Here is a 60948-nt window from a genome sequence, read left to right on the forward strand (position 1 = left end):
GTGTGTGTGTGTGTGTGTGTGTGATAGTGAAAGTTTATTGACGGCAACCTAAGATTGCATGGGACAGGTGGCTGTAGCAGGTGTTGGGACTGAAAGCTGCGTGTTGGTGCAAACTGTGTGGGTGTGAGTGAGTGTGAGTCCACGGGGGGCAGACAGACACTGCAGGAATGTGGAAGATTTCACACAAGAACAGCTGCTGCGCTTTGAGAATCTGACTTGAAGCGAGAAACCTACTTGCGCTGGAGGACATCGAGGCGTTCATCTGGGACAGAAAACATGATTCAACATGATGTGATATTGTCAGCTGTCGGGTGCAAATGAGGGGAAGAGAGTCGCCGTCGTCTGCCCTCCAACAGTCTCACTGTGCCTTTCAGTCATGATGAATGATGCCGTGTTTGCTCAAAATAACACATTTATTTTCTTCCCTGTGTGCCCTTTTTTCACTTCCCTCACAAACACAGATATCAATGAGTGTGAGCGAGACGAACATGACTGTCAGCCCAGCCAGCAGTGCATCAACACGCTGGGTGCCTTCACCTGTCAGTGCCCGGACGGTTACCGCAAGGTTGGCACAGAGTGTATTGGTGAGATCATCTGAATTCATCCTTTAGCTAGTGTTGCTAAGCAGGTTTAACTATTGCAACTATTACTTTTGTTTTTCTTGCCACGTGGCCCGGGGGAAAGTTAGTTATAGTTTCAAGAGTGACCTTGATAATCTTTAGGACTGTAAATATCCCTTTTCTGACTCCATTTCTCTCTCCCAGACATCGATGAATGCAGGTACAGGTACTGCCAACATCGCTGTGTTAATGTCCCCGGCTCCTTCTCCTGTCAGTGTGAACCTGGTTTCCAGCTGGCAGGAAACAACCGATCCTGCATTGGTGAGTGACGCCCACTGCAACCGGTTATACGACTCAGCAGTCAGAGCCAATGTCTGTGAAGTCAGGCAAAAGGTTCTTTGTGCCTCCGATCATCTGCGATCTAACAGAGGTTTTACTCAGACTTTGACTAAAATGTAAAGAAAATCAAGCTTTTGTCTCGGGAGTATGTGCACAAAAAAAAAGTTGTCTAAAGCCTTTTGTAGTTTCAGAGGGAGTTGTATGAAGTCAAATACATTATCTCGAGTGACTCAGCGTCAATTACTAGCATATTACAACCAGATTCCTGTTAGCAGTCGAGTTGCACCGTGGGTAATAAAGGCGTTAAGTTTTGGCAAGGAAGAAGAATGTGGAGATAAATAGCTTTTGTTCTCCTGATTTTGATCAAATTGTCCATTGTGAGTCGGACAATGTTACTGCAGTGCAACGCTCACTCGATGTCGGCTTTTAAACATTTCTCTGAGACATTACATTTCTATAATAACAGAGGTAACAGTTAAAGATAAGATGTAAGAAGATTTATGAATGGTTTGACATTACTTAGTATGATTCATCAGCCGTGGTTTGATCACATTTAATTGGCGATGGTCTGGCAACGTTAACAACATCTCCACAATTGTCTTTACATATTGATTTCATAATGACTGATTCTAATCGGTGCACAGGACGTTGCCCTTTTCCAATGTCTCACGTTACACTGGTGAGAAAAACAGCAGAGACAGAAATCTGAAAATCAGTGTGGTGCGTTCATTTTGGACCCCATCGTTCACAATAACATGCTGATTGAGAAAATATGTTTTCAGGGCCTTTTAGATATTTAGAGCAATCATTTAAATGTTTGCTTTCAGAGTTTTTGATCCAACAACTTTCTTTTGGCATGTGTTTGCTATTTGACTCTGTAAGCATTTAATTTTATCTGTCAAATCTACCTCCCCTCCCTTTAGATGTGAATGAATGTGAGATGGGTGCCCCGTGCTCTCAGAGGTGTTACAACACATATGGCACTTTCCTGTGTCGCTGTGACCAGGGCTATGAACTGGGGCCGGACGGCTTTGCTTGTAACGGTAAGAGACCCACTCTGTCTGGAAAAACGAGTAATATGAGTGAAAGTACAAACTTTATAGTTACTTTGTTTTCTTTTCCTGTTCTACACCTGACTGTAAAACTTGACAGACATCGATGAGTGCAGCTACTCCAGTTACCTGTGCCAGTACCAGTGTGTCAACGAACCAGGGAAGTTCTCCTGTATGTGCCCAGAAGGATACCAGCTGCAAGGCACCAGACTATGCCAGGGTAAGCACAGCCGCCTCCTTTTCCTCCGTCCAGTCCTAACACCTTCCTCTCTGTGTGCTCAGAGTCACAAATGCTGCACTGATTCAACGCTTATTCATTCTTTGACAGTAGCTCTATTCTTGTCCCGTTCTTGTTCAAATCAAAGGTCACCATCTATTTTTCTCCTGCAGATATAAATGAATGTGAAACAGGGGAGCATCAGTGTAGCGACACACAGACGTGCGTGAATATCCACGGACGATACCAGTGTGTGGACACAAACCGGTGCCAGGACCCTTATGTACAGGTGTCTGAGAAGTGAGTGACACCTCATGAAAGCGTGTTTACACGGTCACACACCTTTTTCCAATTATTCAAATATGTGCTGGCCATCAGCTCAGAATATAATCAGCCCCTGTATTGAGGCTGAAACTGCAAGATTACCCAATTACTTTTTCCACATATGAATCCAACTTGTAACCTTTTCTTCTGAACATGGTCCAGCGTAATAAGAAAACTATTACACTGTTACAAGTGTTGGATTGGTAACAGGTGTGGGTCACTATTAACATATCCCAGATGATTTGGTAGTTTAAAATGTGTTTTAGAAAAACATGAGGGGAAAAAAATGGCTACTGTTCAATATTTGTTTAGATTTGAGGAGAGTTTTCCTTTCAGTCTTGTTACCCCCTCTGCTGGCTGATGTGTGAATTACGGTTAATGTTTTTATGCACCACACTTTAATACAATTTGCACTTATGATACTGAAGTGGACTTACTTCTTCGCGCGTGTGTGTATGTGTGTGTCCAGCCGCTGTGTCTGTCCTGTCAACAAGCCTGTCTGTCGAGATCTGCCTTTCTCCATCGTCCACCGCTACATGAGCATCACCTCGGAGCGCTCCGTCCCCTCCGACATCTTCCAGATTCAGGCCACCAGCGTCTCTCCAGGGGCGTACAACACCTTCCGCATCCGGTCTGGAGATGAAAACGGAGACTTCTACATCAGGGTGAGAACTGTCAGAGCGCATGATTGGATCTTTTTTTCTTCTTCCTGTTTTCATCTTATTCTTTACAAGATAAGCTAAGCAACAGTAATTGCTGTCTGTGGCTTTATATTTATTGAAAGTGGTATTGACCTTCTCATCGAACTCTTGGTAAAAAAGAAAAGGGGATAAGCATATTTCCCAAAATGCCAAACTATTCCTGTAAATGAAAAGGATGTATGCATGGTAATATATTTTTGTATTCAACAGCAAATCAATAATATCAGCGCTATGCTGGTGCTGGCCCGCGCCGTGTCGGGGCCCAGAGAGTACACGTTGGACCTGGAGATGGTGTCAGTTAACCCTCTGCTCAGCTACCAGGGAAACTACCAGACCAGCTCCGCCCTCAGACTCTCCATCTACGTCGGGCCGTACAGCTTTTAAAGAAGAAGAAGTAGAAGACACAGAAGAGTAAAAAGAAGTAGAAGAGTGGAGGGAAACCGAGAAAGATGGAGATAAAGAGCTGAGGAGAAACACAGATACAAAAAAGGAAATTAAGCTGTAAAACAAAAGTGGTCGATGCAGTTGAGCCAGTCACTGTGATGTTAAACTCTTTGGTTTTTGTTCTTCCAAAAAAAAAAGCCACATATTTCTGTCAGCCAAATACATTTAGTACAGTATACAAATACATTGTAGCAGTAAAGTCTCACAGATAAAAAAGAAACAGCCTTAAAATATCGGACACCATCATTCTGCGTTAAATGTGTATAAAAGGGATTTTACTTTCTTCACATCTGTTCAGGGTGATAACAAATCTGTGTGACACATTTTCTGTCTGCCTTCAGGTGGAGTGATTCACGCCGAGCCGCACTAGATTAATCTGTTTTCACCAGTTTACATCCTTATCTTTGGTTCCGCTCTGTTTGTCACTTTATTCTTGTCAGCCCTGTTTCCTGTTGACAGACGTGATTCAGTAACCACTCAGATCAGACCTCAGCATCCACGCTCCTCCTCCACCCTCCACTGTTCATTCCTATGTTCAAGCTCTCCATCACTGCCTTTTGTAGGTTTATCACACTGCTGATTGTGTGTTTTGTCGAAGATTTAAAACCCCAATAAAACAATATACCTTTTCCTCTGTCTCGCAGTGAAAATTCTCCAAGATTGACGGCTTTTTGTTTTTTTAATCTTTATAATCTGGACCTTTTTAGTTGGTTAATGCAAAACATTATTTCCAGATTAATCTATAATAGAAATAGTCATTAGCCCTTATATTCTATTCTTTATAAGTAAGGTGCTAAAAGTTGTCTGTTCCTTTCTGTGGAAGCTCAGTATTATTGTTAAAATATGTTTTATCATTAGTCAGTCAGTAATATCTGACATCCTAATGAATATCTCTTGTTCATTAGGATGCTTTCATAGAAGAGCTCAGTGAGGCTGTGCGCTGCTCAGAGGTGGGGCAGTTAACCAGACGTACATTCACCAAACCAACCTGTTAGTCTTCATCGCTTAAGTCTTTTCTCTTGTGAAACCAAAAAACACAGTTTGAAAACTCTTGTGATGAAGATTCAATCTCACCTCTGTGTCACTTGTTGAAGTTACTTGTCAGGTGTTGAACGGGCTGCTGCCTCTTGTGGCTGTTGAGGGGAAAACACTCACTACCACTGCAGTGCTCACAAACTGTCAAGCGCCTGTGTGTTTTTGGCCCTTCGACCTCCGGGGGCAGCAACGAGCATGTTTGGGATCAGCTCATGACGTAAAGCAGACATTGCACTTGAAAACGTACTTTAACGTGCCCTAAAGGTGAAAGCTATGCATTATCGGGCAGTTTTTTTTTCTTTCAGTTTTACAAGGGTAAAAAAAAAGCAAAGTTGGCGACCGACTGGTTGGTATTGTAAATGTGCATCAAGTCATCATCATTAAAGAGCAACACAGCCGCGCTTCCTTGATTTTCTCTCCAGGATAATCTAGGACTGTAAAAGGACTGTCCTAAACGTAGACTGTACAGTGTCATACTGAGCTCTATACTTTCCTCCAATAAAAGAGCAGATACTCTGCAGTGTGACCCAACTTCATGTCAGACCGTCAACACTATCTGCTTTATTGCAATAGCTGGTCTAACTGGCTTGATAGGGAGCTTCATCTGAATGTCATTAACATGAATCCAAACACCATCTCGTTAATCTGTTCGCTAGACTTGTTTTATTAAAGATCTGAGATTGGGAGCATTTCCATTGTCTCTCAATGGCTCTCAACATGTCGACAATGAGCCAACGTCTCATATGTAACAGTGCAAACTACAGTGAATATGCTGACAGAGCACACAGTGTTTACCTGAGTCTTGAATACAGCCCCTTTATATAAAGTGGTCTCAATTTAACGGTTGGTTAAGATCAGGCCACAAGACGAGAGAGCTAGATGGTGTGATCCAGCAGATGAGAACCAACCCCCTCTTTGTATGCACCCACACACTCAACACAACCCTCTGAAGCGAGATACATTTGCTCCTTCTGTAACATCATCAACAAACAGCTAACATCGTCACAATGTCTGTCCTTTTAAACGTTTCCGTCCAATCCTGAAATGAGGCATGAAATCTTTACACAGCAAAGATCCTTAAACCACAAAGACAGAAGTATCACTGTCCTATTTAGATTCATCTCCTTTCCATTAAAAATCTAAATCAAAATATATGTCTGCACCAGGAAGAGTCAGATGTAATCCTGTATCAATTGCCAACATCCTTAAATTAGAGAGGAAAGGCAAAATGGCTAGACCGAAGCTCTGCAGACTCCTGTTCTATTTTTAGTGTCACAGCACTTCACTTGTGTTTTTACTGATTCTCCTGACCCACAAAAAAAACTAAGGAAAGAGAGAGAGGGAGAAAAAGAGAGAGGGGAAAGCCCTTATTTCACAGTCCACTGCGGTTCGCTCCGCCCAGTCCTACACACAAACACAACAAATACACCGCACACACACACACCTCCCATCTGTCCTCACTTGGGGGTGATGACTCACACTCACAGCCTGTTTTACGTAATCAGTGCAGATCGCAGTCAGCCACCAGGGGGCAGCAGACCACACTCGTCTCCTCTCACAGCAGCAGTCCAAGAATAGCAACAACCTGAGGAGAGAGTGTTGGTTTTATAACCTAATTGGCTATTGTGAGCCTACATTTTCAGCAGTTTTCCATGAACTCATACACCTGTGGGAGGAAAAAGTGAACAGACAAGTGTGTCTACTTTTCACAAACAATGTACAATACAGCAACCACAGCCTGAAACTATTTTCCACACTGGGAAATATGTCGTAGCACAGACTTTTTCTTGCATAACTTGACATCTTGTGATAGTGACAGAGCCTGGTGATGGTGTTGAAGAGTGCAGTAGGGTAGGAGGTGTGCATGCTCACATTGTGGGAGAGTAGTGGGACAAGTCCCCTGGCACTTCCTGTTGGCCTTCAGAAAACCTGACTGAATCAGGATGACACTGTCATGGACAAGCTTACCGCGCACAGGGAGCCACAAACATGAGTACACTCAAAGAGACACAACATTACTCCAAAGCAATGTAAAACGACGACGTAGAGATTAAAAACCCAAACACACTTAAAACAACCTCAGAGACTCAAAACTATAACAAAATGACAACAAGGATATGTAAAAAATGACTACAAAGATGCACAAAATGACTAAAAAGAGAGACAAAGTGACTACAAGACACCCAAAACAACGAGGATACACACCACGACTTAAAATAGATACAACATGACTGAAATTTACACAACACCACTAATTAAAAAGACAACCGGAAAGAGACAAAACACTTGTGTGTGCTTCAGTCTGGGTGTCGAGTTATTGTGTGCATTTGTGTTGTAGCTCTGTGTTTGGATCTATGTCTGTATGTCTGCATTTGTTTGTGTCTGTGTGTGTGTGTATGTGCAGGGCGTGGGTGTTTACATAGGAGAGCATGTGTTTGAGAGTAGCATTGCCCACACAGACGAGTGGGAGGAGTGTTTGGGGTGCCAGAGGGGAGCGCAGTAGCGGCAGGGCTTCATTTTTTTGGCACCTTTATAGAGTATGATCTCATTTCTGGGCAAGCCATGCCCTGTAGGCCGCAGTGGGGGATGGCGTGGGACCGGAAGCAGAGCAGCGAAGGCCCATGCGGGGCCAGAGTGCAGCAACCACTCCAGTTCAATGGAACAAAAATGGTGGACAGGAAAGACACCTCTCCATGTCGTACGAATCCTCTCCCCGTCCTCATTTCGTGACATGCAGCCATGATCTGCTCCCCAGGTCCAACGCTTTGATCTCCCCCTATTGCATTTCAAAAAGCTCTCGATGCCTCGCCCCTCCACTACAACACAATGCAGGTATTATATTTATGAATGAAAGAGCGAGGTGGAGTGTCATTTCCCTCCGCCCACAGAGCCCTCGGATTAGTTAATTAACGGAAAGAGCGGACAGTGGAATCTGTCGGACATAAAAAGGCTGCACAACACAAAGAGGGCCGGATGGTGAGTGAGTGTAAATTAGTGAGGCCATGAGGCGTGAAATGGCTCTCGCTTGGTTATTTGCATACGGTTTATATACTGTTACAAAACAAGGTTCACACAAAATGTCTTTCAAATAATGTGAAAAACTATAGTTTTCTATAGAAACTATCTCTATATGTTGAGAATAATGTTTGTGGAGAACACTGTACTGTTTATATAAGAAACTTAAACAATATTAGCTATCTCACATTTTGTCATGTAACCATCTTGGGCGTCCAGCAGGGCTGCGGAGGTGCCAACACAGTCAAAGCAAAGTCCACATATTTTTTATTCAATATTATTTTTTTTCACTTAATATTGTGAACCTGAGCACATATATGTTTAGCCCTAACCATAGTTTGTTCATTTCAAACACACATATTTATTAATTAATTAACTAAAATATAATGTATTTCATATCTTTGTTTCTTGTTTCTATACCAAAGAAAATTCCTTATGTGTGTAAACCTACAAACTAACTAGGAGCTACAACACACTGACTACGCTCGCTACACCTCCACCAACGTAAGAGTAAAAGAAAGATAATGAATACATGTTTAACCGTAATAGAAATAATAACTTGATCTGCTGAAGAATAAATATGAGACCATACTGAGTAGAATTACAACTGACTGAGGCTCACGGGGACGTCATTAGCTTTAAAAGCATTCTGGTTACAAATTAAAACTTTGACCAGATGATGGTGCTAGATTTAAAGTCAGGGGATCCCCAACGTCACGAGGCTTCATCCTCTGGGGAGCATGACCCCATGACACACTTCAATAGAACGTATGCAGATAACGGCAGGAGACAAATCGTGTGTTTCATCCTGTTTTTTTTGGCCATAAGTTTGTCATATGATGTTTGTCAGTTATAAAAGAGCAAACAAACAAACAAAAGGTCCCGTGGGGGACACTGTAGAGAGGAGGGACTTCAACTCTTTAGTTGTTGAGATATTTCAGTCTTGACCAAATTGCTGGAGCAACAAACTGACAACACCGTCACAAAAAAATGCAAACATTTAAACTTTCTTCGACTCAAATGTTTGACTGTCTAACAGGATGTTTTTGACAGACTTAATGCATTTTAATTGAATATCCTTTAGAGATGAATCCCGTGGGATTTCCATATTTCTAATATGAGCATCTGTCAGACCAGACGTGACCTCCACACACAACACGGGAGCTGATGTGTGATGTGCTCCATAAATTCTCCCCCTCTAACACAACAGGAATCATTTCTTGTTCACTCTGGAAATAATTAGCTTAGAAGTCTGGTCCAATTACAGGTTCAATAGCTCGGCACGTTCATTACGTCGGGTCTGTCTAATCTCCTGTGAACACGCTGGGCATTTAGTGCAGTGAGCAGGTTATTGGGTCACATGTCAGTGATCAACAACAATGTAATTACAGATGTGGCTGAGCTGGCGTGTGAGAGGATGATAGCATGCACGGTGCCAGAAGCCCTCAACAACATCGAAGCCTAATACAAAACAAACACAACTTAAACTGAGATACTGCATTGCATTAGAGCCTTGGGTAGATTTATATAACGCTTAAAGCTAGACCGGCTCTAACTCCAATTTCTTTACTCGTTGCGTAAATGTGGTTACCAAGAAACGACAATGTGTTGCTATGGGTGTGTGGGTGTATAGCGGCAAAAAGGGGCCGACGCTGAAAAGACATTCAGCCCTGAGAAAAATAGTTAAAATAGGCTGAACTGAAACTGAAAGGTATGTGAAGCAGCCGCAGCTGGAGAGGAATTCTGTGAATCACAAAAACACAAACCGACTGACAGAAATGTTTCTGCTGTGGCTTTTTAGCTGGAGAGAAGAAGGAAGTGGTGTTCAGATACTTTACTTTAAAGTACCAATGACTTCACTTTATTTTGTAACAATTTTATTTGAATAATCTTTTTGAGTGATCATCACTAAAGATTTTGACATTTGTATTGTAGTTTTTTGGGTTTTTTTAAACTTTTTAAACTGATGCTTGTGGGTTAAGGACAGTTTAAAAGGAGCTTTTTGAATTGATGAAAAGCTGTAAAATATGATGAAATACAAGCAACATTTCTATGCTTTATATGGGGTTAAAATCTCATACATCAGGATTATTATAAAAGGAGTTGTTGACTATAAAACTTTATTTAAAAGAGGTCTAATGGGGAGTTGTGTTGACCCCAAACATAACTTAGGTAAGAAAGACTTTTGGGAAACAAAGAATATATATATTTGTTCAGGAATAACCAATAAAACTAATAAAACATCAACACTTTCTGAATGTTGTGTAATAGCACTACTTTATGGGCATGTCTATGTTCAGTAACCTTTGTCAAAACACAATACTTTACACATTGATTTCACAGTCTGTACTGTAATCTTACATTCAGCAGCACTGAAGTACACAAGTAAAAGTAAATACTTATTACCAGCATATTGTATAAATATGTAAAAGGTTTCTCATATGTTAAATAAGGTTAAGCTCATTTGAACAACTTGTGATACTGTTAGGCAGTTCAATCTGTAACATTATGTTACATTAAAAATAATAATAACAACAACGCTCTAAAACCCACAACAATCAGACTTCTCAACAGGCAATAAAGAGACCACAATATTTCCAAACCCGATTTTAATAGGCATTTCTAATTTAGGGTTTTCTTACCAAACCAATATGACAACAAAATCCAATACAAGGCTCGACTTTCCTCCTAACAAAAGGCGAGTCCATCACCTGGCCGTGGTTTCCAGCTTGGTGGCTCATTTCCAGGTCTCCATTTGAATTGAACTATGAAATAAACAAGCCACCAGCTGACAAGTAATTGATCCCATTCATTCATGAATCAGGAGATTACGCGAGACAGTGGACCACATAGACAGGTACACTGTGATGGTCGGGGAGTCAGGTGATCTGTAATGGAGATGTATTTCAAGCGAGGACGGCGAGAGAAAAGAGGACAAATGGACAGAGTCTCAGAAAAGAATACGGGACAAATATGTTTATTGGCTGATGTGAAGCTCATTCAGCACATCTGTTCCTCCCTCGCTCTCATCTACCCACACTCTGCTTTTGTTACGCAACACCTCGTTTTATCTGCTGAACTCGAACATATGCCATCATGGGACACGTTGGAGTTTAGCTAACGTTAATGTAAAACGTATCCAGATATCAGATCTGTGCTCTTTGACCTTCCATCTGAAATCGAGGCTGAGAGACAATTGAGGGGAGCGAGATGCACACAGAGAAGAATGGGGAGAGAAAAGGTAGAGAGGGAGCCTCGATGAGAGATCTGCTGCGAGGAGGTCTCTCATGATGTAACACATCTACATCACGTCACCATGGCAACCCCGCATCAGCACCAACTCACTGTGGGGAGAAAGACTCAGTGTCTGTGTTGGTATGTTACAGTAAAGTCCACAATTTATGTACCCACAATGAAAATACATACATACAAATGACTCGTTAATAGGAACATCGTGTATAAGAATGTATGATTAGGAATATTAAATGAATACTTGCTTCATACCACAAGAGTTTTTCTTGTATTCCAATTTAAGAGTGATGAAGAATTTCACCTGAAAAACTTCACCTTAACCTTGAGCACAGACACACATTCAATCTCATGCAGTATAATAAAGCCTTTCATGCTAACTCTGTCCTCCATAGAAATATCTCGGCTATTTACCGAGTTATTGTGCCCGCGTTCTCCTGTGAGTCTAAGTATAATCCGAGGGACCTTGGAGAGACAGAGAACTCTGAACACTAAAGACTGAAAAGCTCTAGTGAAAACTTCTGCCCCCTGTTCTGTGCCCTGGCTGCTAAAAATAAACAGGATATTGAAAAGCGAAGTGAAAAGGCACAAGGCTACTGGCTCACAAAGCCACACCGATGGAAGGAGGCAGTGATGGGTGAGGAGCAGCAGAGTGGGTGGAGCTGTGTGCGTGGGTGTTTGTATGGTTCATATTCACAGATTGTATCTGTCAGGTTTTGAATCACATGTCGTCAGACGGAGCTGGTGTGTGAGCTGAGCGGCAGATAACATGCATGTTCAAACTAAGTTTGGATCCACTGAAACAGAGTAACAGATTCACTGGATCCTAACGTCTCCAGAGTGGGAGGAGCCCACAGGACCCCCTGCTGTTCAGGCACATTGTTTATTTTATTTCTCAGTCTCAAACAGGCAGAATAGTTCTGGTCTCCCTCAAGACATTCAGGAGAAAGACAGAAATGTTGGGCATAATAATAACAACTTTATTTATAGAGTATATTTCTTAACATGGAGGCCTAACATGTGAATGTAACCACAATGAGATCAGTTTATTTTGCTTTTATTGTCAATGCAGCGTGATCATATGAATTCATCCTCATCATTTCTACAAAAATAAATCCTGATTTTGATAATGTGGTTTCTCCATTTATCTATTGCAATCTCCTTTTTAAAACAGATCTATTTGTTAATTCCTGTAACAGGAGCGATCCAGATAAACACAGTCACACAGGCAGATGTAATGTATCTGAGATGTTTATGGTATACGAGGCGGCGAGCTAATGTACAGCCCCCTCACCGCGCTTATCCTTTTAAATTCAGTAGGAAAACAACGAACAGCCTTCATGTGTGTATGTATTGGACGTTACTGCATGCATTTACATAATGCAGGTTTGTATAAGTATATGTGTGAGGTTTTGAGCTACATGCACAGTTCACCGTAATCAATCTCCTTGTCCCAGCTTGTTTATTAGTACGTGATGATTTCAATACAAATATTGAGGTATTTGTCAAAGAATATCGTAATACTTGCTTTTCGCCCAGCACAAATATTACACACTAATGTCCACCTCTCTGCCTTGCAGTAGAGCTCCCCTTCTACCTCTCTGTCCTTAAATTTCTATCTCTTTCTTCCTCAACGCTCCTCTTTTCTGCAGATTCTCTCTCTCTGATGCAGGAGTGGGAGGTGTTGCTAGGCGACAGATTAGCTCCTTCCTTTCAAGGAGCAGACCTCGACTCTCTCGGTGTAAAAATAAACAGAATGACAGTCTTAGAGGAAAAAGATAAATATCTTTCACCTGTGGCATGAGATCCACATGAGATCCCCCCATCTGCTGCACTCATCCCCCTGAAGCGGTCCAGAAACACTTCACTTACATAAAGCCACGTTTATATTTAAGACAAAGAATCCATCCCTCATCGTCAGCAGAAGTGTTGACATTACATCTGAAATAAACTTTCATAAGTCATAGCATGATGGAGCTGCTGCAGAGCCTGATGATCCATCCGCTCTGTTCCCTGTGATGTGATGACTAAGGTTGTGGAGGAACATGCTGCTCGTCCCTCTTTCTACAGTCCAAGCCAACGGCCCAAGCTGTGAAAGTCACACCTGTTGGCGACTGTACGTGTGTGTGTGTGTGTGTGTGTGTGTGTGTGTGTGTGTGTGTGTGTGTGTGTGTGTGTGTGTGTGTGTTTGTGTGTGTGTGCGGAAAGAAAAAGAACACTCCTGCGCTTCGTACATCTGCTGAGTGAATGTGTGTGTGTGTGTGTGTGTGTGTGTGTGTAGAACATGACAGTGTGTAAGTGTTGGTGTGTGAGTGAGAGATTGAGTGCTGGAGGTTGATCAAGGTAACCTGACCGATTTAATGTGGATAACAGAAACAGAGTGTGCTTTTGTGAGAAATATAGCGAGTGAGTGAGTAACTGACAAATCTAAGTGAATGAAGATATGAGTGAGTGAACAAATAATTCAGTGTGTGAGCGGGTTAGTGAGAGAATGGATGACTCAGTGAGTGAATGAGTGAGTGCTTGGCTCAATGTGCCTGGATGAGCGGTTGTGCTTAAGAGCTTTATCAGACTAAAAGAGCCTCCGTACACTGAGGCAAACAGGAGTTTCTTGCACAAAGACGGCCCACTAATTGGATTCATTTGAGTCCATTTGCTGTCAGGGAGACGAGGTACTCATGCCTCCGACCGCTCGTTCTTTACCCATCCGCCTCTCAACAGTCATGTTCATCTCTGCCACCCACCTCCGATACCAACACAGCCCTGTCTCATAATGGCAGGGATTATCATGGCAACTGCAACAATGGCAGCGCTTGAGACGAGAGAGTGTGGGACACCGGGACGGCTTAAGTACCTACGAGACTGCTGGGTGGGAAAAAACAAACAACGTTGAGTGTTTTGGTTCTGGGAGCGCCTGCATAAAGACGTGTGCTATTTTTGCTCGGAGTAAGTCTGCCAGCTCTGTTTTTTAAAGTCAATCTCAGAAAACACAACAGCTCGAAGAAAGTGATGTGTGCTTAGTCACAAATCCAGTGCAAATGAGATTCACATGCAGAAGCAGACACAGGGAACCAGTATACTTAACTCCAGCAACCATTGATCTGTTTGATAATGCTAACATTGCTTGTCAGGTTAGAGTGTCGTTCATACTGCTGTGCCATTCAATTAATGAATGTTCATCATAAGTTGTAAACTGAATACATTCAAAACTAACGGTTGTATGTGTTCAATTTGGCCAGTTTCCAGAATTGAAGTGAGAAGATTAGCGGCTGCACTTGAATCACTTTTTATCTTTCATCACAATTTCAATTATGCCTGAAATTGAACCACTTATATTCTACAACAGCACTTTAGTTTATCTGGCTTCCGGATTAAAATGTCATTATTTTATTTTATCATTATTTATTCAGGATAATCCCATTGCGATTTTGAATCTATTTCACATGGTAAAAGATGTCAGCGTAAAACTTTCACAGCATAAAAACAAATAAAAAGACACAAAAGACTTTTAACAGTTTCAACAACAAAGTGAGTTTTTAGCAGAGAGAACATCGATAACGAGGAAGTTCATGTAATGTGGCCTCAACAAAGCATGAAGGCAGTACAGATGAAGACGATGACTGGGACGCATGCGTTACCAAACTGGGTTGGTGTCCCCTCTGGCACTGTGCTTCTGTGTCCGAGAGCCAAATGATTCATATCAAGGTCCGTGTTAAGCAATTGATTTTTGGTCATCAAGTGTGGAGACTTCCTACATTAAGTGAACCATGTTTGGCAGCTTTAGTGCCCATTAAGAAAACATGTCTTTTCCAAGATTATAATTTAAGAGCGGAGACATAACTTGAGAGCAGAGGGACAACAGCACTCAGCACAAATGAAAGTGATGATGAATATGTGGTTTAATAAATGACACAAATCATGTACAAACAATGACATGGACCTTTAAGTACAAACAGAGATACAATCTAAATGATGAATTTAATTTGGGGTTGATGGTGAAAGACTACACAATCAAACACGAGATGAAAGTATTTTTGAGGCCAGTTCTTCATTGTTTTCTTCATTAATCCCCCTGATGATGACAATATGAGACAAAACCACAGACTTCCTCATCGGCTAGTTGATGATGCAGTAGACTCAAATAGTTACTGCATGTTTGACACCAAGATGCAGAGGAACATGTGTGTTGCAGCTTGAGGAAAACAATTTGTTTCCTTGTGGCCACTGAAGAAAAAGGAAACTTGCGGGTTCGGTGAAGGGTCGAAGGTTTTTGAGAAGAGAACTCAGGGGGATGGAAATGCTCCGGCGCCGTCTGAGGTAAGCTGCTGAGGAAAATGTCAACAACCTCAGAGTGGTTTACTGCTTTACTGCATGGGAAAGAGGTGTGGGTCGATATAATAAACAACACCTTTCACAAGTATACAATTCAATCCGACGTCATTACTAATAAAACGTGGAATAAGGCCCAATAAATAAGGAGAGAATGTCACGACTGCGGCATGTGTGAACTTGAACTTGCAAGACAAAATAAAGAAATGAAGAAAATCAATTGAAAATAAAATGTACCTAAGAAATGAGCAATGAGACACTGTAACATGAAAGGAAACAAATGTAAATTGTGTTAAATATGAGGAAGAACTATTAAACTATCTATCAAAGTACTTGGTCATGGAGTGTTATTGGTGCAGTTTCTTGAAGAATACACTGTACGATGATCAATGAGAACATGTTGCCGATGACTCAGTGTGACAAACCTGCAGAGTTAAACTAGGCTGGTAAAGGAGTGTGTGTGTGTGTGTGTGTGTGTGTGTGTGTGTGTGTGTGTGTGTGTGTGTGTGTGTGTGTGTGTGTGCGAGATGAGGGTCATGACTTACAACTCTTTTTATTTTTGATTAATCTAATTTTTCTCTCGATTAGTTTACTTTCATATTAGTAGAGCAGAAAATCCTCACAACTAAGAGTTTTAAACCAGAGAATAATTTTTTGTTGGAGAGAATATTAAAAGCAATTTGTTGATTATTGGAATAGTTACTGTGTTGTAATGGTTTGTTGACTGACTGTAATCAATATTTTCAGCTCTAATGTAGATTCAAGGTGATTTATATGCCCTCTATAGAAATTTCAGAAAATCCCTTTGCTTTCATGTTTTAACTTAATGTCTAAATGTAATGGTTAGTGCCAATACCAGTACAACTACTCCGTTTGCATTTTTGTGGTTTTAATAATACAACTTTTTAATAGTCTATAATTTTTACTGCTGTGAAGGCAGAATGTACAATATCTAAACCCATGTCTCAAACTTGAACTCTCTCTGGGATTTTGCAGTTTGGCATTAAAGACATCCTCACTCACCTTTAACACCTGAACACTTGTGTCGTCATCACGTCCAGAAGGAGGAATAACACCTGGATGATCTTTGACACCAAACTTATGTGACATCCAAGAGGCACCAGCAACAAAGTGACTCAACTTCAGTCCTTTCAGGGTTAAATCTGCACAACCTCTGTCCAATTATGTCTTCTGTGGGTGAACTACTCTAATGAATGAGTGTGACGCTGCATCCAGAATAGCCAAAAGGACAACTGATGTCATGTCATGACTGTGGTCCCCACTCTACAACAGACTGGTGTGTGATGTATTTCTATCTGCTCTGGAGGCGCTGCTCGCCCATGTGATTTGCAGCAGAGATGACAAACTCATATCCCTCATTTATACGACTTCGAGAGCTGCAGTGAAGCTTATTTAGACTAAAGGTGAGGTATAGTGGTCATTTTTAGTGGCAATATAGTCAATCAATAGGTACCTCTAGGGCCAAATCTGCAATTAAATCGAACAGGAACAGTGATGGAAATACAACTAGAAGAGGAAGCAGAGCCGTCTGAGTCACCCAATATAAATATGAGACAAAGACAAATCTCAAAGGAGAAGAAACACACACAAGGACTGAAACAATACAGCTGAAACAAGAAGCTGATGATTCACCAAAGAGCTATATTCTGCATATCAAAACACTTTCAAAGAAGACAAACACTGGGACAAATTCATATTTTTATTTTATTTAATGCATAAATTGCCCATGGAGAATAAACACAGAGACACATGTTTTCACACATTGGATTGACTTACACTACTTCCCTGAAGAGTCAAGCATCCAAAACTCAACCACAAACCTCCTCACGTCTCATATATGTAATGATTTACAATGTGGGGAATTAGCATTGTCTTTCCAAAAAGGGAAAGGAGTGTTTACAGATTGATGTCCCCACAACATGAGTAATACCCATTCATGGGCACACACGCACAGGACTGCAGATCACCTTGTGAGGGAGAAACAGCCGGAAAATGCTCACCACTTTTCAATGGAACATATTTGCCACCACTCCTCCCATCTCTTCACACAAAATAATTCAAGAAATAGAAACGGTGTGTGTGTGTGTGTGTGTGTGTGTGTGTGTGTGTGTGTGTGTGTGTGTGTGTGTGTGTGTGTGTGTCTGAAGCACATACTCGGATCTATTTTGGGGGGCTAAAAGTGAAATCTCCTCATCTATAAATAGGAGGTTTGGAGCGGGATGCGGGGGCGCGCCTCTCAGTCCTTGTGTCGGTCACCGGTGAAACCTATTTTTAGAAACAACCTCACGTGAGACTGGCGACTGGTTTGCAGGTTGCTATTTGCGCGCGCCACAAATTATTCATGAGTTTCATTCATCAAAATGACTTCACTTTTCATTGAGCTTTTTGAAGATCGTCCTTGGAAGTTTTAAACAGAGACGCGACAAAGAGCCGACTCACGCATTAACGTCATTTGTTAAGCGGTTAAAGGAGAATAATAAGCTGGTTGGTGTTTGACGGTCCCAGCTGATGAGCGTCACATAGCTGCTGTGTGTGTCTGTGCTGTTTCTTCCAGTATGTGTGGCTGATCATGCTCTGGTTGTTTCCTATAGTCCATGTCAAAATGGCAATTCAATGAATTATTGATTAATTCTTATTGAAATACCCGAATCTGAATAACTTTAGTCCATCTCAATGGAGATATCTCTGACGTCATACAGCGCACATACAATACAGACATACAAATCATTTCAGTATTTACTGAGATCATATTTTCACAAAATAGCCAAATATTGGCTTTTAAAAAAATAAAGTAAAGTATGACTATTAAAGACCCGCAGCCTTCATGTCTGACGAACTAAAACATACAGGGCAACACGCAAATCCTGTGTGTTTATATGTGCATCGCTGTTTTCAGCGGCTCAGGAATGACCTCCATTCATAAAAGGCGACGGAGAAACGGGACGATGTGATGTGAAACAGCCTCAGCATCCATGTCTGCCTCTTGAAACAGCAGCTTGGTGGTTGTTGTGTTCATCTCTGCGTCATCGATCTGCCCTGTTTTAAATGTTATCAGTATTATGTGGTCGAAAGGAAATGAATCGCATGCAGCTAACAAGCACCTGCCGTGTTTACTGACGTGCTCTCGGGCAAACAGTCGGGCAGTGCCTGGTAGCTTACCAGACACATAAACACAGAGACCTCGTTCGTATGCAACACCGTCTTTCCGCCCCCCCCCCCCCCCCCCTCCCCCCTCCTCCCCCAATTCACCGGAGTCCGGTGACTCCGTTTACGTTTTACGGTTGCTCCGCCCCTTACTCGGTTTTGTCCAAATCGGGCTTTTTGCGTCGCCGGAGCTCCCGATTTCAGCCCGACGTCATCACCGAGTAAGAGGGTAGCGCTGACGTCGAAGAGGAGTCACCGAGAGGAGAGGGCACGGGAGAGGGAGGGGGAGAGTTTCACCATTGCTTACACTGATACGAGACACATCCATCCCCCTCGGCCCCCCCTTCTCCTCCACCCCCTCCCTCCGTTTTACGTCGGTGTCGGTGCGTTGGGAGCCCCCCTACTCCTGCGGAGTCCCAAGCTATATAAGTGACCGGCGAGCAGAGTCCCTCAACCAGATTTACGGGTTCCGGACTTCAGTGCGAGAGACGGCTACCGCCGATTCACCTGCACTCCGAGAGGAGGGACAGACATCCAGCAGCCGAGCTGGACGCTGTGGTGGACCTGAAGCAGACTGAGACGAGACAGGAGAAGGTTTTAATACCTTTCTCTGGAAAACAAGCTGAGATGAGGCTCCAATAACACACCTCACAAGCTTTTCCACTGCTACAACCTGTCTCAGGACACCCCGACGCCAGCCGAGGCACCGCGTGAACCAACACTCTGCTCTCAACTCTCCAACTCACACCTGGAGGAATTTCGATAGTTTCCGGCCGCAATGTACCGCTCAACCAAAGGAGCTTCCAAGGCTCGACGGGACCAGATCAACGCCGAGATCCGGATCCTGAAGGACTTGTTGCCCATATCCGAGGCAGATAAAGCGCGACTCTCATACCTGCACATCATGTCACTTGCCTGCATGTACACCAGGAAATCCGTCTTCTTCACTCAAGGTAAGAATGAATTCACTCTGAATAAAACGACCTGTTGGTGACTGTGCTGCATTGAAAGCCTGCCATCTCTCACAGTGGTGGAATCAACAAGTGTTTTAGTGGCACTGCAGGCAATTGACTTGATGTAAGCCTCATTTTCAGAGAAAATGTGGAGACGCGGGTCATTATTTACTCGCAAATAATTGATGTAGAAGCTCATAAAGGCGTTTTAGTAGCAGCTTGTCGCTGTCCGTGGTGCTGAAATGCTTTAGCGCCATAATAGAGCCGCGCCGCTGTCCATGGTGCTGAAACACACTGCGGCCACTGTTTTCTTATTGCGGGGATCAGATATGCTGTGTTCATTCTTATTATGCTCAGGTATACTAACACATTTCTTATCACATTTTTCCCCTCCCTAGATGCAGGAACTAGTCTTGAAGAGAGCGCTCTGTCTTTCCAAGAACTGTCAGAGTTGATGCAGGCGCTGCCGGGGTTTCTGATGCTGCTGACTGGGGAGGGGAAGCTGCTGTACCTGTCAGACAGCGTCTCCGAGCACCTCGGTCACTCCATGGTGAGTCTACACTGAACCGATTCATTGGTAGTTTAGCATAAATATTCAAGCATACGTAGGGATTCATAAATAACGTTTCTGTTTGTAATTTCTCTCTCAGGTGGATCTCGTGGCACAGGGGGACAGCGTGTATGATATCATCGACGCCTCAGACCACTTCATCATGAGGAACAACCTGTCAACATCCACGTCACCTGAAATGGGTGAGACAAACATTAAATGTACAAGTTTGAATTGTTTTTTTCTTCCACCTAATGTAAACTGATTGCCAAATATCATTTTTATTAATAAACCTCCTCTCATCTTTTCCTGCACAGACCGTCTCTTCCGCTGTCATTTCAACACCTCCAAGTCCGTGCGCAGGCAGAGTGCTGGGAACAAGCTGGTTCTGATCCGAGCTCGCTGCCTCGCTCCCCTCACCGCCTCCCCTGCCACCGGGTCCTACTGGACATCCAACCCCGCCTGGGTGTGTTTCTGCTCCCCTCTGGAGCCCCACCCATCTCGCTCCGGCCCCGGGGAAGAGAGGGAGTCAACCTCCACGCCTTCCCTAGCTGAGACCAACTTGTTCCTGGCCTGCTTCCACTCCCAGCATGGCCGGGACATGAGGCTGCAGACCGCCCAGGACAGGTGAGCTCACACAAATAACAGATCCTCACCTCCACCTGTTGCTTTAATATTTAATGGTGTAATAATCTGTTTATGATATAACTTAATGGGTAAAAACAAAAATGTCCTCTAACACGGCACCACCCACTCTCTCCTACAGTGTAAGCGCCTATCTCGGCTTTGATGTGACAGCTTTACGCTCTTGCTCCTGGTACAGCCTCCTCCACCCACAGGATCTGTCACATGCCTCCGCTCAGCACCGCAGCCTATGTAAGTGTACTCTTCACACATACCTACCAGTTACAACCATCCCTGCCCACACAATTACACACACATTGTGCCCACTGGCACATCCACGCAGTGAAGAACACTATGATGATTAATAGGATTACAAACCGATGCCAACTTGTGCTGTGACTGTTGTTCAACAGTGAGAGAAGGAGGAGAGGGCAGAGCTGAAATGGTGGTGCGTGTGCAAACTCAAGACCAGTCGTGGGTTTGGCTCTACATGGTGCTTCAGCTGCAACCTGGAGAAAACCCCATAAGCAGCAACAACTACATCATCAGGTATTTAGCGCTTTTTTTAAAAACAACAACACACGACTCATCAATTAGGAGACAAAAACAAGACAAAAACACAAACCGTACTCACTGTTTCTTTTCTTTTTCTCAGTGAGTCTGAGGCCTGGTCAGTGCGTCAGCAGCTCAGCTCTGAGCAGACCCAGCTGACCCTGGTTCTGAGTGGTGGTGCCTCTCAGCAGGAGGGTCTGAGCCTCCAGTCTCCAGACACCCTGTCCAGTCCAGACCAGGTCTTCACCCCAGGCAGCAGCGGCCTGTCAGCCCAGTCCTTTGACTTCAGCACTGCTGGCTGCAGCGTGGGCTCCTCTGATGAACCTGGGAGCTCTGCTGCCGAGGCCATGCAGCTGGAGGGTGACCCTCGTTCCAGTATCTCCTCTCTGGAAGAAGAAAGCTTCTTTCAGCAGCATCCTGCTGAAAGACCCTCAGCTGCCTCCTCCCCCACTCCAGTCACTGTTGAAACAGTTGCAGACTTAGACTTTTTAACCCAGAACATTCTCCTGCCGCCGTCCTTCCAGCTCGACCCTGCGCTGCCATCTCTCCCTCTGCCTCTCCCCCCTCTCGCCCCAATCCCCACCTCACAAGCTGAGCAGACCAAAGAGTTTGTGTGCACGCCACCCTACACTCCCCACGTTGTTGGGGCCAGCTTCCCATTTGGCGAGCCCCTCTTTAGCTTCGACCCGTCTGGCACTACCACTCCACCTCCCTCTGCTACAACAGCCACCTCCACCACCTCAATGGCCCCTTCAGCTTCCTCCTCAGCCCCACCAACTACCGGCTCCAGCCCCGCTCCCCCGAACACCCTGTCTACCAAGCTCGCTCTCAAGCTAGCTACTCCATCCACTGACTTCCTCTTCTCTGGCGAGCACGGCAGTGGCGCCCTTTATGAGAAACTTCCCCCCACACCCGACAGCCCCGGAGATGGAGACTGCACAGTGATGACCCTGCCCGAGGTTCGGGGTCCGCTGTATGTAGATGTACCACTGGGGCCCCTCCAGTGCCCCCCTGAGGGCCTCCTCACCCCCGAGGCCTCACCTGGTAAACAGCCCTGCCTCTCCTTCTTCTCCCTGGAGAGAGAGCGGGAGAAGGAAAGAGCAGAAATCTCCCTCTTAGCTCAGCACATCAGCTCCCTTGCAGAGGGATTCTACCTGGATCCACTCTTGTCCAAACTCTCTCCTCCCTCCATGTCACCCTCATCCTCCCCTCCCTCCCCCTTCCTGTCTCCCGCCATAGAAACTACTGTTGATTCTGTCCACATGCTTAGGGAGTTTTATCCCATTAAAGCTTGGAGATCTCTGGACATTCCCATGTTCCTCGATGATGATGAGTCTCTGTTTGAAGAGAACATCCTAGAAAACCTCCTCCAAGACAACTTCGTTCCTCCTCAGTCCCCCAGCCTCTCCCCTCCCTCCCCTTCCACCTCCCCTATGCCCAACCCCTCCAGCCCAATGTATCCTCAAACCCCAGTATGCTGGCGCCAACCCTCCCAGTTTGAGGGAGTGGGCCACTTCTGTAGCGTCCAATCGGCGCAATGTAACTCCACGGCTGGGTGCGGAGCGACTGCGGCTGCTGAGGCAATGGAGGAAGGGGAGGGGCCAGCGGAGGAAGCAATGGAGATCGAGGTGGTGTCATCTCCTGTGTCCTCTTGCTCCTCCATCCCAGCTTCCCCTCCTCTCATCCTCACTGCCTCCCCCAGCCCCGCCACCTCCACGTCCATCGCCTCGCCCATGCCCGCTGTATCTTGCAATCAGTCCCTCCTGGAGGAACTGGCTGTCCTGGAACCCATGTTTGGGGCAGGTGCCTCGATCACCCCTGGCTTAGGGCAACAATCTGAGTTGTATCAACTCCAATGTCATCCATCATCACAGTGCTTCCACAAAGGTGAGACTCTTTCTCCGTCTCCTTTTTTCATCTTTGTCTTGTTAAATGAGACAAAAACCTGTTTCTGAAGAACACACCACTAACGTTCTCTTTCCATCTTTCCCTTTTTGTGTCTTTCAGATGGGAGTGGAAGTGTTCCTCCGTTCTAAAATAAGTCTGTGACTTACTTCATTAAGTATGGCATATTGTCATATTTTGTGGAGCCCCTTTTACTGAAAAGTAAAAAATTATTAAGTGTATAAATATACATAATGTATATACAACTTAAGGACTTTAACTCCTATGTCTCCTGAGAACAAAGATTGGCTTTATATTTTTGTTCAGTCATTAATCTGTATACTATTACAAAACTGGTGCAACATTTACATGATGATTCGAGCACTTGGACTCATAACTGACTGAGTTTTGAGTCCATGTGGCGTCTCTCAGCTTCTCTGTAACACGAGCTTCAGATATGATCAAACAGAGAAACTTCTCTGAACTTGTAAGCGCTGTTTAACTTCCAGATGCGCATTTGTATTCACTCGTAGTGAAAAATCTGTTGTGAACAAAAAGCAAAACAAATTTCTTGCTCTTCAATAGAGAGATGAATTATAGCACTTTTTGCCTGACAAGCAGCAACGCAAACCCAAACCTCAAATGGATTGAAAGTCAAATGTTTACAAATTGTTTACATCCATAGGATGACCACTATAAGTACATCAAAAACACGTTCTCGTTAAGAACTCTTTTCTCCAATCTTCAGAGCCAATACAGCTCTGATTTGATAGCACTCTTCCTCTGAGCCTGAGAGGCAACGTCAAAACTCACGAATAGTAATCAACTTTAAACCAGATACTTTGAGCTTTGAGTTTGCGGCTTCAAACCTTTAACATTTCATATTTATATCTTCATCTACAAATTTGTGTATCAATGTGATGTGCAAAAAAAAAAAAGGAAAACATGTGAAGAGCTCCTGCATGTGAAGAACTCGAGGATGCTGAACGTGTCCATTGCTTTACAAGATGCAACACCAAACGAGAAATTGTCTGGAAGTCTGGAAGCTCTGATCATGCCACAAATCCACTGCTACGCTATACTGTACATTAGACTCTGAATGTGGGCTCTTCAGGTCCCTGCCGGCCTGAGGACAGTCAGCTGGATATTGTTGCAGCATCAATATTTGCAATGCTGGCAGCTTATAGCGGCTGCTGTGTGCCTGAAACGGCCCTGACCTGCTGAACTCTGAACTCTTTATCATGTCCATTCAACATGGACATTTACATCGTTGCTCCACTGGAGCGCGGTGTAGCGAGGCACAATTGACTATGTGAATGAGCGATTCTTCTTTTTTGAGAGGGGTTAGAATACAAAAGTTTTGTTTTAAAAAATGAAAATAGGGATGGGGTGCTATTTCTATTCAGTTACCAAGCGACACGGGTTGAGAATGGTACTATTCCCATGGTGTCGACATGCTCACGTAGAGTTGTCTACGGTCAAGTAAAGGATTGATTCCTACGTTCTAGCTATTAAAGGCTAAGTTAATATACATGTGTAAAATGACTATATTGTATGTGTGATATTTGAAAACAATGTGATTGCATATGCATTATGTCTGTGGATATAGGCATATGTTCTTTTCCGAAAGGTTGTACACATTTGTACATTTGTATGAAACAGTTATTGGTCTGTAAATATAAGAAAGAGATTTTTATTGGATAAGATTGAATATATTCTGAACATCTTACTTACTGCAGAATGGACATTGTGGATCAGTGTTCTATTGTGTTGCTTATAAGTGTATTTGATTGTCATACAAATGCATTTATAATAAAAGTGCACTTAATGCGGCTGATGCGTTTGTGTCGTCATAGTCAAGCCCCTTGTTCTTCCGTCAGCCTCATCATCATCATCATCATCCCACCATCCCTGCCTCTTTTCCTCCCTCCCATACACTCCTCCATTTCTTCCCCTGGAGCGAGTTTCGCTCAGCAACAGCACTGACGCACACACATGACGAGACAGAATGAGACACTATCTGACTCAGACTGACGCACACGCTTGGCATCGAGGTTTTTGCGTGCGCACATGCACACAGTTTGCCTCCCACTTATGATGATGCGCACACACACATAATAGTAGGCATATGACCCCCCCTCCCTCCCCCGTCGTCATCCCTCTTTACAAATCACAGTAGCCCACAATCACTCGATGTACCTGCGACTCTATCAGCACTCAGCGTGGTGTAAGACTCCATATATAGGCATTCCTGCTCAAGAGCTCTGACTGAAACAGCCTCCCATCTATTCTCAGCCTCCATTCAGAAGGACCAGGGAGGGGAGGGCTGGAGAGAGGGGAGACAAAGAAGGAGCAAGAGGAGGCTAAAATTAGAGGTACAGTAAAGAGGGATGTGGGACCAACTGATGCTCTGTCGCTACAGGATGGAGAAGTTCTCATAAAAATACATAAACAACCCACTTCCTGTACATTGTGATGGATACAAAATGGAAGAGCCCCTGAATGGATCTTTTTCTGCCATATTTCCTCACCTGTAACACAACATGACATGAAATGAATTATCTCTAACTATAATAGTGGTTTTATTGCAAGCGAACATGTTGTTCCATCACCAGCTGCTGCAGCGTCTCTAGCGGAGTGAAGATGAGCAGTGAAGGAAGAGCTGCTCGGCTACAGGACGCTATCTTCTGGCAAAGACTAGTATTGCGCCCGAGCAGAGAGTAGTGTGTGTGATGTCTAAGAGGCTATGTTAGGAAAAAGGTTAAGAAAAGGGCAGGGGAAGGGTCTCATACTTCATGTTCCCTGGACCAACTATTACGTGTAAATCATGACACTATTCAAAGCTAACATGAAGGTAGAGTCCTTATGGCTGGGTAATATGGTTGAGATCGGTAGAATATAAAGGATAAGTCCCCATGTTTGAAAATACAGACTTAAAACAATATTCATACTGCGATTAGTCTTCTTGTCCATCGTGGCCTTGAAGACGCCTATTCCCTCTTTGCGTCCAGTGTTTCATAAGTTAAAACATGATTTAAATTACTTGGCTTTAAATGATCTCAGACAATATGATCCATTTCCTCATTAAAGAGCATATGACGTCTGCCATCATTATTGTGACAAACACTTCAGGTCACAGATTGATGAGGTGTGTGAATGAAATGTACAAGGAACCATCTGCACAGCCCGACAAGAAACCAAACCACTTCAAGAAGTGTTAATAATAGATAACAACATCAAAGAGACTACACACACAAATCAGTTTCATTTGCTTGGCTCTGAGGAAATGAAACGCTCTGGGTGAGAAAGATTTTCAAAACTTGAGATGTTTTTGTTATAGTATAGCCGATGTTAGATATTTCAAATAATCCTAAAGTACTGACACTAAACAATCAGCTGTAAAGAAATATCTAAATATCAGATGTGAATAAGGACACAGAAGAAACAAATCACACAACTAACTGTTTATTAACTGACACACAACATGAACAGTGTTTGTGTGTGAATGTAGTTCAGAGAGTGTCAATACAAATAGGAATGGAGGGAACATATTAAAAAATGTAGCAGGTCTTCATTTCTTTTTGCCCGTCAAAGCTTCAACTGCAGCGGCGGCAGCTGAAGCTGCATCTGCTTTCAGCTGCTCCTCTCTCTGCTCCAAGAAGAGTTTGTACTCATCAGCTGAGAGACTGAAGAGAAGGAGGGAGGAAAAGAGAGAGAGGGGGGGATAGAAGGAGAAATTATATTCAGTTACCCCAAACTCTTACTTACTGCTCAATAAAATCTAACCTACTGTCAAAAAAAAACAACAAGAATTTTAATACAAATGGACAAATGTCGAAGAAAAATCTTCGTTTACTCTTAACCAGTAACACATAGACTGATATTTACACATCTGAACAACATCTCACATGTTTAGCCTTTTATTATAACCAACATGATTCAAATAGCTCTAGTGGTTGTAGAGATACACCCTTTTTTTAAAGGTTAAGACTCAAAGAGCAATGATCTTCTTTCTGGACTCAACACCGTGCAGCAGTGTTCAACACCTTTGCAGGGAGAAATCCATTGTTAAACAGAAAGAGGTACCAATTCCTCCACATGACAGCGCTTTCAATAAATCATAATGCACTGCAGCCTCAAGACATGTTGAGTTAAAAGTAAGGGAGATAAAGGGATTCTGGGAAATGGACAATATCATTAAGTGAAGAAGAAATAGATGTGAGGTAAGTCGGTAGAGGATTGGAGGAAGTTCACGTCTGTAAAATCTAAAATATTCTGATACAAAAGCAAGGTGTGAAATCTCTGTGAAGCTTATAGCATTCAGTCTCAAATACCTACTGCATACTGATTTTATAATACTGATTTATATTGTATATACTGTTTTATACTGTTATACTACTAACAGGATATAATGCAACACATGCACTGATGCGCTTCAGTTCAACTGTGACGAATCAACACAAATAGACACCTACATACTTTTCCATGGGTTTAGTGGTTAATATCATAAGCTGTTTTACCACCATCCACTATATATATATATATATATATATATATATATATATATATATATCTATATATATATATATATATATATATATATATATATATATATATATATAGATATATATATATATATATATATATATATATATATATCTATATATATATATCTATATATCTATATATCTCTATATATATATATCTATATATATATATCTATATATCTATATCTATATATATATATCTATATATATATATCTATATATATATCTATATATATATATATCTATATATATATCTATATATATATATATCTATATATCTATATCTATATCTATATATATATATATATATATATATATATATATATATATATATATCCTATAGTATGTACACTGAAGGTGTTCATGTTACTGTGGCAGCTGAGGTCCTTCGCTGTTATCTTGCCTGACCTCTGGTGGCCGTTAGGCGGCATTGAATCTGTGCGCTCCTGTGTGTCTTTGTTCATTTAAACAACTTAATACAGAATAACAACAACACTCTCCTAGGACAGGACCAGCCTCTCATTGCTAGCATGCACAGCGGTCCAGTTCATGGTAATTGGGGCAAATCCTGTGAAATGATTAAAACAAAGTGCACAGAATCAGAACTCACTCGTTGACAATCTTGATGCCAAGCGAACGCGCTGAGCCGATGATGCTTTTGACGACGTGCTCAAGGGAGGCGTTCCTCATTTTGAAGCACTCGTCCAGAGCTTTCACCTGAGCGATCTCATACACCGCCCGCACTGACACCATCCCCGCGGTCTCATGGCCTACACACACAAAATTTATATACATAAAAGACACAGAAATTCAATAAAACGTACAAAAAGGGTTTGTACAAAATAGGACAAAATGGTGTGCGTGTATGTGTGTGTGTGTGTGTAGGTGATGCCAGGACTCAATCGCTGAAACGGGGCTGGAGATAGCTTCATAGCTTTGAGCATAAAAGGAGGCAATCCATAATTCTCTTTTCCCACCACACCACCAGCACTACTTCCTCCCTCTGCTGGAGTTTGTCCGCAAGTCATGAATACAACATCAATCACAGCGAAGCTCAAAACAGAGCCCCGGGAGAGACGCGTGTCCGTTACAGGATGGACTCAGCGGGCGGATGATTGGAGTGAGAGCAGACGCATCAGAGCATCTCACCTGTCTTGCCCGCCCCTTTGGAAATGCCCGCTGCTTGCTTGAGGAAGTAAGACACTGTGGGCTGGCCAATCTTCAGGTCATACGTTCGGTCGGGCTGAGGAGACAGAAGAATCACAACTCAAGACAGATAGCCAGGACTCAGTAGTCGATAACATGTTTTTCACAATTATTCATTCATTTGACTGTTCTGTCTCTCTTTTTTTTAGTCAGCCCACTGTTGATGTCAAGCTTTCTGTTTCAGTCGGGAGATACTGTATCAAGTTAACAATGGTAATGGCTCTCATCTAAATTCATACATATCTTTGAAACAATGGGTGTTTAGTTTCAGACAGCTGTGTTCATTTGCTGCATGGCTGAAATGAAAACCGTCGCCTTCATCTGTTCGCTTAATGGGTTTGAAAACACCGCTCTGGCTGAATTTGTCTTTATTCTTTTCTTCTTCAACATGCACTTGACAGCTTCATGATATCGGTGCGTTTTGCAGGCGAGAAGTCCTCCTCCTCACCAGTTGATGATCCATGAAGACAAGAAGTAACATTGAATAAATAAACAGCATCGTTCTAGGATTGCAGTTAAAAGAGACAAACACAATTATATATTTCTCATAGATATGTTTTGTTTTGAAAGGCTTAAACATGCGGATTATCACTATTAACAGCACACAAAACATTTCACCATGTGAAGAAATGCAGAGCTCGACAGGGCTGACGTTCGTGGTTACGGTCACTGAAAGCTGCTTCAGAGGCGTCAGCACACTGCCAGAGCAACTCTGGTGGAGAAATACTAGATTCATCTGTTGGGTTTAATATAAAAAGCCTCTAAAAGCCACCATGTGTTATTCTGTGTAATTGAAGGAACTTTCAAAAAAAGTAATTCAACCTCATTATTTTTCTGAGAAATCAAACAGTAAATGTGTCCTCGGTGTTCATAACGTTAGCTACGGCCCGGACAAAATAAACTCTTTCTCAGTCTGTGACCCTCGAAGATCAGTGAAATAATGAAGTCGATGAGTGATTAAGTTTTCCTTTGTGTCTAATACTGATTTCAATCATTTTCTAATTGAAATTCTAAGCTGAAATATCAATCTAATAAAGTTTGGACCTACTATTCACAAGAGGATAAACCACTGCAAACATTTCGAAGCACATTGCTTCGTTGCAAAAAGTATTGAAGTCTTCATAATTGACGCTATATGATTAAAGCGAAGAGAAACTGGACTCGACAGCCTGCTGGTCTTCAGAGGTCACAGTACTGGAGCGCAATACTTTTGAAGGAGGGCTTCTGTCGATTTATTTTATACATTGAGCGCTCCCTAATTACTGACCGTGCTCATTGCAAAAGTTACAGAAACCAAAACCAAAATAACACTAAAAAAATTGATTTATTCCTCCAAAAAGTAGTTTGTCTCTCGTCTTATGACGGCGTTTTACTTCTAACATTTTCTTTGACGCTTCAAAAATCATAAAAGTGGCATTTATTTGTGAAGAGTATCTTGTTAAACTAAATATCTTAAACTGGTGTTTGCCACTGAGCTTATTTTCTGCAATAATCCAAAATCTATGAGAAAAGTGCTACTGGCCATTAGTCAAGGGAGCCAGGGCGATGCTCTCTTCCGGGTTGGCCTACTGAAATACATCATCCATCAGCTCTCTATTTTACTCTTAATCAGAGCCGAAGCTTCAATGTTCGTTATCAACAAATCTGTTTCCATATCACTCTGTCACCTTCATAGATTATTCCACATCAGCCAAGCGTTGAATATCTTTTGGGAGATTTCAAGGTTATGTTGAATTTTCTTGCGCAAATTGAAAATGGTCATAAAAGAGGTGGATGGAAACACATCTAATGAGCTGAAAGAGACCATCTGCTCTCCAGCCCTTGCTCACTCGCTCCTTCCATCCTTCCCTCCGGGCCAAAATCAAAATAATCTCTTCAACTACTCTGACCTCTTTCTTTTCGTTCTGATTCATTCTCTGGTGGAAGACCTTTATGTACTAAAATGTGACAAACGGATACAATCAATTAATCATCTGAAGGAAAGATCATGGGGTAATAAACTGCTGGCTGAGGCGAGAAGATAGCACAGAGCAGGTGATTTGTCATCAGACCTGTGTTTTGTAACAGAAGTGACCTTTCAACATGGGGCAGAACAACTATTGGTTGCAAAGGTCCGATCAGTCGCTGTAGTTTCCTCCATTTTACAAGATGAAGCACAAACATTTACTGCACTGAGCTCCTGACGGGGAAAATGAAGATTAAAAACTACAAACAAAGAGAAGGAAAGTCATTAAGTAGGAACATCATACAATTAACAAAAAACTATTCAAGGTTGATAGCTCTCTAGTTCCTTTGTTCAACATTTTGAACTCCTGTCTCTCAGTTAGATGAGAGGCATTAAGCTTAGCATGACGACAGAAACAACTAGCCGTGTCACAGCTCTCAGAGTCGCTCACTTGCCTGTAGCCTCTTAGTCCGGTTACATATTTGTGAATTAAAGAAATTACATAATGTTAACTAGAGGGCGACAGGTCGGCAGATTTTTTTTTTCTTTGGACAGAGCTACGCTAGCTGATCCCCCCGGTTTAAGTATGCTAAGCTAATTGAGAAACAATTAGCTCTGAGAAACATTCGTCTCAGAGGCTTAAACATCTTGCTTGGGCACATTAAACATCACATTCAGTAAAATGGGAAGAGAACAAACACAAAACACACCAGCAGATGGCGATGATGGGCAGCAGCTCGGCTCCACATGTGCGATGGCAGAGCTGTTGCTGCATATTGCATATCAAAGTACATTCACGCCTGAAAAAGGATTAGGCTTCCCCTCCTTTATCACAAACCTCATTACAACACACATTTACTCAGCCAAAAGGATGCAGGATCCTGATTCGAAACAACACACAAGAGGTGGAAAGAGGGGGGGGGGGGTTGAGTAAAATAAAATCTACAAGCTCATAACACCCCTTTCTCTGAGTAATTCACGTTCCATGCATGCACTTAATGGTTCTTGACTCAAGTTCCTCTGGGCATTGCTTCATTAATGAATGCAAATGGTTAGGATTACTTTAGTGGTGGAATATGAATAATGGAAGTGCTTCAGTAATGTCATGCAGCTAGTGCAATTAACCACAAAGGTGGGAGGGAGGCGTGCTCAGTGTGAAGGGTCAGTCATGGGTTAGAGACGCTCTACCTTCACATGGATCTTGATCGGGAGAGGGATGCCCTCCTTCAGCTCTTTGGTTTTCTCATTGAAGTCCTTGCAGAACTGTCCGATGGGGATTCCTCTCTAGATTGGAAAAACAGAAGGATGGCAAAATGATGGAGGGTCACTTTAAAATGTTTGAGGAATCTGAGTCCGCAAACATTCAGCTGAACGTCACGTGTGTCACACTGTGCTGCCAGAATACAGAGACCCAAGCTGCTGTCAGTCACAAAACTGAGCTCTGACTATATTTGCCCACACGAGTGGTTCAGGGTCCGGGCGTGCCACAGTATCTATAAGTGCTGTGTGTGTGTGTGTGTGTGTGTGTGTGTGTGTGTGTGTGTGAGAGAGAGAGTGTGAGTGTGAAAGAGAGAGAGAGAGAGAGAGAGAGAGAGAGAGAGAGAGAGAGAGAGAGAGAGAGAGAGAGAGGAGTGTGTGTGTGTGTGTGTGTGTGTGTGTGTGTGTGTGTGTCATAACATTTTGGTAGATATTTTCACACTGCATTCTAGTCATTCTTGTTATATTCTCACTGAGATGCATCACTGTGTGTGTGTGTGTGTGTGTGTGTGTGTGTGTGTGTGTGTGTGTGAGAGAGAGAGTGTGAGTGTGAAAGAGAGAGAGAGAGAGAGAGAGAGAGAGAGAGAGAGAGAGAGAGAGAGAGAGAGAGAGAGAGAGAGAGAGAGAGAGAGAGGAGTGTGTGTGTGTGTGTGTGTGTGTGTGTGTGTGTGTGTGTCATAACATTTTGGTAGATATTTTCACACTGCATTCTAGTCATTCTTGTTATATTCTCACTGAGATGCATCACTGTGTGTGTGTGTGTGTGTGTGTGTGTGTGTGTGTGTGTGTGTGTGTGTGTGTGTGTGTGTGTGTGTGTGTGTGTGTGTTTGTCCTTTCTGTTGTTCCACTTGGAGTGTTTGTGTGCATGTGCATGTTAGAGTGAGTCTGTGGCTGTCACTCCAGCTATGACTGAATGCATGTTGGTGCCCAGAGCCGGAGAAACAGAGTGATGAATGAGCCTCACATTTTTCAGCTCCTGCAAGGCCAACCAGAGCGAAAGCAAAATGGATGGGTGACATTAAGCCAACACTCGGCCAACGCTGCTCCTTTGCACCATCCTTCTTTGGAGCTGAATTCAGAGGCAAAGACTAATAAAGAATCTAATTATTACTGCTGGAATATAAACTGACCTTCACACACCATGCTTCCCAAAGGCAACACACACTGATTGAAATGTTCATTTCAAAAACGGGGCGAAGAAAAGAAAGCTTTTTTTATTTTTATTCTGCTTAATGGAGTCACAAGCTCCTACTGCTTCCAGGGCGGCGCAAAGCACGGCCCTCCGATTCAAATAAAGGATCTGAGGAAAAGTCAGTCATCCCGAGACATTTTCCAATGACAGCACGGGGAAGACATTTATTTGAACTTAACGGAGCAGAAACTTCTCTGAACATCAGTTCCACTAAAGGCTTCAAAAGCACCTGATGAATGTTAATCAGCAGCTTGATCTACGTGACCCCATCGCTCCATTCGGGTCTGTAACGCTACTCATTACCCACTGGCGCTCCCATGCATCCGCTAACAAAATAATAACAAACTGATTGAAATTTCAACACATCACACGAGTCGAAGCAGGTTATTGTTTCAGAGCTGATGGGTACTATTTGAATTACAATATGCTACTAATGAAATGAAACGCAGCTACGTCTCTGGAGCCCTCGACAGGCTCTACCTTCACTTCCATGCTTATTAATAGTAATCCCATGTCAACCTCACTATCTTCTTCCAGTGCCCTTCCCTCCCTCCATCCCCCACAAAACAACATAGCAAGGGTAAACAAATGGAGAGGGAAAACCGAAGGAAAGTCTAATTAAATATGGATTAGTATAAAGGCTGTGATGTTGCGTATGAGTCAAAGCAAACCCTCGGGCCCTGAATGCCTCACACATTCAGCTCCCAGTCCTTCCTTTCTGTTGAGCCCATGTCGGATAATGATCTCTCCCACAGTCTCAGATGGCCCTTTCATGTCACACAATGCCATAAAAGAGCCTCCCTGACCAGCCGGAGATAAAGCCTGATGCTTCTAAAGTGTGCTTAAGCACGGACGGCGAGACATTATGCAGACAGAGGAGCGGCTGCTCTAAAGATAGACAGAGGCAAAGACTTCACACGGCCTCCTCGACAAGATAGTCCTTTACTGTTGAAATAGGATTGAACAAATATTTTGAAAAAGGCCTAAAGAATGGTAAATAAGCGGATGGGACACAAAGGCCCACCTGGGGATAGCAGACAGTTTGCTCTCGGCTCTGCACACAATAAAGCATGCACCAGAGACAAGTAATCATATTTTAATTAAACCGTTCCACAGGAGTCCAGGCATCTTATCCTCTGAAGGTGGCAGCGTGAGGCTGTTTTATTTTGGCCTTTGGCTATTTAATAGTTTAACTGCAGTAATTACTGTGATTGAATCATGTTGGTAATCACAGTCTTTAACTGTGGTGGAGGGCTGGTGTGCCATCAAAGCAAGGTTCAAGGTCGGCTCCTGCAACTTTGCGTGACATTTAACAGAGAGAGAGAGAGCGAGAGAGAACTGGAACAGTAACATTCATGGTCTTGCCAAATTGCTAACCCTGCTCACTGCATCTGAGCATCTAATCATCCTCGAGTCCGAGCTGCTGGATAAATCCTCCCTCCTCCACCATGACTGATTAGAGCCGAGTGCTCTCCAGTACAAAATGGCTGCAGCCTATCACCCGAGGCGGGGCCTTCCACGCCGGCTGTGGGCGAGGACATTTAGCCTCAAAGACTTCTGAGATCCTGGGTATCGGGATTAAACGCTAATCTACGAAGATATTTCTCGCCGTCAAATCCAGCAGCGACAGCGGTGAGTAATTGCTCTATGATCCATTCAAGATCAGCGCAGCGGAGCCTTATTACTCATAATTATGAGCAATTAGACATTTGCAATTAAAATCTGGGAAGTGTCCGTTTGATTTGACCCTTCCACCAAATTCTCTGCAGTCTTTTTTGACACTCCCTCCGTGTTAATGTGATTGGGCTTTCAGCTTCACTAACTCTTTTTAACAAGATGTAGCACTGCATGGCGTGGCAGGATGGGGAGTGCGTGTGGGTGGAGGGGAGGGAGGAGAGCCGGGAATGAAAGAGAGATAGCTGAGGTGTATTAAAGTTGTCAGAACGTGGCCGATGATCGTCGCGGTCAATATTTGAACAATGAAAAGGAATTTGTGGAACCAAGGTGAACAACGGGAGAGGAGGCGAGTGAAGCGAAAGGCCGCGGGGGGTCCTCATGAATATGGGTGAGTGTGTGTGTTTATGTATGAATACTTCTGCCTCATTTGAATCTGACAAGACTATCTGTTCAAGAGTGGATCTTTGTGCATATTAAGCTGCCAGGGACTGCTGACGGTGAGGAAGTGTTCACTGTGTGTGGTCGCAGGTGTTTCTGAATCTGAGAGAACCGGGCTAAAAAAGAAATGGAGAGAGGGAGATGAGAGACAGTGGGTGAGTAGGTCAAGAGAAGTATTGTGCTTATGCAAGCGTGGCAAACAGGGAGATAAAGGACACAGATGCAGGACAAAGCTTGAGGGCAGGAGGCAGGATTAATTGCCCTTGGCACACAAGGCCACCTAATAAATTGCCCCGGGCGATCGGCACAGTGGGGGGGGATACGGTGGCGAAGGTGTTAGGGTGGGGAGAGGCTGGTGGGAGGCGAGGTTAATTAAACTCTTCAGCGTGAAACACCCTCATTCATTACCTTCATTACCGTGTTCATTTAATCGGCTCCGCTGTTAGCATTTTATCACATTCTGCCCCATTGTGGCATCATACAGCTGATTAGGTTTCATGTTGAACCCGTCAGCTGCAGAGGCTGAACAGCAGGTCAGTTGAGGTCCAGCAGACACCCGTACATATACAGCCGCATGGCACAAAATAAAATTAGTTCACGCTGGACATACATTTTACTTGATTTTCTGCTCTGGAATCGGTGGATTAGTCTTAAAAGTGGAAAATGAAAACGATTTTCACCCCCCCGTCTCCAGTGAACTGTGCTGATGCCAATATACAGCCCTGCACAAAAGAGCAGAGGAGCGCTGCTCACACGGGCATGAGCGCCGACCTGACGGAGCGGACCAAATTCGGGACTCATCGTTATCACAACCAAAACAAGCCAAAACTACAAAGAGGTGTTCCTGTCGCCTGGATCTCTGCTGAATATAGAGGCAGACTTCACTTTTTTCGTCTCTGGCACAAGAAGAAGAATTTGCTGTTTGAGGGCATGGTGAAAGCAAGCAGGCGGCAGGTGGAACAAAATGGATTGCATCACGACAAAACATCCCATTTTCAACTCCATTAGGTCCACCTCACAGTCCTGACAGTGTTGTGATTTTTGCCACTTCAAATGATTAATCACGTGCGGAGGCTGCAGGAGAAACACAGGAACCTTAACTGCAGGCAGCTGAGGCTCCACGCCGGAGATGTCTGAACATTCACAAGACTTGCTGACAGGTGGAGACACATAAAGAAAGAGAGCCAGAGGTTGGAATAAAGTCAGACTGCAACAACAACAACAGCAACGGTTTGACAAAGCTTGGTCCGTGTTTGTCGTGTATTCAGAGGTAGTGAATTGTGCATGTTAAAAGGTGTTATTCAAAGGGGAACTCTGCCAATTTTACACATCAAAGTCTGTTTAGAGGTCTCTGGGAGCACCACTGCATACATGAACATAGTTGAATAAAGCCTGTTGTGGCTCCAGAGGGAGTTGGATGAATTGCCTCAAGTGATGTCACAGGATACATCAACTGCCACAAGCATTACACACTCAAAAGGAAGAAGAATGTGTGGGATAAAAAGCCCATGAGTTAGACAATGCTAAAGCGGTGCTCTATTAATATATGCAACACACTGAGGTGATACTGAGAGAAAGAGGTGAAGGGACCGAGTCCTACATGTTCGTGGAGGTCTGTGGAGCATGACTCAGTGTTGACGCCTTCAGCGTTCTTGGACAGTCTGTAACCTTCCAAACTTCCCCGATCATGTCTGAAGCTAAAAGTGATGACTGGACAGCCTGTCCGGCTGGCTGCCCCTCTGCTTTTCTCTATGTTCTCTTCCTGTCCTTTTTCCTGCTTCGCTCTCCCTCACTCTGGTCTCTGAAAGTGAGCCAGAGTGCTGAATGACCTTCAACCACACCCACAGCGAACAAAGGCCCCCTCCCAAAAAAAAGAGGTGGGATAGTAGCAGGATGCAGGAGACAATGGGATAAACATCAGGGGTGAAAGAAAGGCAGCGAAAAGAAGACGATGGGTGGAGAAGAACTTAAAGAGAGGAGAGAAAAACACGCTGAAGTGAGCAAAATGGAAAATCTCTCTTCTCTTGGAAGCCAGCAGAGCGCAGAGCTGAATCTGACAAGAAAGATGACTCTCCATCCCCTTTCCTACCAGTCTGATTAAACCTCTCACTCTAAAATGAAGCCGCCACACAAAGAGCCTCAGAAAACGAGGGAGTTGAGGACTGGAGCTCAAGGTGCAGACAGGAATACCTTCAGATACACTCCAGGGAGCAGGACCTTGAGGAAGAGGTGATGCTACGAAATTCCTTTAAATCGCATCTGCGGCTGACAAAGGAGCCCAAATTAAATTCTTGAACGAGGAAAGCAGCCAGCTCTTCTTTTTAAACAGTTTCCAAAAGAATAATTTTAGATCCAGATTCGCCTCAGAGATTCTCAATCCTTCCGTTTAAGCGTGTATAAGTCGGCTGTAATGAGTTCATCTACAACAGAGGGATGATTTCCTTGTGTGACTACAGCAGCAAGTAGAGAGGACTAATTAAAGTTGTAACATCTGCCTCCTGGGCTCTAAGTGTGTCTACAGGCTACAAGCATCTTTCGCTCCACTTCCTCCGCTCTTGTTTCAAGCCGGGAAAAGGGTAAATAAGGTATTCGCCTGCTCTCAAAAACAATGCCACTGTTCTCCTGCAAGAAGCAGCATCGCGGTGATTACCATAACCAATGAGTATACTGTAACTGCGGGCTCTCAAATATTCATAGCATCTTCCAGCCTAACTTCCACAGCTGTGGAGGAGAGGAGGAGAAACCGAGGTGGGTGGGAGGTCTGGAGCGTGAGCACGTAACCTGCTTACAAATTAACACCACAACCAAAGTCGGACAGCGTGAGCGAGTTTCTCTTCCACCTCCTCTCGCTGTTGCAGCGCTCTGCGTCCTCTCTCTCTTTCTCTCTCTCTCTCTCCATCTTCTCGGTCAGCGGTCTCCACTTTAATGATTTGGCGTCGCCGCGGATTCTTCCGCTGCTCCTCCACTTCGGACCGACTTCCCCCGGCTGCTCTGCTCAGGAGGAGTCCGACCGATGCGCAGCAGCGAGCCCCGACGCGGCTCTCTGCCCCCGCAGCTGTATTTAAACAGATAAACCGACAACGACAGACCCCGCCACTGCAGGAGGGGACAGATCCGGATCGGCGCCTCTGCAATAACCACCGAGACATCGGCCATGCCGGATATGCACGGAGGGAGAGATCTTGATAAGTATATGCCGGTTTTTTTTGTGTGTTTTTTTTTGTTGAGGTCCCTACAAACTCGTGTCTGCTTGGTGTGGCAGTGGCGATGACTTTCAACTCCAGCAGCCTCGAGATGAGCCGCCTCCTCCTGGAGCCCGACTCCACACAAACACCCAGACTGTAAAAGAAAGACTTTATCACCGAGCCCGGCTCATCAGCGACAATAAAAGAGACTTTATTGGTCACCGGCTGCGCCTCGACTTAGAAGAACAAGCACATTATTCGCTGTGAATCAAGCCAGGAGGATCGAGCCCGAGTGCAAGACGAATGGTTTGGGTAACTACAGCTTCACTTTACTACCAGCAATGCGCGGATAAACCCACAGCTACCTGCTGTTAACAGGGCAGTTATGAAACAGGTGTTGCAGAGAAGCGGTTTCATAGAGATTGTTAAATTGCCAGAGAGGACGCAGGACGTCGCGCTGCATGCTGGGGCAGTTAATGATTTTTTTTTTAATAAAGAAAACACTATACGTGATAACTCTGTCAAAAAAGAAAAGAGGAAACAATAAAGCCCCTCTGGCCGCACTGAGGCAGCCACCTCACACATCAACAGATGTTTCAGTCATGTGGCTTTAAGTCTGGGGAGGGGATTTATTCATCAGTGCATCATCCGGGATTGCACTGCCTGGCTCTCTATTAATTAATTAGTTTTCACATAATGGCATAGATGTTGTCCTGATGCCCTTGGTGCTCCGGAGGCACCTGCGATAACTTGTGGAGGACCTGGTCTTTGATGGGATTTGGAGCTCTACAAGGACTGTTTACGGAGATAAACGGTGAGAGTAAACACAAATTAATCTTTGCTCTACATGGATTTCTGTCCACTTGGAAATCACCCAATATTGATGGAAAACAAATGACCGTGGCAAACCCACCTCTGTCAGTGTGTGCTGCAAAGATGAGAGCTTTTCTTTTGTGTGTGTTAGGGAGGAGAAGGGGGGGGGGGGGGCACTGTTGCAGATGGAGGGAGAGCCATGTGTCATAAGACAGGTGACATTAAATTGTGAGAAAATTGATTTTCAGTCCAAAACTGAACACATACAAATGAAGAAATCTTTCACCTGCACACTATTACATGCCATTATTCATGCTTACAGCGAAATAGGTTGCCTCACCTCATCAACAGCAGTGTTATTTCACTGACAGGGGAATGATGAATTGGGTCATTATTGATGAGCGGAGTGGACACACGAGCTGTCATCCCTGTCCTTCACTCTGAACAGAATAAATTACACGGTGTTGACAGGGAGTCAAAACGCAAACATGGGCTGACAGGGAGATTTCCAGGGTGAAATTCAAGGCTCAGGTGGAATATCTTAAGAGGCACGACCTGGAGGGAAAGCCAGCTGCACAGTGGCTGTAAACTTCTCCATCCCCACACTCGCTGCAGATTGGGTTTGTTCCTCGAGAAATAATAAAACAAATTTGAATTCCAATACCCTCTCAATCTACGGCTTGGTGAAATTCATTCAATTTTGGGGGGAATGGTAATCAAGTTGCAGTGAGCAGTGAGACAAAAGGCTCCATAGACAATCAGATATGTATGATCTACGGCTGTCCTCCCACCATGCCTCAGAGCGGTTTAATCAGTCGAGATTGTTCCTTTCCTCGTTTCTTATTTTCCTCTGTTTCAGAACAAACTCTAATGTCTGTGACATTTCAATAGCCCCTGTGATGAATACGTTTGGATTCATCCAGGCCAAGCTGGCGCATGAACTGCATGTCTTCATGTAAGTGGGTGGAAGTCAATTTCTATCTGCATCTGAGTCTCCCTCTTCATCCTTTTCATCCACTCTCAACCTGATCTTATTTATGAACTATAATGATCACGCAGTAACACTTTATTAGGCATGTAGACAGCCAAGAGGCCTATTAATCTTTCACACGCAGTCGTATGCTCCTTCTTCGCACACACACACACACACACACACACACACACACACACACACCTTTTACCCTGTGGAGTTCCTCAGCCATCTTCAATGATTCAGACAACACCAAGGAGATGGCAGAGCTCCTGTTAGTCTTACAGCCAGGGAAGTGATGCGTCTTTCATCGGCAAGATATCAATACTCACTTTTCACCGGCAGACTTTTCTCACAGACCGCAATCATGCCGACAATCTCTCGCTCGATCACGCTGAACTGTTGCCTTTACGACACATCTGAGCTGCTAGTGATTTTGTATTATAATGGCATCGATCCCGTTGAAGGGTTGACACCCCCCGAGTGGTGCCGAGCAGATAACAGACAGTCCACTGGTCTGTGCTGTGATTTTCAGCCAAATGCAATAAAGAGACGTTGGTTCGATTACACTGTAAAGTCAATGATCATTTGTCAAGCTATATCAATACTGAGGTTTGTATGGTCTGTGGCTGAGAAATGAGCTGCTGTGGGGACAGAATTACCCTCATGTTCTGCCAGATTAGCATTGCCTGCATGCACTCACTCAGATGTACACAGTGTACACAAAGACACGAGTCAAACCCATCTCCAAACAAATAGAAAGTTATCAATATTCATTTGACACAAGAGGTGAGTTTGCAATGATTAAAGATTGCTGCACAGTATGAGCATGAATACGGCAGATTAGAGGCAAAGAAAATGCTTTGACAGTGCACCGAGCGGCGCCCGAACACAATTAATTAATAATGAATAAGAAGAATACAAAAAAGGGGCAGAAACAACAATAATTCACAGAAAAAGGTAACAGCAGAGAACTCAGGGGAACTCTGAGTATCAAAAAAAAAAAGAGCACAGCTAAGATCTTTATGGAAAATGAACACTATTTAATTCAAAGAGCCGCTGTTACAAAACAAAAAAAACAACACAATTTAACAGGCTACTCAGCTTGAGCCGCCGGGCGAGATGTAGCTTTGGCCAAAGATGAAGGGCGCTCACTGCTCGCTCGGCAGCCAATGTCTTTAACCATAGCAACGAGGGTCAAACCATTTTACATTTGGTTTTGTATTATTATAAGGAAAACAAGCATGTTCTTATCCCGTAACTTTATGAGTTTTACTGAGACAGATGGCCCCGTGTGGACACCTTGACCACGGTACTTCTCTGTATGTCTCTTTCAGGCATGGTGCCCACGCCCCAGGTGTGCGTATCAACCCTGGTCACAGTGAGCACGATGGCGGTGGTGGACCTCTACCTGCTGGAGCAGAGCATGCTGGGGTCTCGCGGTCCTCCCGGACCGAGTGCGTGGCAGTGTGCGACAGTGTTGCTAGGCGATGCGGGCTTCCTGCTCGCGCTGCGCTTCGTGTCGGCCGGCGTGGTGTCGGAGGCGCGTTCGCCGCGTCGTGGTTTTGCCAACGCCCTCTGGTTCCTGTTCCTGTCGCTGCTCCAGCTCAAGCTCTTCTTCGTCTGCCATAACTACAGGCAGGAGCGCCGGCCGCCCGACCCGCTGGCCAGGAAGACCCTGACGCTGCTGCTGTCCATCTGCCTGCCCTCGCTGTTCCTTATCCTGACGGGAGCCGACCATATGACCCCGCAGCGCAGGAAGCAGGAGGTGCGGGGCCGGCTCCTGTGGGTGGTGGTGGACCTGCTGGATGTGCTGGACCTGCAGGCGGGGCTGTGGGAAGCCCAGGGCGGGGCAGCAGCGGGGGGCGGAGGGGTCGTCGAGCAGAAGCTGCCCATCTGGGCCGAGGGCCTGGTCTTCTTTTACTGCTACGCCCTCCTGCTGCTGCTGCCCTGCGTGGCTCTCACAGAGCTGGGGGCCACCGGCCTGCCGGGACAGAGGGGGCCCCGGAAGGAGGCTCTGTACCCGTGGCTCAGCTTGGTCACCATCAACGTCTTCACCCTGGCCCTGCGGGGCACGGGCATGCTGTGGTACAGGGACCCCCGCGTGTCCACGGTGTTCCTGGGGAAGAACCTGCTGGCTCTGGCCGTGAAGCTGAGCTCAGCTTGGGAGAAGCACAAGCAGGAGCGCGGCGCCGCAGGAGCCGGGACTGCGGCTGGAGCAGAACCAGGAGACTCGACCCTGCCGAGCCAGAGCTCAGAGCAGGGAGAGGCCCAGGGGAAAGCTCCCCCCTCTCATTATCACACACTGACTCGCTCCCAAAGCCACACTCTCTCCCACGTGAGCCTGGAGCCCACGGAGACGCCGTTAGGACCCTCTTTCATCTCCCATGAACTCTAGAGTCACGCACGCATACACAAAAGCATGTGATCACACCCACACTTACAACTCTGACCGGCAGAAGCAGTATCACATCCAAACAGATAACTTGTATTGAATTTCAGTACAACAAGTGATGGATATAATGCAGAGCTGTGGAAATGCATTTGGCAAGCTTGGCTTTCTGCACATTTTGTTGTGCCGAGAATAACTTTAAAAACGCATTGCTGGGATTTGTGAGAGAGCATTTTTTACATTCAACACTGTGAACACATCTATCCGCCTGTAAAGACTATTCCAGAAATGTATATTGACGTCTAGTAGTGTTTCCTTTCCTTCTCTGATCTCGGCACAGCTTCCCAAACTGCCACAGATTTGTTGTATTCAGATTTGCTGCTTCTCAACATACAGCATCTCAGTGAGTGTAGGTCATGCGGCTTGTCAGAAAAATTGGATCAATACGCTCGTCATCGGACTCCAACTACAGACTCTGACCTTTAGTGTAGTTTTTTCTCTGTCGCTATACAGGGACCTTACAGAGAGAAAAGTCTAATACAAAAGGAGTGATGATTTATTTTTCCCTACAGCTCCAGGATTCGAAAGCTGTCTGCCTGTAAAACTCACTCTTCACGGCGCTCTAGTATTTCAATTTAGAGTCGAACCCAGTGGATCCAAACCTTTTAGGCTTTAAATCGAAGTCTACTCACAGGCCAAAGTGATGTTGCCTTTTTTGATTTTCTTTATTTGAATACTTTTTAGAGACCTGAAGAAGTACATTTCCAGTTTTTCCACAATAAAAAAGCAAATGTAAGAAGAAAAAAGAATAATATTGTAACAGATGTTCTCGCCTCATATCCTCTCTCTTTATTGCTCTAATAACCACCCAGATTTATCCTTCAACCCCTTAGTGGGTCCGTACGACGAGGCCGGCACACAATTTAAACCAAAAAGCAACACTGGCTGATATCACCCAGTTGTCTGGAGGGAAAAGTTATTCAGTAAAATCACTGTGGTGTTTTGAATGTGAGTTTGTCTTTGGTATTATGACACATTTTATTTTATTTAAATTCAGGATCTAAACCGCTCGAGATGATTTCAGAGAAGCACAAGTACAGTCTTTTATTTTAGGACCACTTTTGCTTTTAAAACCCTCCTGCAGCGATTTTAACACAACAAAATGTGCTCAACTCAAGATGCCAACTATTTATGAAAGACACTGTTTCCATAGATACAATGTTTCAACGGTAGAGCTTAAAGATGAGCATTTTGCATCATCTTAATCCTATTGCAACACAAACTACAGTGCAGGTCTATTTTACTACATTGTTTACAAAGCCAGAACACCAATGTAAGTAATCCCTTTACTGTTTCAGGATACATTTAAAATTCATGTTTTGATGTTGTCTGTACGGTCTCAGAGTCTCTTTCAGTCATTTTCACAAAGAAGAAGAAGTAAAAGAAACTGTCCATCTGCCTGTCCAACCCTGAATCCCTCTTTTCACCATAGATGAAAGTTAACTTTTTGAAACCATGAATAATGGATGAACCCTTTCAAGTTGTTAACATATGTTTTTTTGGGGCATCATGGGATTATGGATCAGAGCAGCAGGTGTAGCGGATGTACAGTCAAGTGCCTTGTTTCCTCATGGAGCCACGAGGCGCACACGTGACGTGTACCATGTGGAACTTGGACATGTGCCACGTGTACACTGAAGTTATTCCACAGCTGCTGTCTGCTACACCTCCAGGACGAAGAGCAAACTAATAAAAGTGTTTCATACTCGCCCAGTGTTGACAGTTCATTGACTATTATGTCGGAGCGTTATTGGCAGCCTGTCGCCCACATATACAGGGGAAAACAAGCGCAGTCAGTCCAAATCATTCAAGGCCAAGAGGCCTGAGGGTCAAAGACCTGCCCTGTGTTTTTATCAAAATCAATCAGCTTGCATTCTGCTGTCAGAGAACATTGCATGTTTTTATGATTTTCTCTCTTATGGAGCTGGTGAAGTGAGTGGACGCGCCTCCCCCCTCCTCGCCCTCACATATTCAAGCTAGGAGAGCGTGCTCTATGCTTCATAGTGCAGCACGCTGACAAAAGGCCGTCATTTATCACAATTATGCCGGCGGCCCCATCAGCTTGGATCCTCTCGCAGTAATCCTTGAGTGTGCCGTTGTATTGTCTGTTTGATGTTGAAAGAGAGATGGGGTGTGCCTGTCAAGAGTTGTAGTAAGTGTGTGATGTTTCCAGAGGCAACTGACTCGTTGCTCAGAGCGGCTGTGAATGCACCCGCTGGCCTCTTCCCTCTTTGCCTAAATGGTCCTATTAATTGAAATCGAGGCTGTACGTCAAAAAGCAAGTGCTTATTCTCAGTGCTTGATGCTTGATCTACAGCCTATGTTAACAGGATGTAGTAAGACTAATGTACACATTCAGGCACTAAGTTTCAGTGGGGAATTTCTTGCTGGTTCAGAGAAACTTTTAAGGAAAAACCACAGAGGGATAAGCAGAGTAGTAGACAGCATCCGGCCCTTACCTCCCCTCTCTCTTTCATCTCCTCCTCCCTGTTTCACTCTACATTTCAAACATACGCATTCTGGATGCACTCCCTGTTGGGCAACTTCTCATATTTCTATTATACTAAAAGCAGCAACTGCATTGACAGCCTCGGCAAACGACTACCTCCTAGAATGTGTTACACCTGTTAAGCTCCAGGTACAATGCCCAGCATTTTCCCTCAGCTCCCACACATGCTCCTGAAGAAAGGTGCACGAGTCGCTCTCCGATTTCTTCTTCTTCTTCTTTTGCCTCTATTCTTTCTCTTGCTTCCCATGTGTTAATTTCACTCCAGTCAGTAATTATTCTGCTGTACCAAAGCTGTCAGTTTCCCAGTTTTTTGTCTTCCGTTCCTTCTTTTATTTCTCTCGTTTGTTTAAATTTGCCCCGCAGCCGACAGGCGGCCTACCTCTCTGCACTTCCCCTGTCAATGGTGGTTAGTCAGAGAGGAGGGAAAAAAACGAGGAGGAGCGGCTGGGTAAGATTAAAGGGCTGCAGCCACCGCCTCAAGCAGAGTGGATGCCGACTGCCATTCATTTACCGTTACACACGGTGTGAGCTTGATGGAGCCCAGAGAGACAAACGCACACAACATGCCTCCCCAACAACAATGACACCCCAAAGGATCCAAAAGGAGGCACCTTTAGACAAACATATGGCTTTGCTTTGCTCCGTTGAGCATTTGGTTACAACCCATCTCACATCATTACCCCTGACACAGCGACAGCTAGAGTATGCCTACAAGCTCACGCCCCCGTGGTCTAGCAGAAAGAAACACATTTAACAGACAGATGTCTAAATCATTCATCGGAGCACACACCATCAGCGTCGCCGCTTTTGGGCAAAACTTCAAAGTATAGTCGAGGAGAAAGAAATGATGCAAAAGAGTGTGAGATATGTAATACTGGAGACATGCTGGTCTCAGGTGACATCCAGCTGAAACAGGTGATAAATAATTTACATGACGCTCAAATTAAATTCATTTAGTTGATTAATCATTTAGCTGCTTAAAAAAAAATTAATCACTAACTAATTTGATTATTGCTTAATGGTTTTTTAGTGACAAACAGTTTCTGGTTCCAGCTTCTCAGATGTGAAGAATTGCTGCTTTTCTCGATTTTATATCTTTATAAATCAAAGGTATTCAGTAATTTTACCAACAAATCTTCAAACTGAAGTGACTATAGTTGAGTAAAGTACAGTTAAGCACACAATTACACATAAAACAAAGCACAAAACCTTCAAGTAAGACAATGATATTGAAATTACAAATTCAGAGACCATGACTTGCATCCCAACTCTGAAAGAAGTGTCTCACACACACAACTGCTTTTCTGCTCCATAATGTGCAACCAGTTGTACTTTGTATGTCCTACAGATTTTAATACAATAGATACAATGCTGATTTTTGTCTAAGATGATATGATGATAAGCACAAGTACCACAAAGACTCAAATGATGAGCTAAACATGGGACAGTCATATGGTATAGCAAAAGAAAAGAAACAGAATACAAGAATATCTACTCTACACATGAATCAACGACAACCTTGACGCTTACATGGTCGGTTACTTTCATGCTTTTCTAAAAATCAGTAGCTTTTAGCTTCGGCGCTCCATTTAGCGGTGAAGGAGATCTCTGCTGTGATTCACATTACTTCCTCTTTAAAAGTCTATTAAAAAGACAGCAACACGAAAAACCTTCTTCCACCATCTTCATTTAAAGTCCCATCTTAGGACCAACCTGTGCCCTGGAACGACTTTACCTGATGAGGAGCAACTGCTTCATGAGGGAAATGTATTCTAATTAATCTCTAAAATGTGCTCCTTACTGCTGAACTGAGGGCGCAAAGCCAGGTTTGCATAAAACTAGAGCGAGACGGAAATCAGATCTGAAAACAGTTGAACAGCTCTGGTCAGATTTATGTCAAGACAGTTTGTCGGCTTCTATTAATAATCCAATACGACTGGGTTCACTACAATGTCCTCCATCAGCAGTGTGCTGCACAGGAACTACATCAACCTGAATGTCAGCGGTAGGTACAGTTACAGAGGTCTTCCTGCACGTTACCCGGCTCTGAACAAAAGATGAGACCCTGTTGGTCCTTTTTCTGTGACATCTTGGCCAAGAGCACAGGAGTTATGAGATGCTGGTCATTTGATTAATAGAGTCAAGAGACTAATTCAGCAAATTAAAAAAAAAATGTAATTGATGGAAATCACTGGATGTGTAAAATAAACGCATTGCAGTGACATGAAATGTGATTCCTCTTTCCTCATTGGGTGACGGTCTTTGGAAATGAACAGTTGCATTCCTCTGGGTAAGATCACATGAAGTCTGAGTAAAGGGTATAATAACTTTTTGTCAATTTGGCAGCCTTATCTTAAGTCTGTAGTTACATCACTGACTCCACCACTGGGACGTGATCATTTAGCCAGAGGGACTCTTTAAAGCAGCCTGTCTCCTAAAAAAGACTTTCCCATGAACTGAAACTGCATTGTGAAATAAGTTTTGAGGGCAATGTGTTTCATCTTGAATGACGTCGGCTTTCAGGGCTGAAAAAACGGTCCACAGTTTGATTGTATGGTAACGTTCAGTGGATGAGTGAAGGCCGTTAAAGGATCTGTGTGCAGTTTATCCTGCTGTGTCACTCTGCACAGACTCTTTACAATTTGGTTTGTAAAGGAATAAATATATATATATATTTAATCAGAAAAATAAAAATGTTTAACCCTAAAAAGCCACTCATAAATGATGCGTTAGTTTTGTACTGACCTAAGCTCAGTTCAAGACTGAACATTAAGAACTGAAGACAAGAAAAATATTAAACTCTAAGTGAGAAATATCAAAAGTTTCTGAATATTTGAACAAGACGAAGAGCAAGTCTCCAAAAGACCAGCAATAAGACTTCCTACGCGTCCAAGATGGTAAAGAAACTTTATCCTTATTCTTGCCTGTTATCTTGAGCCGTAACATAATTCATATCCTTTAAAATGATCAAATTACAATCAGAGCATCTTTAGGGAAAAGAAAATGTGTTTTTTAGGGCAAAAACACCCAAGAATACCACAAACGACCACTGATGCTGACATATCAGCAGTCATGTCACTGTTGTCGAGGAGGTGGTAGACAGGGGATTGTTCAAAGGGCTGTTGTTTGGTATTTGTATGTGTGCCTGTGGGAGCTGCTATTAAAAGAAATCCCTCTGTCTGTCAAGTAATGCAAATCTGCAATAAAAAACTGGTTTTTGCACCCAATGTTTTAGGTGTGCAGGATTTTTTTGTAAGGCCAGTTGAAGCGAAAAGATTACAGTGATGTATCCAGAATTTTGGATTCGGGGCACGCTACAGACTAAAAAAATAAATAAATAACCTTTAGGGTTAAAAGTTGAGTGACAGTCAGAGCGAGTTTCTTAATTCTCAGCTTTGGTGGATCAGAAGGAACTTAAAGGTCTTCAGTGGAGCTGAGGGGGAGAAAGCTTTAGCTGAGCCTTAAATGTGATCAGTGAAAATCTTAAAATCAATTATACATCTAACTGGTAAACAGTGCAGAGACGGTAAAATTGGGTTATTACGGTCTCTTTACTTGGCAGCAGTTTAAACCCCAGCTGCTGTATTTTTCAGGGGTAATAAAAGACGTTGAAATTGGATGAGATTAAAGAATAGATCTGCCTTTTAATTACTGGAGAGAAATGTCTCATTATTAAAACGACTCATTGTACTGTTACTTCAAAAGTTAAGTCATTGTCAAACATCAGTTTAGACCTTGTGACCTGTGTGCGTGTGCGTGTGCGTGTGTGTGTGTGTGTGTGCAATACTCTTGAGAACAATAAGTCTTAAACTGATGGAAATTTTAAAAAATTAAATTGGCTCATTGATTTTCTTTGTCCCCTCAGGAGCAACCGACACAAGCCGTAAACAAAGCATCTGACACATCATCACTTTTTTAGTTGATGATTCACAAGATGAATTTGATCCCAATATTAACCCGATGAGAAAAAGATGATTTCAAAGCTGTAGAGCTGCAGAGTTGAGTGATCTCGAGCAACAGATTGATGGATTAACAAAATAGTCAACAAATGAACCATTAAAGAAACTATTTGTTATTTAAATATAAAAGATGAAAACATTATCAAGAGGATGTGTAGAGCAATACAGAGACTGTTTGAACTAAACAGGAGAGAAATGTGTTTCATTAAATCACTGTCCCAGTTTGGCAGGGAGTTCAGATTTCCATTAATTAATTTAATTCATGTTCTAGTTGATGCCGCTGGTGACATCCGAGTACATCAATTTGAACCAAACCATAAAGTAATGACACTGTTACAGAGAAATGAGATGTTTTTACATCATTTTACTCATTTGTAACATCTCAACGTTTGCTGGTTTGCTGACATAATTTATCACTTGTTGCTCTTTTATGACAGTTTTGTTCACTTTCCCATTCTCCTCTCTGAGTGTTGCCACCGAGATGGATTAACTGTGGGAATTGATCTGGTTACCGAGCGTTCGACATCAGGCTGACGAGCGCCGTCCATTAAAGAGCCAAACTGGTCCTCTGCATGTGCAGAGCGAGCCGCAGGGTTTCTGTCATTCAAGCTCACAAAGGACACTCAAAGTTAAGTAGCTGAATCGCCATCAAAGCAGGAGCGAATTGTGCTTTTATGGCATAAAATATTAATTTTATGCCATTAAGATAAAAAACTATATACTTGTGTGATCAAAGATAAGATGAGCTTATTTGTGGATCCCCCATAACGAGTTGTGTTTTTAACAAATTGTAGTGTTGAATTCACGTTTTACACGGTTATGTTGTGTTATCAAATATGTTAAGGATGTCCCTGGAAATTAAACAAATGAAAACCCAAATCTAAAAAACTTAATTTACAAAACAAACAAATGAAATGTGGTTTAATAAAAAGATTTAGTCAGTAATTATCTTGGATTAAAAAGAATACGTGGGTTTATTACGTCCTTTCAGATTTAAATGTGTTACAGACGCAGGACACGTACCTCTAACATCATCACTGGAAGGATAACTTTATTCACAGCAAAATATTAATTCAGCTTCAGTAATTTTTCTCCTCTTACTACAATCCATCTTGCTCAATGCTTGAGGACTGCTGACTTATTTTACGATCGTGCCAGCAGATACATACATTTTTCTCGCAGCAATTGGCATCGCTGGTGAAAAAGTTATAGCGGTGCATCCCTGAGCAATAAAAAAAAAAAAAAAGGAGACAACCTCAGCTGTCTCTCTGGAGTAATTGAACCAGAGAGAAGCATACAATAATTTAAGACAAAACCTTCACAGTTTCAGTCCCATTTCATCGGATGGCTTGTAACGAGCGAGGCTAATGTCTATCGGCAGCTGCTGTCGATGGAGGTGTTGGTGTCTTTGGCCTGGAAACTGTGAGAAAATAGTTGCAGCCTGAAGCAGAGTGTAGCACCTTCCCGCACAATGGAGCTGTGCGACTAGAATAAGAATGGGAATATGAATAGGGCTATGAGAGGAGATGGAGGAGGTGGTGGGGATGTAGGATGAAGGGACTGAGGAGAGGGAGAGAGGCAACTATGTGATTGGCAAATTGAAAATAGGGAAGGATCTGCTTGTCTCGCAGTTAATGAGAGCAGTGTGCATAGGGTCAGCTGATAAAATGAAGTCCGGCTCTTGCAATTAAGTTAATACTCCTGATTATTCGGCGCGAACAGATGGAACAAGAAGTGGAATCGTAAGTGATTTTACCTGTCCCAAGATGGGGCCCAGCGGGGGCCCGGGGGCCGCTTGTCCTGACCTCACTATAGCTCGGATTACGCTGCTGACATCCAATTTCTTCACAGCCTTGGCTGCCTTAGAGATCTTCGACATCCTGCTCTCAAAAGCCTTAAATCTGCTTCCACGTCAACTGAGAATCCATCCACTGAGAATGCAGAAGGAAAACAAACAAATTAGCCTTTCGTGAATACACAACTGCAACAAATCATTTACACGGCGGGCTCATTAAAACATCATACACTCAAATCAATACAGATACCCACGGGCCAAACTCGTGCCTTTCCATTCTGCGGCGGGCGAGTAATTAAGAAAATCTTTGCCTTCGATCAGCTCAGCGAGAGCCACTTTCCTGGAGGTGTTTGCAGTGTGGCTCTGTGCTGACGCTTGCCATGTTGAAGAGCCTGAGAACTGGCAGGATTTAAAAACTTCTCTCCCAAAAATCATGGGGTGCATGCCAAAACATCTCACTTCAGCTTCAGATGTGTCACCACTAAACTCCCTCTGCTGCTGCAGAGCTTCCTCTGCAGCAGCAGAGGTCGAGAGTGGAGGGCAGAATATGGATAAGTAACAATACTAATACACGGAGGAGGGCGGGAGTGGCATCCCCGCCTATGGACGCGAAGAGGGGTCGGCTTTTTCATTCCACCTTAAAATGCATTTGCCAAATTAGGAGTCAATTAGTGAAGTGGGGAGAACGGCCTGAACTCCTGGCTTTTCTCTAGGGGGGGTTGAAACGCATAAAAGCAAGCCTGTAATCCTCTGCTGGAATAAAAGTGATACTGACACAGCTGAAAAAAAAAGAACAGATCAATGACTAGCGCCAAGGGACAAATACAAGTTTTAAGGTTGAGCCTTGTGATTCAGGGAAACCCTGCATTCAATAAAAATAAGTACTTGAGGGAAGAGAGGAGGTCCAGCAATGATTCATTGTGGGCAACAGAGGATATCCAATTAGATCAACAGAAGAGACAGTACCAAAAAGATATATGGGACCTCACGCTGCTTTAGAGCAACAAATAGGGAGAAACTGATCCCTGGTAAAGTTGTGCTTCTATCTGCGCTGCTGATTATCCAGCAGCCGTTAAAGCGCAACCACCATAAGCAACATTTAGGGCATTAATGTGTTGTGCATCCTGCCGAGAGAGTCCCAAATACAATCCATTTAGTTTGAATTCCCTCTTTTCAATGTAAGCCTACACGTCTACACCTCAGAGGTCAATTTCACGCTACTCGCCTAATATGTTAAGATACTTTGTTGTAGAAAAATTGTGATTCAGTTCTGATACATTTTTGAGCCTGTATGCATTAAATCTTGAGTGAGAAAAGCCCACTGCTATCAACAGTGACAGAAAGGCTCATGAATCCTAAATAGCACGCTGGAGAAAAATATGTTAAATAGCAGTTTGAGGGGGTGCTAAAAAGAATTTCAACCAATAAAATGACGTACTGTACATTCAGAGAGACGAAGCTTAACTGGAGTTTTGCGGCTGCGAGAGAAAAACAATTAGGGCCAGCATCAAATGTTGGGTTTAATTCCAATTTGGGGCAAAGGGAATAACAGTTCTGCGAGTGGGGAAATGACAACGTCACGCTTTAATGCACCGCAACTCCAATCTCTGTTGGAGAATGAATAATAAAACCGCAGTTCCTTCGCAAAGTGAAATCACTCATCACAAGGCCAAGCAGTGAACGCTGAAGAAGAATTGACCTACATAAGGCATCTCAACTGCACCGACGGTACGTTTCACGCAGCTGCATTTACATTAGATTCAAGGAGTAAAGGCGCATTAACTGTGCACCGGCAGAAAACACTGTTCAAGGCAATACAATAAGCCTAAATCAGAGCTGGGTTAATATTTTGCAGTGAATAATCAAATCAAAGCCGCAGCAATTTGAAAGGAGCAGGCACTGTGTTGAGCTGCTCTTTAGGCTGAATATTATATTCCTACAGCAATTACTGGCAACAGCTCCTTCGATAACACCGAGTACACAGTTTGAGCAATGTGTTAAGGCCGTGTAGATTTACAACGCAAAAGCACTTTGTTTAAACATGCTTGATAAATGACGTGCTGCAAAGCCAGTGATTAAATTACCACCTGATAGAGAAGGGCGAGGGGAGCGATAACAGGGAAAATAACACCGCAAATGTTGGACCAGTCTCCTATATTCTTGTTGCACCCAACAATGCCGTTTCTATTCCTGCCTTTTTAGGTGTTATGCATTCCATTTAATTGAGATTGTTCCATTAGGTTCTGCATGAAGTCTCTGGTTATCAACTCATGTTGGTTAATAAGTTCTGGATGTCCAATCGGACGAGGATGAAAGTAATCAAGCAACAACATGGATCTTTTATTAAAGCGTGTGTTCACATCGCGCTAGACAGACAGAAGAAGGGAAAAATCTATGTTGAAATAAAGGAGGCGCAGTCAGGGACTGAGACACAATTCTTCAAATTGCCTATTTACACAAAGCAGTCAATTTGTGGCTGAAGTGGCAACTTTCAGCCACAAATCTGACCATAAATGTTTAGGAATTACAGCCATTTTTACGTGGTGCCCCATATGTTTAAAGGTTCAGAAGTAATTGGACAAACTAACAGAATAGTGAATATCATGTCATGATAATGTTCAATACTTGGAGGAGAATCGTTTGCAGTCAATGCAAGAAGTCGTCCACCAATAATCACCCAAAGCTGAGTTTCCTCCCTTGAGATGCTTTGCCAGAACTTTATTGCAGCCTCCTTCAGATAGTAAAGCCCCAAACACCTCAAGACTCATCCTGCGACTTCCATCAGCTGTGACATCATCAATGAAGACCGCTAACCCGGTTCAGACACATGTTGACCAAAAGATTTCTATGACTTTAAACAAAACACTTTCCATGACCAAACATTTTGTGAAATCTTTTAGTGAAAAATTCAATATTTAAATGAGAACTCCAAAGCATACAGTCTACCTTAAACGACACAAATGAATGAGAAACAATAGTTTGATTTAAAGCATGAATATATATAGATGGAGGACATGCCTGCTTATATGGTGAACGTCTTTCTGTTAAAAACATAATTTATTTTAATGAAAAACATGAACATACAAATATAACAAATCAAGGACTTTTACAAAACCTTTGGAATTATATTCGTATACGGTTAATGCCATAGTTTTGTTATATCCATTTAAAGCTAAAAGTCTACTCTTTAACCACATATTGCCTCCATCATTTCAATTCTGTGTAAAGAAAAAAAGGATGTTCAGGTTATACTCAGTAGTAATAGTTAAACATTCACTGTGAACTGTGAAGCTGCCGGGTCTTGCAAGGCTTTACAAGTGGGCCGTTTAGCAGAAGATACCTGGACTCTCCAGATAAACCATAAGGAAGATTTAAAAGTTAATTCAGCTTTTCTATGAAAATTACAAGTCAAATATTTAATATCATGGTAGAAAAATTCATCCTTAGTTATAAATCACCACCAAAATCCAGGCTGTTTCTCAGCCTATCTGTTTAGGAAATCTCTCCTGCTGCTTGTCAGACAAACGACCTGGAATGGAAACACAAAGTCTTTGACGGAGGTAAACATGGCAATAAAACTGAGCACCAGGGGGAGAAAGTGGAGAGAAATCCCGACCGTTATTAAAATGTGCAGGTCTACATAAACTATTGTGAAAAGACAGAATAACCTGAAACTCCCCCTGTACATACTCATTACATCTTTTATCATCTGTTCATTATAACGAGTCTCACGATTCCTTTTGAGTTTCACACGACAGCAGCTTCTGTGGTGTTTCAGCATAATCAACACTGACTGCACTTCAAGGATAAAGATGACTTTGATTAAAGAAATTAATCAGTTTGCTATTAAAAATCAGCATTTAATTGGACTGGTGAAGCCCATCGCGGCTTGTTGTTTGGGATATTAAGGCTCTCTTTAGTCTTCATTAAGGAGACGTGTCAAACAGTGGCCAACATCAATGAATCCTCCACAGTTCAAGGTTACTGGATATTGATCTTCTATAAAATTACATTCTAGAAAAATGGTAGAAAAGGTCTTTAAAAAAACGCCCTCAATGTAAATTATAGGCCCCGTACCAGCGCCCTGAGGAAATCATATCATCTCTTTCTATTTATATCTTTCTTATTGTTTTACTGCCTCTGATTAAATTAATGCTCAATATACATTGATTTCTCGCTGGGATCAGGCTTTGTTCCTGCAACAACACAGAATCAAGTCTGGTTCGAACATTTTTATAACACTTTGTCTGTTTTCACATCTTCAGATCACAACTAATTAGAAAGAGAATTCGTCAAGAAAACAAATGTAAAATACTTTCGAATGAAACCACATAAATGAAGTATTATGATGATCAAAGAGTATTATCTCATTCAACCCTCTGACAAAGATTCATTTGAGGACGAATGCAGTATTCACCAGAAACTGTGCTTCGGTAAAAAAAAAAAAAAAAAGTCCCCATATTTTATTCCATTCAGAGCACCTTTATGTGGCTGGTTTATGTTCCTCTACAGCTTTACTCCATGTCCCCCCGAAACCATCTTTGTAGGATTGGTTCTGCCCACCAGACAACAGCTGACTAAGCTTCATTACCAACACGGGAACCCGATACAATTTTAATTATTGTTTATGGGAAACATGGATGGAAGCTTATCACCCTCGTGATTTTTGTTTAAAATGAAAATAATTTAAATCCACAACAGCAGCTAGCGGTTTACAAGACGGCAACGTTGATCCACCACTTCAGACAGAAACAACTAAAGGATGGAGTGACGTGGTTTTATGCACGGACGTTCATTCTGAAATCGTTGCCAATACAAAGTATCCGACCAAACCACAAAACCCATCCCTATATTTCCTTTCTATTTTCTTCATTTAATTAATGTCTCTGTTCCCCCCGTGCTACAATAACATGGTATTTATAGCGTAGCTGACAGTTCACAACCCTAATTAGTCTGAATTCAGTTGATACATTTACTTAAGCAAGGTTCAGTCCTCGGTTATGTTTTAAATGTGCGATTCATTACCCGATACATATTTATTGTCCCGGGGATGTAGGTTTGTATTACTCTGATAAGAAATTAAAGTATTGTAATTCTGGTCTCACCGCTCAAAATCCTTTGGGTTTCCATCTCAGTGAAGATGAAAACCTGTCGGAGGCCATTTCGAAAACAGAAACCATGATCAGTTTTCTTTGAAAATAAAAGGAGAGGGACAGAATTCATTCTTATCTTCCAACAACATTAAAGCGTGGACAATCAGTTGTATTCAACTCTTTGTGTGGCAGTCCATCTAGTGGTTGCATTCACCTTTACATAAGATGCAAGACAAAAGCTGAGAGATTCATTCACAATAACTTAGCGGTAAGTCACGCGTGTGTGATTTCTGAACCTGCCACCAGACTAATTGAAGATAAACAAGAAGAAAGGCCCTGGAGACAAACTGAAGTCCCTTGATACTAATAGAAAAAGAGCCAGGCATATTCAAAATTATAAAAGCAATTTCATGTTTCTGCCCATCATTGCAGAAAAGTTTGAATACCATTAGAGGCACAATAAATGACTGTCGTCCTTGAATACACAAGATGCCAAATCTGTTAACGGCACAATAAACGGCACAGGAAGGACCTTCACGGGCAGCAGGGAACTCTGATGAAGTATTTGTTCAGACGGCGCCACATTATGAATTACAGGAGCTGCAGATTAACTGTAATCGATGAGTCTAATGCCGCGACCAAACAGAACGGAAATGTAACTGTGCTTTGACCATTTAATGACACACATGGGACTAAGAGATTAAGAGACAAAGTTTCAGATATAATTTTTTAGCAAACCTGTCATAAGCCAATGCTGTACCACGACATTAGTATTCCCTCCCTCAAACCCCGGTCCTGGAGCTATTGATCGCTGAATGCCAAGTGCTAAAGGCCAGTCAAATAAAACGTAGTAGTCAAGAAGAGTCTGAATGATCCCATGAGATTGAAAAGGGGAACTTGCATGACCTGATTTAACTGAGATGTAAACCTGTTGGTCTCTTCTCTTCGAGCTCTCAGCTAATCTGCAAATTCAGAAATAAACAACTTATCATTTCCACACTATCAGGGAATGAACACCATTTGCATCAAATAGCCTGATGTCTGATTTAATTAGTTTTAAGCTACAAAGTAACCACAAAGTTATAGGAACTGCTTCGCAACACATTTTCTGGGTGCAATTATTGCCGAGAATATATTCTAATTAAGTTATTACCACATAAAATGGTGTCTGGTGTTCCAACTGTGCAGACATTTATTTTATGCCAAAATTTTAATACAAACTTGAGTGACAGACAAAGTCAGTGTTCAGCATGTTTCTACAGTCCAAACATTACTATACGATGCCTTGCAACTTCTAGGACCTACTGATTGAATAAAGGGTTAATTAAGTAATCACAACTCTTGGATTTTGATAAATCAACTTAGCAGTAAAAACTAATATTTCCCAATGCAAGTCTGTAGGAAAAAGTATTTTTGGGCCCAATAGCATCAGGCTTGCCCCCGAACCCATCCTACATGACCTCTTGCACCAAATGTGACCCAATCACATATGAGTGTATGGTGTCAATTATAAGTGGCCACTATGTATTTTAATCAGTTCACATGTCTTCCAGTTGTCAAATGGTCACAGTGCAAAAGTAAGACATTTAATGAGGGCACAGCTGTTCTCTGTGCCGCTTTAGTGCCGACTACTGAAGCAGCAGATGCATTCCCATCGCCGAGCCTGGACTCAAACCAGGACCTTGTACTTGAATAGTGATGACTCCCAGTCTAAACTCCCTGCATGTATTATCTCTGCTTGCCTGTGATCAAATCCCAGGGAGGCCGCTTTCTTCCTGGCTCCCCTGAATACATTACCTCTCTCCCTGTCATGTTTGAATGGTGAGACAGAATGCGTTACAAACTGCCGGTACTTTGAATAAATATAGAAAAGCAACAAACCGCGACAATGATGCGTCAGCAGCAGATATGGTCCCTGTGAAATTTTAAAAAAGGGAAAAAAAACCCTCAGTTCAGATCATCGCCAGATACATTTTGCAGCCATGCAGCATGTCTCATATGTTGTGGCTACATAACTGACCACTGTCTCTAGTATCTGAGCATAAAACACATGAAAACCACACACTGGTGTGTCAAAAACTGACTCAAGTTACATTAGGGGTCCCATTGTAACTTGAATTTGAATTTTGGATAAATAAATGATTTATAAAGTCTGGATGAACCAATAGAAGCAATTCATTGCTCACAACATCATTAGACTTCTTTATGCTGCGGCTGCTATTCAGCAAAAACACATAAACAACAAGCAACGCGAGAAAAGATTTGAGGAAAAGCGTTGCAGTCAGAGATGAAGATGATGACACACATACATACCATCTCTAGGAAACATGCGGATGCACAAGGCTCTGACATTATCATGTCCAGCCCTCACGTCTACAGCTCAGAAACTGTAAGCCAACTGAGACTACAGTCACAATGTGACAGTAAACTCTCTGAACTCTGGAGCCATCTGCCCTCCTGGGTCTGAGCTGCTGCTGCAGCTGGATGTCTTGTCCAGAAAACTGGGGAGGTGTGATGGCAACAGCGTGTTGTACTGTACCGGGGCTACAGGCCACCTGACGCCAAAGCAGTGAAGGTAACCGGCTCCACCATTTCTAATAATCCTCTCTTTCCTCCTGCTACTGTGTGACAATATCCAGATTCAGGCAAATATCAAAGACATTTGAAATTAAATATTCTGACTGATCAACTTTTCATCTTTTTGAGGTTGTTGTTGGTGGGGGCTTGGAGAAAATCAAATATCACAATATTTTTTACCAAAAATCCCAATGTCTTTACAAATGTAAATGCCAATGCCGAACTCAAGGTTTCAAAACAACAATCTACAAACAAATGAGCGACATGTGAGTCAATGAGAAAGATCAGCAAAGAGAAAAAGAAAAGAATTGACCAAAGGGGGAAAAAAAGTTAAGTAGACAGTGATGGAAGACAAGCAAAAACAAGTCGACCCTGAACGGCCATTCAATAGATTTAGAGAAATGGAGGATTTAAAAGGATTAAAAAACAATCCTGAATTGCCCCTCTTCCTTCTAGACTTGAATTGTCTATTATATTTATCTAAAGTTTGTTTTTAATCAATATAGGAGTTTACATCGGTGGCTAAAACAAAGCCAGCTAAAGCTTTGGCTGACTTTCGCTGAATGCAGCGTTCTTTGAACAAAGTAAGCACGACAGCTTTTCTGTGAATATGAGCATGATGAGCAACGTAAACCAAGTAATCAACATGAATTTGTATCACTGTCTACCCTATAAACAGCTGTGTTTGAAAATAAAATTGTATTAAAAAATTGTATTTCATTCTATCGCTTCCAAAACAAAATCACTCACCAGCTAACTCCAGATCTTTATCACACGATGCCGTGTTTATGTCTTCGTTCTGGGAAAACAACTGATTTTCCCCCTAATATCACCACATTAACTTAGACCTGCAAATAAATATGTACTTCATAGATGTCAGGTTTACTGTCAGGCTAGTAAAAGAGAAATTACTTGATTGACCTATAAAACAAATGCAAACAGGATATATAGTTGATTCTCAAAGGGAAAATATCATTTAAAAGCATCTCTTCATTCACATTCAAAGATTGAAAAATAATTTGGCATCACCATGAAGGTTTACAGTGTTTGCCGTGTTTACAGACCACAGAGTCTGCAGGGGAGCCGATGTGTTGACATGTCAAACACAATAACTATTATCATTCAATAACTGCAGAAGTGATTGTTAATGCTGTTAGCTCCACCTGTCAAGTCTAATGTCTGCTATGAAATGTGTTTGTGAATCTGATAACTCTGGGAAACATTAAGGAACAGCAGGTATTTGATAGTAATACAGCTATTAAGAGTCTGCTTAGTAAAGTAAAATTGTTACCTTCAAGTCTTTTGACAGGAAAAAGAAAGAAAAAAAACAGATGTAAACTCATTCAGCAAACACATCAGTTACATTTAATAAATGGAGAACACTTTGTTTCTCGCCAGTTCACTGTCAATATAATAGAAGATCTTCTTCATGACATTAAATAATTATGATACATTAGTAACAATGAAAGCAAAGGTTTCTGAGGGAATGTCTCAGGTGGTCTGAAGCTTCAGACTGTGGTTGTGTTTTTGACCGGAGACAACAACTGTGACCAGACTTTGACTCGAATATGCATGCATGTCAACGAAATGTATTTATTTATTCTCAAATGACCTTACTCATAAACAAAAACACACGTCACAATAAATGACCCCAACTGTTCATATCGGACCCTTTTGCTCATAGTAATGTCCTCATTCATGAGAGTTTGACTTTGCTTCCAGGTTAAGTCTGAACAGCATGAACGACCCTTTAAAGCTCTTTACGTTAAAGGCCCAAAACTACCTAATGAGAAACAGTTATAAGACGGATAGAGCGTGTGAACAGCATACTCTCATCTTTTGTCCCACTAATAAGCTACACCCTGCCTTAAATGAAGCGTCACGCGCAGCTGCAACACTTTGTGTCACATTGGACAGTGAGACGCACGTTACCAGCAGTAACGCTCAGCGTCCCCACACACCGATTAAAACCTTCACAACGGGTCAAAGAGGAAAGAGTACAACTCTAAAAAATACAAATAAAAACGACAAAAACCTTCGTGTTGTCTCACCTGAGACTTGTCCTGCACCTTCACGCCGCTAGCAGCATCCCACAGGGCGCAGACATCTTGGATCGCTGGACGCAGCGCGCTGGTTGCTGCTGTGGATCAGGACGCTGCCCCCTGCTGGAGCGGAGGAGCAGCTGCAGCAGCAGCGAGGAAGAGGAGGAGGAGGGGGAGGAGGGGGAGGAGGAGGAAGAGGTGTTGCTCAAGGACGTTTCAGCTTGGGGGCTTATAGATGACTATGACATAATTTTTATTGCGTATTTGACACGATTCAGTAACTGCTTTGGATTTTTAA

General features: G+C 43.0%; 4 protein-coding genes across 4 annotated transcripts in view; 3 read left to right on the plus strand and 1 right to left on the minus strand.

The window, feature by feature from the left end:
* efemp2a (EGF containing fibulin extracellular matrix protein 2a) overlaps positions 1–4266 on the plus strand; it is a 9405-nt gene extending 5139 nt beyond the window's left edge. Inside the window, exons 5-11 of the mRNA XM_068583031.1 lie at positions 462–584; positions 765–881; positions 1823–1942; positions 2052–2171; positions 2342–2468; positions 2962–3157; positions 3404–4266. Coding sequence (XP_068439132.1) covers positions 462–584; positions 765–881; positions 1823–1942; positions 2052–2171; positions 2342–2468; positions 2962–3157; positions 3404–3577 — 977 coding nt within the window. The 3' untranslated portion in view covers positions 3578–4266. The remainder of the gene's footprint in view (positions 1–461; positions 585–764; positions 882–1822; positions 1943–2051; positions 2172–2341; positions 2469–2961; positions 3158–3403) is intronic.
* A 14636-nt stretch (positions 4267–18902) lies between these two features.
* npas4a (neuronal PAS domain protein 4a) lies at positions 18903–24757 on the plus strand. The gene is made up of 8 exons (XM_068585936.1): positions 18903–19383; positions 19782–19933; positions 20034–20136; positions 20251–20560; positions 20700–20809; positions 20971–21106; positions 21213–22996; positions 23117–24757. Exons 1-8 carry the CDS (start codon positions 19209–19211, stop codon positions 23143–23145), a joined length of 2799 nt encoding a protein of 932 aa, XP_068442037.1. The 5' UTR covers positions 18903–19208; the 3' UTR covers positions 23146–24757.
* A 1720-nt stretch (positions 24758–26477) lies between these two features.
* On the minus strand, positions 26478–60740 carry mrpl11 (mitochondrial ribosomal protein L11). Its single transcript, XM_068592496.1, has 6 exons — positions 60660–60740; positions 50900–51074; positions 31880–31975; positions 28690–28783; positions 28151–28310; positions 26478–26679 (listed from the first exon to the last, which is right to left on the minus strand). Exons 2-6 carry the CDS (start codon positions 51020–51022, stop codon positions 26565–26567), a joined length of 588 nt encoding a protein of 195 aa, XP_068448597.1. The 5' UTR covers positions 51023–51074; positions 60660–60740; the 3' UTR covers positions 26478–26564.
* On the plus strand, positions 37844–44356 carry tmem265 (transmembrane protein 265). The gene is made up of 2 exons (XM_068595903.1): positions 37844–38752; positions 41561–44356. Exon 2 carries the CDS (start codon positions 41563–41565, stop codon positions 42619–42621), a length of 1059 nt encoding a protein of 352 aa, XP_068452004.1. The 5' UTR covers positions 37844–38752; positions 41561–41562; the 3' UTR covers positions 42622–44356.
* Positions 60741–60948: the final 208 nt, after the last annotated feature.

The sequence above is a fragment of the Clinocottus analis genome, unplaced genomic scaffold (assembly GCF_023055335.1).
Source record: "Clinocottus analis isolate CAN_PGR_092001 unplaced genomic scaffold, fCliAna1.0.p SCAF_10, whole genome shotgun sequence".
Lineage (NCBI taxonomy): Eukaryota > Metazoa > Chordata > Actinopteri > Perciformes > Cottidae > Clinocottus > Clinocottus analis.

Coding starts and splice junctions, on each gene's coding strand:
- npas4a (XM_068585936.1), top strand. CDS start 19,209: ATGTACCGCTCAACCAAAGGAGCTTCCAAGGCTCGACGGGACCAGATC. Junction 19,384..19,781: donor ATCCGTCTTCTTCACTCAAG/GTAAGAATGAAT, acceptor TCCCCTCCCTAG/ATGCAGGAACTAGTCTTGAA. Junction 19,934..20,033: donor AGCACCTCGGTCACTCCATG/GTGAGTCTACAC, acceptor TTTCTCTCTCAG/GTGGATCTCGTGGCACAGGG.
- tmem265 (XM_068595903.1), top strand. CDS start 41,563: ATGGTGCCCACGCCCCAGGTGTGCGTATCAACCCTGGTCACAGTGAGC.
- mrpl11 (XM_068592496.1), bottom strand. CDS start 51,022: ATGTCGAAGATCTCTAAGGCAGCCAAGGCTGTGAAGAAATTGGATGTC. Junction 31,976..50,899: donor TGGGCCCCATCTTGGGACAG/GTAAAATCACTT, acceptor TTTCCAATCTAG/AGAGGAATCCCCATCGGACA. Junction 28,784..31,879: donor CGATCAAGATCCATGTGAAG/GTAGAGCGTCTC, acceptor CTGTCTCCTCAG/CCCGACCGAACGTATGACCT.